We start from the raw sequence: 72,089 nt of genomic DNA, 5'->3' as shown, positions 1-72,089 counted from the left end.
GACTGATTACGTTTCATATTTTTTGTCTTCATTCTCGCTTTAACTACCGCAAACATTAAAAAAATATTAATTATTAATGTAATCAGTTAATTGAAGAAAAATATTTCATAATGTCTTGTGACGCCTGTTACTACACTCATTCACAAAATGGCTCTTCTTCGAGAACGACAGACTAAGTTAGGTTAAACATTTTGTAAGTTTTTATTACAAGGTACCATTGACCAGAAGTCGTTCGAGGGACTTGCTTGAAATTCCTTTCAACTGAGTACGGACAACATTCAACTACCGACATCTACAGGGTGGGCAAAATAAAGCTAACCCAGATAATATTTCATGCATCTTAAGATAGACACGCAACTTACATTGTCCACTCAGGTGGATAATCCACTCAGGTGGATCAACTCAGGTGGATGATGTAAGTTTGGTTGCCTATCTTAAGGTGTTCGCAATATTTTCTGGGCCAGCTATATTTTGCCCACCCTGTACATTTACTGACAGAAGACTGCAAACTGTGTTTAACAGAGTTGTTATTCCAGGAATCAGAGATGGTTGCAACAGAGGAGAAATTTACCCTCAATGAAAGGGAGGAAGAGTTTAATGTTCCGCTCATGGTGAGGTCGTTACGGACGCAGCACAATCTGGGATTGAAGGCGAAGCGGGAATAAAATAGTCTATGGCTTTGTTCGGGGATCTGTTCCGGTGTTCCCCTTAAATTATTTAGCAGAAACTACCAAGAATAATATCTGAATCGCTCTTTTCCAACATGCAAGTGTATAGTATTAACTACGCAAGAAAATTCATTTTTTTAGTATTATTTGCGCGTGACTAAGTAGCGCGTTTGAACTTCTTCTAACTTTCTTCCTTTCTTCCGGTATCTTTTCATTCGTTCACTTTGTTTCTTTCTACGATCATTTGTTCATCCCGAATTTTGGCCTGAAGGCTCACATAACTCTTCTCGTAAGATGAAACTAGGAGTCCTGTTCTAGCCGCTATTTCACGAAGTTTCTCCACAGATCGAATTGCTTCTGCTGTTATCCAGGAGAACAGAAATGTCATCAACAAACGCTAAAAACTAGAGATGTATTTTATTTTCAAGACTTCTCCCAATATTTATACCTTTAGCTTCATTTTTCCATTCTCTGATCAATTTTTTTCAGGACTAAATTGGACTGTAATGGAGATATTATTTTGTGACCCCTGTTTTTGTATGGACCGGTTCAAAAAGTTGGTAGGAAAAATTTAATTTTAGATGTCATGTTGTTCGGATTTTGTTTCATCAGTTCCCTTCGTTTCTTCCTATTTTGCCGACTTGAAATTCTCCTGTTACATTAAATGGTGCTTGTCTATCTATAGAATATTGAGAAATTGCCTTTCGGCTTCTGTCCCGGGTTCTTCAGCCGACGACTGATTGCCGATTTTTGTTGATGTTTCGCCAGCACGAGTGGCACTGCCAGTCCACCACTAGCAATGAAAGGTGAAGCTTTGATAACACCTTCCACTCATATTGACGAAAATTCAGAAAAATTATCAGACAAATGTTGGACGAAGTGCCCGAGACAGAGACAACGGCCAATTTGCCAACAAGTGGCCATGAAAGCCTCAACAAAATCTTATTTCAATTACATATACCATCAGGCGAAAAGTACTGGGATACCCAGTAGTGGCCATTAGTATGGTGTGTGTCGATCTTTCGCCTTTAAAACGGCTCGAACTCTACAAGAGAAACTTTCAGAGAGGCTCCGTAGATCATTTTAACTATTATTTTATCAATGTGATGTGGAACAAGTCAGGTTACAAGATATATGTACACACATGAATAGTGCTAATATTAATATTAATGAAATTTTTGCTTCTAAACATGAAACTACATTTAGAAGGAGTTGTCCAAAAGAAATGATTTTAAGCTAGATTTAGGACACTGGGATCTTTAACGAAGTTGGCGTTGTAACGAATGCCAGTGGTGTTTCACGGGGTTCAGGTCGACACTCTGGACAGGCAGGTCCATAGCAAGAATGTTATTTTGTCAAACCATTACCTCGCAGATGCTGATTTATAAGAGAGTGCACTGTCATACTAATAGAAACAATCATCATCTCTGCACTGTTTCTCTGTAGTACACTGCTGTACAATGTGTTCATACCACTCCGAGTTTAGCGTTTTCTTAAGCGAATAAGGAGACCACATCCAAACCACGAAAAACACCCCCAAATCTTACCATCACCTTCTCTGTGCTTCACTGATGGCACTACGCAATGACGGGCAACGTTCTCCAGACATTCGACAAACCCAAACCGGTGCACGGGATTGCCACATGGTATAGCGTGATTCATCATTACAAATCACTCGTTTCCAGTCATTCACTGTCTAGTGGCGACAATCTTTACACCACCTCAAGTGTTGCTTACCACTGACTACAGAAATGTGTTGCTTATGAGGTGCTGCTCGACCACTGTACCACATTCTGTTCAACTGCCTAGCTGGACTGCTGGTAGCCCTTTGGAACGCAGGAGTGATTCCTTCCACTGATTTCATGCGACTTTTTACATCGCCCTCTGCAGTGCCTGATGCCCCCTGTCCGTCAGTAGGTGAGGCCTGCCTGATGTTGGCTGAGTTGTGGGTGTTTCTTCACGTTTTCACTTCACAATCTCATCACCAAAATTCGAACTGGGCAGGTTTATAAGGGATGAAATGTCCCTGATGAATTTGTTACTCAGGTGGCATCCTACTGTCAGTTCCCATTCGAAGTCGCTGAGCACTGATTACCTACCAATTCTGCTGTTACTGCTCCTCTACTGACAACAAAATATCCCCTGCCTCTTTTTATGCGGGCGGGCCCGCACTCGGGACTTCTGGCGGCAGTTGCGCATTACATAAGGGTGTCCGGATGATTTTGATCCGATAGTGTACATGTTTGCCAACGGCCTTGCAGCAGTGGTATCACTGGTTCCCGTTCGATCATCGAAGTAAAGCGCTGTCGGGCTGGGCAAGCACTTGTACGGGTGACCATCCGGTCTGCCGAGCGCTGTTGGCAAGCGGGGTGCATTCAGCCCTTGTGAGGCAAACTGAGGAGCTACTTCACTGAGAATTAGCGGCTCCGGTCTCGTAAACTGATATACGGCCGGGAGAGCGGTGTGCTGACCACATGCCCCTCCATATCCACATCCAGTGACGCCTGTGGGCTGAGGAGGACACGGCGGCCGGTCGGTACTGTTGGGCCTTCCAAGACCTGTTCGGACGGAGTTTAGTTTAGTTTAGTGTACGTGTTTCGTATTTCTGCAACGCATTATTAAGACGTGTAATAGGCTGGAAGCTGATTCAATTTGGGAAGGCTCTTCCAGTAGTTTAACATTTGATGTTATGATGGTCACATACTGTTCCCCTGATTTTATTTTCAAATTTTTATTCCTCTGGTACGTTAACCAGTGTCCGTCGACTTACGGGATCATATGCGATTTCTGAATAAAAATTCATCTTGTTTGAACTATATACGTGTTTCACTTTTCTATCGTGTTTTAAGATGTGTAATTGGTGGTATGCGATCGGAGTAAACGGCTAGGAAGCAGACGGCAGCACGCGGTCCACGAGGCTGGGAGTAGATGTAGATGCAGATTGCGGGGCGGGCGCAGCGGCATCACGTCACGTAGCGAGGCCGGCCGGGCCTGGGCGGCAATTACCTGGCCTGGCCTCCCTTCCATTACAGAAAACCGCGGCCTACAGCACTGCCCTAAAGTCTGCGGGACCCGCGCCACACAGCGCCAGCGGGGCCTCTGAACGCGAGGCGCGCGCTCGTGCGCCGGCAATTAGCCCACGCCCCGCCTCGCTGACGAATACGACGCAACGTCGCCGGCTACCACACGTGTTTGTGCTTTCTGTCGCGGCCACGGCTCCGACAGCTCGCGCCGTCTCTTCCTGTGGCGCGGAGGAGTCTGACGGGTGTCTGCACTGAGAGCGCCAACAACACAACGAAGCAACTGCCACACACCTTTCTTCTCTTAAACTGTATGCACGACCATTCTGCAGTGTTTTTCACGCTCTTTGCGTTGCTCCTCGGAGATGAGGATACTTAGTTCTGTCAACATTTTCTACCGAACACAGCTGTAAGACTTCCCGACTGTTTAGATAGTAGTAACACAACAAACTGCAGTTCTTAGTCCTAATTTCTTCGCAAAGGGTACAGCTGGCAGCATCCTTAACCTAGCACGCAGTTCGTGGTCTACTGGTGCCGGCACAGTAGCTCAGCGTGTTCGATCAGTTAAAAAACTAATGAAATATACAACGATAAACTAGAAGGTGTTCGATTCCCGGCCCGGTCGTAGATTTCGTTGGCTTGGGGACAGAATGTTCGTGTTGTCTAAATCGCTTTGTCTAATCGTGGCAAAAACGCACCATTCGCCGAAGTGTCATCAAATACAAAAACTTACACCAGGTGGCCAAGCAGTCCTAGACGGGGCCTCCTGGACTGTTTTAACGTATTAGCTTTTCATTTTATGCCGAACTTTGGTTTGAACACTTGAGCTTTACTAGGCATGGTGTTGTTGGAAGTGGTAGGCCGCTGTCTTCGTCCAACGCTTGAACTGACATAACCAGCCAGTTGTAGGAGGACTTACAGTTTAACGTCGACTTCGAACCTCCGTGCATTCTGATATTTTTCACATTAACAAACCTCGCCGGAGGAGAAAGAAGTGATAAGAGACAGATCAAACTTTTAGAACAGAACAGGTATCTAGCCCGAGACCTTAGTTTCCATAGTCTGGCGCTTTATCAATGACCCTATAGGGAGATATCCCCCCAAAAGTACATTTGGGCTTATGTCTTTCTCATTGGCACTGGTTCAGAGAAAGGTCAAAATTTTCTGACACTATAATTAACAAAATGAACCAGTAAAATACAGGGAGTGAAAGGTTATCAACAGATTGTACAGAAACTAGGTTTTTATTTTAAGAATCGAAAGGCATTGGGGGTAGTCAGCAGTTGAGAAGGGTTGTAGCCAGTTCCACATGTAATTCAGATCCGTACATTGGGCAAGTAGTATAGGAAAACAAACAGAAATATGGAAAGGGAATTAATGTCCAGGGTGAAGAAATAAAAACTTTAAGTGCTTCAAGTGCAGTTGAAGGAATTACGAAATGTCGAGAAGAGACGTTATAAGATGAACATCTCAAAAGTAGAACAAGGTTAATGAAGTGTAATAAAATCAAATCAGATGATGCTAAAGCAATTAGATGAGCAAATGAAACACTAAAAGTAGTGGATGAGTTCTGACATTTGGGCAACAAGCTAACTGACGATCGCCGAAGTTGAGAGGATACAAAACTGTAGAGTGACAATAGCAAGTAAAGCGTTTCGGAGAAAGAGAAATTTGTTAACATAGTATTTAAATTAAGTGTTAGGTACTCTTTCTAAAAGTATTTAGCTGCAGTGTAGCCTTAAATCGAAGTGAAATATCGACAACAAGCAGTACAGACAAGAAGAGAATACAAGTGCATGAAATGTGGTGCTATAGAACATGGGTCACAAAACTACGGCCCGCGGGCCAGATCCACCCCACGTCAGTTCATCCAGCCCGCCGGCGTTACTTCAATTTTCTCGATAAATCGTATGCAACACGAGACGTTTTGATACAATTTAGATATAATGTTTAGAGTACTAAAAGATCTACTAAATTTCGGAAATCTTCTGGCTGCTATGTGCCGATCTGAATGGAAATACGTATCAGGCTTTCGGTAACTCCAGCTGTGCGGACAACAGAAGAAACTGAAGAGAACATAGTGCTACAGAAATATGAGAAAAATAATAACTTCTTGTGATACTCTCCGATGCATAATTGATCTACTGACATCTGGAGTACGTCAGAACTTCTCGTGTTAATTAATGGTGTCAATTTAGTCTTTCAGATAACAGAAGAGTAGGTATCTGTCTGTAACATGTATGGAACAATTTAAAATGACATTTTAATGAGAGTGTAAAAAAATTTGCAAGAGAATAACATTCAATAGAAGAAAGGAATAAGGTAGGAAAATTAGTCTTCAACGTCCCGCCAACAACGAGGTCATTAGAGATGGACCACAAACTCAGGGTGTGTCAAGGATGGGGGAAGTAAATGGGCAGTGCCTTTTCAAAGGAATCGTCCTGGCATTTGACTTAAGCGGGGAACCATAGTCAGGATGGCCGGACGGGAATTTGAACCGTCCTCATAAATGCGAGTCCATTGTACTAACCACTGAGCCACGTTTCTCGGTATATAACTTTCAATGAAATCAGCTTCGAGGTGTTACAGTTGATGGAGGAAAAATCATGGCTCGTGTGAGGAAGGTTCTGGTGGGGCGCTCTGTTCATACGCTGCATCATTGGTCAGAGCAAGCACTATGTGGGGAAGACTTAGTTATTTCTTGTGTACTGAAACCAGCTGTTTCTACTGCGAATTTCACTCAGGGGAAAGCTCTCAATTACTGTCAGATCCAGCCTTTTCTTTAAGAAATTGATTCTGAATTCTGTGACTTGTCTTATAACACAAAAATGAGATGGTTCAGCTTCGAAACGAAGTAGATGTTTTTATCAGTGAAAAATATAACTATTTCAATGTTAATTCCCTATTGTGTATTAGTGTATAAATGTTGGTTGTCCTTGTTTTTTGTGCATTGTATGCCACTTACCCATGATTAACACCTCAGTTTTGTGGTATCGATAGCTACGAAGCCACGGAGTAGGTACAAGTTCTTACGTTGGCACTACGACACCGACACCGACGACAGCGCCCTCTAGCCGGCGCTATGCAACTCTACGAGCGCCGCTCCAGATTCTACCCATTTGATTCCGAGTGGACGACCAAGCAACATTGTTTCTATTTCCTAGTGGGTGAGCCACTACAGATTTTGCCTCTGTAATCTCTAGCCGATGGTAGATTTGATTGGTGTACAACTTCGCACCTACGTGCTCATCTCAGCCAAAGTTAAGTTACAATTTATGTATTCAAATTATTATATTGTGATATAGTAAAACCACTTTTAATTGCAGTACCGAGAGTTCTACCTCCCCTGCTCCTCCTAGCTTTCTACATTCAGCCTACGCTTCAGTTACAGGAGCAGACCCACACGCCGCCTTCCAGGGATACAAAAAGTTTTTCATCTTTTTTCCCAGGACTATCGTTCTGGCTTGCAAGTATTGTATATACTGATGATGCAGCTCGCGTTTTTCGTTTTCTCAGTGATCCAGCCCGCTGTAAAAATAGTTTGGTGACCTCCTCTATAAATGGCTCTGAGCACTATGGGACTTCTGAGGTCATCAGTCCCCTAGAACTTAGAACTACTTAAACCTAACTAACCTAAGGACATCACACACATCCATGCCCGAGGCAGGATTCGAACCTGCGATCGTACCGGTCGCGCGGTTCCAGACTGTAGAGCGTAGAACCGCTCGGCCCTCCTCTACAGAAGAACGCTGAAGGCTCGATGGGTAGATCGGATAACTAATGAAGAGGTACTGAATCTAATTCAGGAGAATGGAGCATTATCACATACTATGAATAAAAGAAGTGATCATCTGATAGGACACGTGCTGATGCAACAAGGAATGGTCGATTTGTTATGGTGGGGAAAGTGTTGGGGGTAAATATTGTTGAGGAATGAAAAGGTCTGTCTGCGGTGTCCAGGTTTCAATTGGATGTACGTTGCAAAAGGAATGTAGACATGAAGAGGATTGTGCAGGATAGATTATCATGGAGACATACATCAAACGAGTGTTCGGACTGAAGATTACGATGTCAGAATGTACCAACTTTTTAAACCAGTAACAATGAAATAAATGCGCTACAGTAGATTTTAAAGAAGCTTCAAGTAACGCACGAAGCAAACGACACTGCCTGATTGTGACGATTAAAAATTCAACTGAACTAAAACTAAACTGAACAAAAATTGAACTGAACTACAGCTTCATATACTTACCGGACTGCTTAGTCCTGCTCTATTTGTAACGATAAAAGTGACGCAGTGGTAAGATAGTGGAATCGGGAGGACAGCGGTTCAAATCCCCCTGCAGCCATCCATATTTATGTTTTTCATAGTTTTCGAAAACCAGAAACTAAAATGTTAGGATAGAGCCTTTGAAAAGGACACAATCCATTTTCTTCATTATCTTTCCATAATGAGATCTTGTGCTCCGTCTCAAATGGCCAACGGTAGAAATTACATAAATCGCTCATGTGTGTGGCTGCAGATGCAATGGGAAGGGATATGAAAACATATGTAACCAAAAATGAGAAACAGTAAGTAAAGTAACTCACGTTTGTAAAAAAGACACGTGCGTTATATACCATAAGTATTTAAGAAACATACATTACAGTAACAATAAAGACGACTTTGTGTGACGTCATGCTCATAGCGAGCGTAGGAGAAAAATCGCCCTCGTGTACAGGCACTTCTTTTGTGCTATTTCATTCTCTTTGCCCTCCGTTTGTGAAATCGTGCTGAAGAACATTCCGAGGCGGTATCCGAAGGAGAGGTTTCTTCACCGAACCAAAACCTCCATTAATAGAATAAGTTAATTTTATCTGATGAATTTACGAGGGTGTGCTGAAAAGTAATGCGTCCAAATTTTTTATTCTGTTCTCAATATCTTTGAGGTATTACATGTCATGCATATTACTCGATCGACTTTCCGCTAGAGGGCTCCGAATTGTAGTGCGTAATATGGCGGTGTGTAGCGTAACTATGTCGTTGCATGAGAAACGGCGTGCTGTAATCGAGTTTCTAACCGCAGAACAGTTTCTCCACACATGGATCACTCTCTCCTTCAGCATGATAATGCTAGACTACACACGAGCATTACGACACGTGCAACAATCCATCGCCTTGGGTTCACTGTCATAGGTCATCCTCCATACTGTCCCGGCTTGGCCTCATACAATTTTTATCTGTTTTCAAAGCTTCTTCGCTTTGATAGCGAGGAATCGGTGCAAGCAGGGATGAGATTGTGGCTCCGTCAACAAAGTCAAACAGTCTACACAGAGGACATCAACAATATGATCACTTCTTGAGAAAAGCGTTCGTCTCCAGGGAGACTATGTTGAAAAGTAAACATGTAGACACGAAGAACAAAGACGTAGAACGTTAATGAAGCTCGTTTTATTTAAAAAGCTGATAAGAGTTTCCACATAAAAAGTTCGGAGGAATTACTTTTCAGCACGCCCTCGTAATTCCTATATGACATTGGCACGTCTGTGTCCTTCAAATGTTGTATATTATGGAAATTAATAAAGTGTGGAAGTAAGTAATGGAGAAGGAATGCCGTGAGAGCTTCACGCACCGTACAGAGGCTCAATGTTAATGAGCTAAATTTTACCAGAGCGAGCTGGTAACTTTTTGAACACTTTTCTTGGATTTTCGTCGAGCAGAAACATGTGTCCATTTATTAATTATGAAAAAATAACGAGTAGCGGAAACACTGTTTTACAATTTATGAACCTAAGGAGCTGGATATGTGCCAGAATACGTCATGAACTATATCTGGGATTAGGAGCAAAATAAAGTGTTGTGACTCACTGCAGCAGATTGAATTATTTTTTCTTCCCGTGTATTCATGAATGTAATCGTCGCAGTACTGGCCTGCATTGTTTCTGTCATGAACTGTCAGCGACAGAAATCTGTAATCGTTTTTCACTCACCATCACAAGATTAGTTACGAAATTATCGTGAACATCTAATTATGTCAAATGCAACATCAAATCCGTATCAGCTCAGGAAGCCAGTGCTGCACAATATAAAAACCAGTGCATATTAATGAGTAACAGACGATGAACCCTTCAAGAAAGGTAACGTAATTTGACTGAAAGTACTAGAAACGATTTCTTTTATGTTTATGAAGCTATCTTGCAAGCACTATAATTTAGTTACTAACTTTCGTATTTTTGGTAAACAAATCTGACTGTGTGTCTAGCTGGTTTCACAGACTACGACTTTGTAAAAAGAAAATTGGTGGCTGAGAATTATTAGGTCACATCCATTAAAGCATTCGCTGGCAAAGTGTAATCCACCCACGAATTTATTTCATACAGCACTAATTCCCTTGCCAGCAGTATCTGAGAAAAGAATATATAATTTACGCTACTTTTAAAAAGGAAACGAATAAAAAATTAAAATGGAGCTCTGTTGTGGAATATTTCAGGTAACAATAAGAAGTCGAGGACTCAGGAGACACATAGGGGAAGGGAGAAGCAGGGCAGAGAAATAAACACAAATGGAAAGTCTTAGGTTACTGACAAACTGCCTCTTGGCCGACGTTCGTCTCATGGTTTTTCTGACGTTTCACCAGCACGAGTGGCTGGTAGTAGGTTACTGCAAGAAATTAAAAACGGAGAATCGGATGAACAACACTTTTTAGATAAATTTTATGGTCATTAGTGTTTAGTATTCGAATTGTTGGCAGTATCTTCACAACAAACAATTGATGTATTTGTGCGGTAAAGCCGTTACACATTCTTTTATCCTGGTTCAGTAAACAAAATAGGCAGGTTTTAAGGCAAAGATAAATTATTAAAATGCTTTTGCGGGTGGAAGTTGTTGACGAACGTGATATGTATGAACATTTAGTCTTGCACTTGGAAAGTCTATCACAGTTAATCAGTTTCTCGTATAGTTACATTAGTTCTGCAGGTGGCATATTCCTTGTGTGAATGCGCATGAAGATATTCCACACTAGACAAAAGCTGTTGAAAGAAATCCTTTGTTTATAAATATTATAAAAGTCAGAAATACGGCAACATAAACTCCAAGATCGTGGATTAAATGGGGCGCCATAGACATGCTGACTAGACTGCGCACTAAACCCCAAAACAACATATGATTTGATTTTGTGCATTAAAACTATGTTAGTAGCAAAATATTCTAATGAAAGCACTCATAATACTTCCTTCACAATCGTGTCTAATTATAACAAAAGAAGCAAGATGTTCTAACCATCCCTATGCTAAGTGAACTACGCCAAGAGCTTTTCTTGTAACTGCAAATACGGCGCGTTTAGAATGTAAAACGTGTTCTTCTGAGTGTTCTACTGATTCATGTTTTTTTTTTTTGGTTCTAAAATACAGAGTATTCTATCAGTGAACGAAGGAAACTCCATTTGTATGATGTCACCTAAAAGGTGTGTCAACAAAACACTACCAAATAATACGTTACGAGAAATCGCCAGACGCCGGCACTATTATAGACCGTTAACTTATGCGAGAAGAAGATTACTCATATTTAATGCGACTACTTTTTCTTCATTCCTCATAAATAGTGATTACTGCCCTCCTCATCGTTTTGATGCGGTGGTTAATAATCCAAGACACAATCAAAAGGAACAGATTATTAATGATCGAATACGAAATTAAGATGCATGTATTGTCTGGAATACTCTCTTCCAAGGCCAAATAAAGCAATGATGTGTATAAAACGTGACTGTAAGCCGAAATATAACTGCTTGGAATGTCAGGGTACGGCATGCTTTTGTAATCGTTCTTCTATTATGGTCATAACTGTACTTTTTAAGGTACCGCAATTGTAAAGTAACTACTTTATGCCTGCGGGGTCATTCCTTGTGCATTATAACAGTTAAAGCAAGCATAGTTCCAAAACAAACAATATTCGCTGATGTTCATTCATTATTTACATGTGTGAAGATCGGAAATTTTTTGAAAACGGTGTTATCTTTAACAGGCAAAGATATCTTAACATCGCAGCTAGGTGTGTGTGTGTGTGTGTGTGTGTGTGTGTGTGTGTGTGCGTGTGTAGTTACAGTGCAACGTTAACGACAGGATGACAGTATTTTGATATGGAATAATGGAGTTAACCTCATAGCTTTTGTTGATGTGGGATAGAGCTATTTTCTCTTCACGAAAACTGTAATGACACTTTATAACATTAAAAATAATTGCGTTTTGTACTTATGAAAATGGAGAATAAGTAATAAACATAGTTGAACATGTATTTATTTTCTCATCGTATTAGGCTTAACCTACTGGCCTACTGCATTGTTTCCTTTGCTCTATTTGTCCATGAAAAGTTGGAACTTGTAACTCAATCGTTTCTAATGATTTCTTTACATTTATCGAAATCCAGAAAGTAAACAAAACATTTCGAAACGTGTTTGGAACTGAATATCTAGGTCGCTTGAAAAGGCGCGAAACTTAGGCCGCAATGTGTATTTTATTCTGTGATAAATAGATAACTACTTATCTCTGCAAATAACAGCACTCGTCCTTTACCTCTCATTTAATTCCTTTACGCCTCTAATAGTCATCTCTCAGGTATTATAACCAAAAATATGGATACGTATCAACTCTCTTCCTCCTTGTGTTCTTTCTCCTTCGTGATAGCAAGTATTACCGTATTTTTACTTTATAACTAATCCCTCACGTTTAAGTTGTTTACTGTAGGTCTCTTTGTCTACATCGCAAACTATACCGTGTCTAGTCCGACGTGAGAAGAAACCGAACAAATAAAGGTTTTACGTGGCAATACTAATGTTGCCTTATTGTCATTCATAAAAACATTAGGCTCGCTTAAAAACAGCACTATATTGACACAAACAGTTTCGCCTTACTGTTTCGGTCGTTTCACCCCGTCCCCAGAATCAATCATTACCCCCGTATTTTTCATACGGATTAAGGTGTTGTTGCTAAAGCAATACAGATCGTAGAGCGAATGTGTTTTCTAGGTTTTTATTCATTTGTGACAACGTGTCCGATTTTCACTGCTACCTTTTACGCTAAGTGGCAGACGCACAAACAGCAAGGGATGTTAAATATCTACAACTATACGCTGTGTATGTAAAAGGACACATTTTGTTTCACCGTTCTTTGCAGGGAAGGACAATGGGAAGACTGTTTTTATAGCTGTGTGCGATCCGTAATTGATCTGTTCTCACGCATTTTGCGAAACCTTTGGCTTTTTTGTATGCACTCGGTATTCCTATTAACCATACCTCAATTCCATTCACTAAAACGGTATCCCAATGCAAGTCACACTACGGTGTGTAATATCTTTTTTAAACGAACTGCTTTCTGAGAGCGCTACAAAATCTGCAGCCTGTTTTACTCATGACTTACTGTACTTCATCGTTCTACTTCATATTTCTTCTCACTGTTACTCTCAATGTTTTGTTGATATGACGTATTGTATCTGTGACTAACCATTAATGTAGCGAAACATTGCCAAATATTACTACGTTTTGCTCTTTGTGGGGTAAAAATTTAAAAATATTACTTACTGGCACTTATACAGTTCCATGTAAATAAAATGAATTTCTTCTACGAAATACCAATCATATATCCACTACAATTCAGAGGTAAAGTCCAGAGTAAAAGCTAAAAAACGTGTAAAATTTGTAGGTTATCTTGCGATCGTCTTGCTTTAGATCTGGGCAGTTGAACCTTTTCGAAACAGTCGGTCAGCTCTTTTCATTCAGTAGTAGCTGAATGCCTTATAAAACAGTATAATGGCAGCGCTGACAACGTGTCGTATCCTACACAGTGTAACATGTGAATCATCAGTTATTTTAAAGCGTGTTTCATGATTTGTTAAGGAAGGTTATCATTGGGAAATTCAGAAAATACGTACATGAATCAAATCTCATCTCATAATTTCTTCATTTTTGTTAGGAACTAAAACACAAGGATACTATTAAGAAAGTTAAGTTCATAGATTTTTTTTTAATTATTCGAAGTTTCGTTTCAGGAAAAGAAATATAACGTTTTTTACCTCTAAATTGGTGTTAAATTAACAAGTATTTATCTCAGCATAATTATGTTGAACTTTAATAACGAACAGACCTTCACAGTCACAGCTGCTAGTTCGTTCTACATCGGGCTCAACATGAAACTGAATTCCATTTCCCTAACGGATACCGCGTACTTACATGTATATATTGCATAGCTGGTCATCTCTGCACTGTGTTAAGATGACGGTGTGTGTATGCACTGCGACCAAGTGTGAGGTCTTTTCTGTGATTAGTGCTCTCATCCCACGGCGCCCAGGGGGTCGCTGTCATGCAGGGTATTCTGCAGAGTTGGATTTGCCGCTCTCTATACCGCCCGCAGCGGGTAATTGGAAACGAATTGCTGACAGACGCCATTAAGCCTACCGCTGCATCACAGCCTTCACGAAACACGCTTACTAGTCTTTCTTCGTTGATAGAGGAACTCAAATATGGACGTAAATCTGAGCGATAAAATTTCGAATATAATACCAACTGGTCATAAACGTAATCACGCAAAAAGTGTTCTTCTTTGCCTGGTTCGTCTCACAAGTGGCTCTGGAGAGCACTGTGAGAGTATGCCTGCACTTTTATAGCACTTAGCACAAATGTTCCATCATTATTTATTATCCAGGGTCGTTACAGAAGTTAGTGGCTTTCACAATTGCTAATTAATAAAATAACGTGAAATTGTTCAGTAATAGGGTTTCTATGTGCATTCTAAGTACATACGTTAGAATGTCCTTTGTGTCAAAACGTAAACTGTTTTAAGTTCAACTGATTCGCAAAAGTATTGCATGCAGTAAAAACATTATTATAAGAACTGTTAGGTTACCTTTTTTCTTTTTAGTGGAAGATGTGTGCACTTGTAAGGTCAGATGAGAATAAATTAAGAAATTATAAATTACAAACTGCTGCTCGATCTTCACTATATCAAGTTTTGAACACTAAATCTGTGAAACCATCATGCAAATAACCTTTAGAATATTGAAATTTTCCCATCACCTGATTTGAAAAAGGTACCTTCTGATCCGCATTATTGCAAACAAGAATCGAATGCAGTAAAATATCTTTAAGTCTACATCTGCACCAACTTATAATATTCTTAAATCGTCCTCTACTTACAGCACGGAGGGAACGCAGTAACAACGCAGAACATTTATATTAGTGGTTACCAGTGACACATATGATAAGAATATGGGCAATCTAATGTTAGACACACATTAGAAAAATGATTTTCACAAGCAGCGCTCTCAGTTATATTGAAGACTCAGCTAAATTAGACTTGCAAACGGTTCGGATGCTATATCTAAAAAAGATGATTTTGAGTTTCTATCTTCGTCCAGAAATAGTATCAAACAGAGACTGAATTATCTACATAGCTCCTTTGTTATGAAACATACGTCACTGACATAAATTGTATGCGACGTCGGTTTCAGGTAGCACGTTATCTAGATTGTAGGTGGAAGTACTACAAACAGCAGTGGGTAGTGTACAGCTTTCTTTCCCTTTCACTCCATGTTTCAAGATGTGGTAATTATCTTGCTGTCGTATCACCAAGTTAACTTCTGAAGAATGGAAGTAACAATAGCCCCAATAGCTGGATTCATTAAATGTAAATGAGAATTTATATACAAGAACGAAGACGGGATGCGTATTATTATCAAAAAGATATATAACCAGAGCCGAATAAAATTATCTGTGTACTCTTCATCCATAAAATATTCAAATCTACATTAGAGTGAAAGAAGAATTTCAGGAGTAGCAAAAGGTATGGTTCATTAACCAGCGTTCATTCAGAGGTGTGTACGCTGAGAGAGTAATGAACTCATACAGATGGAGTACCAATGGGAAGATGCACAAAGCTTTCTAGTATCATTTACTGTTGCCTTTTCTCAGGTACAACCGACATTTCTTGCCAATAAAAACAAGTAAAACACGTTATGTACCAAAAAGAAATTCCTGTTTTATGCGTCGGCTCTATTTTATTATTAGCTAGAGAATAACGTGATCTGTATGATTTCCTAACAGGTGTGACGAAAGATATTTATAATTCCGTTTTAATTCAGCGTTAGAAGCCTCAGCTAGAGTTTACGGTAAAGTTACTGGAAATACGTTTTATGAGAATCTAAATTTTGAGGGAGAAATTATAATTAGAGTCAAAGTTTCTAAATTCTGCAACTGTACCATATGAAACTGTATTCAAAAAAAGTTGTGGCATATCGTTCCATCCACAGTTTAAATTTTCTTTTTTATACGTTTCGTTTATTATGTTTTATAGCTTTCTGACTTGGAAGTTTCATGTTTCCATTGGTATTAACTGCAGCCAACAAATGCTGCTTTGTAGCAACATATACAAATCATTTTAAGATAATTAGTAATAACAGTTGAAGTATTTGCCACAATATTAATGGTACACCACATTCTTTATTTTAATAAATGACGAAATGACAATATGACAGAACTTCTTACGGAAAGAACATTATCTATGTTCCTATTTTGTTTATGATATTATTGCGTGCAAAATAACAGAATGAAAATAGCGAAATAAACGTTAAATAACGAAAGGGAATTATTCCCTGAAAAAAGCAGTGCACAAGGAAAATTACTTACATAAAAATCGTCGTCGTCAGAAACATATCTCTTTTGGTGTAGAAATGAAACAATGTTTGTGCCTAAAAACTTTTAAGATACTTTTAATAACTGTTATAAGAGGTAATGTATGCCCAAAGGAAAATGCGTCTAAGATCGTAATCGCTCTTCTTTACGCGAAACGGATTCATTTTCCTTAGACCGTGTAATACAGTGCTCTGGTGTTGTGTGATCTGTATCAGAGCGGTTCTTACCAGAAATCAGAGAAAACGTAGAAAATTTTCTGCACCGAGAAATCGGCGACTCTTATTCTCTGTGACTGCTGGAGCATTCCTGACTAATTCAAACTGAAAGTACGAGGAAACCATTGCAACCAGTGACAATTTTGTAGAGTGAACGCTTTGTTTAGCCGTAAGTACGAGCAGCGTAGACCCTAAGTTCTTCCTCGCACGTCACTTAACGTCGTTTGCGAATACGAAGTGTCACCTTTATTTGGAGCACAGTAAAAACTTTTTGTCCTTGTGTTTCCTTTTGTTTAAAGGAAGCTCTAGCAAACGAACGAGTTACGTGCACTGTGTGCTAGTTGAGGAGAGTTAAAGTATATTCAGGATTACGTTTTTAGTAACGTCATGTTACCTGAATGGTGCAGTGCGTTCACACTATCATCTTGAGGGGGGGGGGGGCATAGCATTGTTAATTCTTGTTGTTAGTGTTGAATAAAGACGTCTTTTCACAGCAGCAAATCAAGTGCATGGCAGGTTGCGATTCGTCTTTTGCTGGTGATTTTTTTCCTTTTTTTCTTTCTTTTTCTTCTTCCGGAGGCCGCGTTAAAGAAGATGATATACAGTAAAATGTTTTTGCGAGGAAAGTGGAATAGAAAAGCTGCTGAATACTGCTACTTGTTGCACGTACTCTTCACTGCACATTATGTTTACACTGTCACTTCACACAGAGATGTTATACATGATATCTTATGTTTACGTTGAGAACATATTTTAAATCCAATTGTACTGAAGGTAAATATATAATATCTCTGGTATGTATCACAACTTTGTGTGAAGTCACACTGTAAACATAATGTACAGTGAAGAGAACATCCAACAAATAACGGTATGGAGCATCTTCTCGATTCTGCTTTCCTTGTAAGTAAACTTTACTGTTACACGATCATATAATTTATCAACTTTAGTGGCTGTTGAGCTCCATGGCTGTGGAACACATTATTTAAATAAATACAGGCATCTAGCCACTATGTTATGTAATCCCTGCAAGCTCCCAGCATCCACAAAACCGCCAAAATGCAGCTTCCCATTCAGTGGTGCATCGCCTCATATCTGTTCTATAGTCCAAATCGGTCTTTCAACAGAACTACAAACCATGAAACAAAACACTTTCAGCAATGGCTATGACTCTACCCTGACTAATAATATTCTACGAAGAAAGAAAGTTAATAAAATTACACCTCTTCTGTTCGCTGGCCAACAGCAGTCACTCCATAGTTACAAAGCCTCGTGCAAAGTTCCATATATTTGCAACATTTCAGAAAATATCGCAAATATGTTAGTCTTGTAACCACAGACCTGTATTTTATAATACCAATAATATCTCAAAATTTTTATTCAGTGCTAAAGGCAAATCGCAACACTCGGTACAGTGTAGAGTACATACAATCACTTGCAAGCGGTATGAAAAAGTGAGGCAGAAATGTGGTAGTTAGGCTAGGTGAACATGAGAGAAGCTGGCGATTAAGGAAAAATGATTCGACTTTTGTTGACCATCTTTTAGCAGAAAACCATCCATATGATGTACATTGTTAAGTTTTACATTGTGTCAAGAAAAGTTGAAAGATGGCCCTACTGGAAATTAACTAACACATGACACAGAATATCAGCCTAGTATTAAATGATCCAACTCAATTTCAATTTTCCCCTTTGTTAAATTAAGTTTTCGTTACAAATACTAGATTCAAACTGTAAATTCATCCTATTCCTCATCATATTTTAAATGTATCACCACATAAATTTATTTTACCTATTTTAGTTAATGTAATTACTGAAATGTTTCTCTGTTTACATGTTTTGTCATTTTTGTATCTTCTGTACAAATAATATCTGTGTAAGTCGCACGTCATGTCCATCTGAGCAGCCGTCTTTTAGAATACTGCTGCGCGGTGTGGGATCCTTACCAGGTAGGACTGACGGAGTACATAAAAAAAGTTCAAAGAAAGGCAGTACGTTTTGTATTATCGCGAAATATGGGAGAGAGTGTCACAAAAATGATACAGGATTTGGGTTGGAAATCATTAAAAGAAAGGCGGTTTTCGTTGCGACGGAATCTTCTCACGAAATTCCAATCACCAACTTTCTCCTCCGAACACGAAAATATTTTGTTGACACCGACCTACATAGGGCGGAACGATCACCACGATAAAATAAGGGAAATCAGAGCTCGTACGGTAAGATATAGGTGTTCATTCTTTCCGTGCGCTATACGAGATTGGAACAATAGAGAATTGTAAAGGTGGTTTAGTGAACCCTCTGCCAGGCACTTAAATGTGATTTGCAGAGTATCCATGTAGATGTAGATGTAGATCTGAGTTTGAGACATTCAGTTACCACCTGAAGGTAGCCTGAGAAGCCGAAAGCCGGTTTGTGACCAAATAAATACAATTTTGCAGGACATTAAGAAGTGTTTCCCTTTTTAATATTGTTATCACGCTACGCCAAACACCAACGGATAATTCACTTAAGGAGGGTAGGACGTCAAACGGGCCGACTTGGAGCAGGAGAGGCACCACAGGACATTTTAGTTTCCACTGTCTATACTTTTACAAATGAATTCATAAAACTTTAACAACATGACCAGGAAGGATTCAGGATTCATACTCATAGCAGTAGAAGCTCAAAAATGTAACAAAACAGATTTTTTTACATGTGATATTTCATAATTTTTTCACTTACTACTGGCTGCATTTGTTGCTATAGGTACACTTTTCTTCCGGATTAAGAGAGATTCTTCGATGACTTTTGCACAACATACAAACCATAGTTAGAGGTGTATGAAACTCTAGAAGTTATTTAATTTATGAAAAAATGAATGAACTGTTACATTTTAAACTTCATGTTTAGAAAAAACTCAAGTTTTATAGTTAATTATCTCAATTTTTTCCACAGTTTTTTAATAGATATGGAAAATTCTAGAGTTTCATACACCTGTAACTACTGTTTGTATGCTATGAAAAGTTCATTGAAGAATCTCTCTTACTTAGGAAGAAAAGTGTACCTATAGCAACAAATGCAGCCAGTAACAAGTGAAAAATGATGAAATTTCACATGTAAAAAAATGTATTTTCCTACGTTTTTGAACTTCCACTGCGATAAGTGTAAGTCCTCAATCCTTCCTGGTCATGGTGACAAAGTTTTATGAATTTATTTGTAAAAGTATAGACAGTAGAAATTAAAATGTCCTGTGGTGACTCTCCTTTTCCAAGTCGGCCCGTTTGACGTCCCCCCCCCCCCCCCCCATCCCCCAAATGATGTATTTATTTTTATCGTCAGTCGCAGACCTCATGGCGCCATTTATGGACGAATTATTAAACATCATTTACTCGACTAATTTTTTTAATTTTGTTTGTGGACAAAAAGTTATTTAGGTTGGTCAAGATAAAGGTGACACCCCGTATAAGGATTAATATGTAATTCGTGATAAAAATGTATAGTCTCATTTTAAGACGCGTAGGGGCCGAAAGAGACTGTGGCTAAATGGATGGCGCCTTCGACGAAGTTGTCACGGGTGGCGGTGTTTTCCTGAGAGGGAGGTGAGGCGTCGTTACCTGCAGCGACGAGCGTGGCCCCTGGGAAGGCGCGGACGACGTGCACCACGAAGACGCCGGCGGCGGCGTGCACGCCGTGGGCCAGCACGTGCACGGCGAGCGCCGCCGCCACGACGAGCCACCCCCAGCCGCCCTCGGGGTAGTAGTGCTGCTGCAGCGTGACCGCCGCCCCCGCGCCCGCCGCGCCCTGGCCCGCCGCCCCCGCAGCCGCCGCCGCCGCCGCCCCCGGGCTCGCCCCCGTGGCCACGCCAGAGTCGTCGCAGCACGCCGCCTCCACGCCGCTGAGCGCCGCAGGGGGCGGCGGGCAGTCGCACTCCCCGGCAGACAGTTCTGCTCGCTCACGCACCCCGGCTGTCCACACACTTCGAGCCGGCGCAGCCGCGGCTCGGCCGTCCGTACAGAATCATACCGGTGCGCCCGCCGCTCACTGCGTAACGAGGCCGGCTTCTGCCACCCGCGGCACGAGCAATTACATCTCATCCACAGAAAAAACTTTTTCCTTCCTGACAGCCGCCTGACGGACCTCTCGTGTGAGTTTAGTTCTCACAAACCGCTAAGGCCTCGCCTCTGCGAGTGGCATCAGACTGACTGTGGTTCTCGAGTTGCATGTTGAGCCCAGCACGATTCCTTCGCCTGTCACGAAGGAGAGTTTATACAGCTGCGGACAACATTGCAGTCACATCGCTACATCCGGTTTTTTATGAAGATTCTTCATTCCAGTTCAGCAGTGGAACATCGTCTGTAGGACACTAAGCATCTCATTTTGGTAGCTAACTTTCTGTAAACCCATTAGCCATACGCAACATAATATCGCACTCCTGTGGTATCGCTATTTCCGTACAGCTACATTTCCTTCATAACGCTTTTGACGTATGTATTATTTCACATCTCGATCTTTCTGTTAACAGATAAATGCGTCATTGCTAACACTGGTCGACTTATCGACTCATCTGACTGTTATGCATATTCCTTCACTTGGGCTGTAATGGATGAACAGACGTTTCCGTTCTTTCCACAATTTCTAGCGACGCGAAGCAATAATAGATTTGTTAACAAAAACGACCCTCCACTACGTTTTAAGTTGATATCAACCGACAAAACACTGTAGCCATACAAAGATCGATGAACCAGCGAGAAGAAGCATATTGTTATATAGTGAAGAGAGGACTAGCAGATACACAATTCCGCAATAAACGCTTCTACACGGCAGAATGTCTGTACACTGGTATTGTTTGACTGTCGAACAGGCCAATTTCTAAGCTACTACAGCTGTCTAGTTTTGGGTACCATTGACGCAGCGAGCTTCGTGTGTGAAATTCTCGGTTTATTATCACATTGCGGAAATGTGGAAAAAAAATCTTTTTTTCTTAACGAGGAGGTAGCAACCGAACCGGAAATGTTGCAGTAGCAAACTGATGAACCTATGGCTGAGAGTGGCTTGTCATCGCCACACGTGTTCACGGACGCACTCGCAGACGCGGGCTGTATGGAGCATGGCTCGCGGCGCGCCCAGACTCGAACCCGCGCGCCAGTCGACTGCGGCCTCCGAGCTGTGTCCGCGCGCCGCCGCGCCGCCGCCCCGCCGGCCTCGGCCAATCGCGGCCGTTCTCGCCGCCGCCTCTACCGCCACCCATCGATCTCTCCTCCTCCTGGTCCGCTCTGCTCCTCTCGCGCGACGCTGCGCCGCGCCGCCCCGCGGATGTCGTAAACGTAAGCGTGGGCCCACGACTCGTCACATCGGTGCACCGAAAAGTCGCGCACTTGAATATAAATGTGCCTGTAAATAGGAGTCGCGTAGCATTCGTTCGATCGGCCACCGCAGGATGGCACCACAAGTATTACCGACAACAAACGAAGACGCCAATGTGGCTGGTACGGGTCACATGACGTTAGTAGTATTGCTCATGAGGGGAACACGGCAAATGCCATAACACGATTTCCTTGATGCTTCGCTCAATGAAGAAGGTTCAAAATAAGCGAACACGTGTCTTAGTTTATCCGTAGATGACCGTTTCTGATGAAACGACGGTCAAAATTTTCGAGGCAGACGCTGTGGCAAAGGTGCTAGCATCGCGGCTTTTCATCTTTGTGTCCCATGGTCGAAGCCCGATTACAACTTTTATTTTTTTTTCGTTTATCTACCCTTGCCCGTAGAAAATTACTAGACGAATGTTGTCCGATGTATTTGAAATAACGGTAGCTTTATTTTATTCTTCTACTGATAGTAAAGAAATGATGAGAAAATTATTTGAAATTGTTTTCGGTGAAATTCCTGTAGTTTATTTCGATTCATAATCAACTGCAAGCGCCTGTTGTCAGTAAAGTGTAAAGTGATCCATTACGTATGGTCTGACGCGAAATTACAGCCAACGGGTGAAATCGTCACCAATGTTAACGGGGTTCCTTTACCGACTGAGCCGGCCGGTGTGGCCGTGCGGTTAAAGGCGCTGCAGTCTGGAACCGCGTGACCGCTACAGTCGCAGGTTCGAATCCTGCCTCGGGCATGGATGTGTGTGATGTCCTTAGGTTAGTTAGGTTTAATTAGTTCTAAGTTCTAGGCGACTGATGACCTCAGAAGTTGAGTCGCATAGTGCTCAGAGCCATTTGACCATTTTTTTTTTTACCGACTGAGATTCATACGAAGAAATGTGTCTGCGGCAAAACTGCTGTTCATGGTGTTCGGCATTTCTATATTTCGGATGTTTCAACGACCGGTATCATCCAAGGAAATACGCCAGTTCTTCCTGAAGAAAACCTTGAGAATAAAATAACAGAATTAACATAAGACTTGATATACACTACTGGCCATTAAAATTGCTACACCACGAAGATGACGTGCTACAGACGCGAAATTCAACAGACAGAAAGAAGATGCTGTGATATGCAAATGATTAGATTTTCAGAGCATTCACACAAGGTTGGCGCCGGTGGCGACACCTACAACGTTCTGAAATGAGGAAAGTTTGCAACCGATTTCTCATACACAAACAGCAGCTGACCGGCGTTGCCTGGTGAAACGTTGTTGTGATGCCACGTGTAAGGAGGAGAAATGCGTACCGTCAAGTTTCCGACTTTGATAAAGGTCGAATTTTAGCCTATCGCGATTGCGGTTTATCGTATCGCGACATTGCTGCTCGCGTTGGTCGATATCCAATGACTGTTAGCAGAATAGGGAATCGGTGGGTTCAGTAGGGTAATACGGAACGCCGTGCTGGATCCCAACGGCCTCGTATCACTAGCAGTCGAGATTACAGGCATCTTATCCGCATGGCTGTAACGGATCGAGCAGCCACGTCTCGATCCCTGAGTCGACAGATGGGGACGCTTGCAAGACAACAACCATCTGCACGAACAGTTCGACGACGTTTGCAGCAGCATGGACTATCAAATCGGAGACAATGGCTGCGGTTACCCTTGATGCTGCGTCACAGACAGGAGCGCCTGCGATGGTGTACTCAACGACGAACCTGGGTGCACGAATGGCAAAACGTCATTTTTTCAGATGAATCCAGGTTCTGTTTACAGCATCATGATGGTCACATACGTGTTTGGCGACATCGCTGTGAACGCACATTGGAAGCGTGTATTCGTCATCGCCATACTGGCGTATCACCCGGCGTGAGGATATGGAGTGCCATTGGTTACACGTCTCAGCACCTCTTGTTCGCATTGACGGCACTTTGAACAGTGGACGTTACATGTCAGATGTGTTACTACCCGTGGCTCTACCCTTCATTCGATCCCTGCGAAACCTTACATTTCAGCAGGATAATGCACGACCGCATGTTGCAGGTCCTGTACGGGCCTTTCTGGACACAGAAAATGTTCGACTGCTGCCTTGGCCAGCACATTCTCCAGTTCTCTCACCAATTTAAAACGTATGGTGAATGGTGGCCGAGCAACTGGCTCGTCACAATACGCCAGTCACTACTCTTGATGAACTGTGGTATCGTGTTGAAGCTGCATGGGCAGCTGTACCTGTACACGCCATCCAAGCTGTGTTTGACTCAATGCCGAGGCGTATCAAGGCCGTTATTACGGCCAGAGGTGGTTGTTCTGCGTACTGATTTCTCAGGATCTATGCGCCCAAATTGCGTCAGTACTAGTATAATATATTTGTCCAATGAACACCCGTGTATCATATGCATTTCTTCTTGGTGTAGCAGTTTTGATGATCAGTAGTGTAAGAATTAAATACACTCCTGGAAATTGAAATAAGAACACCGTGAATTCATTGTCCCAGGAATGGGGAAACTTTATCGACACATTCCTGGGGTCAGATACATCACATGATCACACTGACAGAACCACAGGCACATAGACACAGGCAACAGAGCATGCACAATGTCGGCACTAGTACAGTGTATATCCACCTTTCGCAGCAATGCAGGCTGCTATTCTCCCATGGAGACGATCGTAGAGATGCTGGATGTAGTCCTGTGGAACGGCTTGCCATGCCATTTCCACCTGGCGCCTCAGTTGGACCAGCGTTCGTGCTGGACGTGCAGACCGCGTGAGACGACGCTTCATCCAGTCCCAAACATGCTCAATGGGGGACAGATCCGGAGATCTTGTTGGCCAGGGTAGTTGACTTACACCTTCTAGAGCACGTTGGGTGGCACGGGATACATGCGGACGTGCATTGTCCTGTTGGAACAGCAAGTTCCCTTGCCGGTCTAGGAATGGTAGAACGATGGGTTCGATGACGGTTTGGATGTACCGTGCACTATTCAGTGTCCCCTCGACGATCACCAGTGGTGTACGGCCAGTGTAGGAGATCGCTCCCCACACCATGATGCCGGGTGTTGGCCCTGTGTGCCTCGGTCGTATGCAGTCCTGATTGTGGCGCTCACCTGCACGGCGCCAAACACGCATACGACCATCATTGGCACCAAGGCAGAAGCGACTCTCATCGCTGAAGACGACACGTCTCCATTCGTCCCTCCATTCACGCCTGTCGCGACACCACTGGAGGCGGGCTGCACGATGTTGGGGCGTGAGCGGAAGACGGCCTAACGGTGTGCGGGACCGTAGCCCAGCTTCATGGAGACGGTTGCGAATGGTCCTCGCCGATACCCCAGGAGCAACAGTGTCCCTAATTTGCTGGGAAGTGGCGGTGCGGTCCCCTACGGCACTGCGTAGGATCCTACGGTCTTGGCGTGCATCCGTGCGTCGCTGCGGTCCGGTCCCAGGTCGACGGGCACGTGCACCTTCCGCCGACCACTGGCGACAACATCGATGTACTGTGGAGACCTCACGCCCCACGTGTTGAGCAATTCGGCGGTACGTCCACCCGGCCTCCCGCATGCCCACTATACGCCCTCGCTCAAAGTCCGTCAACTGCACATACGGTTCACGTCCACGCTGTCGCGGCATGCTACCAGTGTTAAAGACTGCGATGGAGCTCCGTATGCCACGGCAAACTGGCTGACACTGACGGCGGCGGTGCACAAATGCTGCGCAGCTAGCGCCATTCGACGGCCAACACCGCGGTTCCTGGTGTGTCCGCTGTGCCGTGCGTGTGATCATTGCTTGTACAGCCCTCTCGCAGTGTCCGGAGCAAGTATGGTGGGTCTGACACACCGGTGTCAATGTGTTCTTTTTTCCATTTCCAGGAGTGTATAATAGTGTGAGAATTTAAAGAGGTTGTGACCTCTGAAAACACCATACACGCATACGAGGGGCGTTCAGTAAGTAACGCAACACTTTTTTTTCTTCGCTCCCACATTTCCTGAAGTTCCGCCAGGTAACGGCATTCAAAATGGCGTCTTTAATGGCGGTGCATTCCAAGCAGAGCGCCGTAATTGAGTTTCACTGGCAAAAAGCAAGAACATCGCAGATATTCATAGGCACTTGCTGAATGTCTATGGAGACCTAGCATTGAACAAAAGTGAATCCTTGGGCGATGCTCTGTCATCATCGCAACAAAGATCCGCAAACCTACCCGATCTTCCGGGAGACGGCCGGCTGTACATAACTGTGACTCCTGCAGTGTTGGAACGTGCAAACAGTCTCAATCGAGGTGATCTATGGATGACGGTCAAACACCTCGCTGTTCAATCGACCGTCTCCGTTGGTAGTGCTGACGCACTCGTTTACCATTTGGAGAATTCTGAGGTGTGTGCCTGCAGGGTTTCTCGGCGCCTAACAGAAGACCATCAAGAGCAACGAAGACCATCTCTGCGGAGTTTCTTGCACGTTACGAGGCTGATCGTGAAAAATTTTTGTCGAGCGTCGTCACATGTGATGAAACATGGGTTCATCATTTTGAACTGGAAAAGAAACGGCACACACCATCTCTCCTACAAAGAAAAAGTTCAAAGCTGTATGTGGCATCTATCTTTCCTATAGTCTTGCAAGCTTTTACAGCTTTGCATTTAACATCTAGCCATTTCTGATTTGCCACTTTACATTACCTGTCAATCTCATTTTTTGGTCATCTGCATTCCGTACCGAGTGCTTTACTCTGTATGTGTCAATCAGCGAGCAGGTACGGTGCCCTGTGGTGGTGGTCTACATTACAAGATGGCCGGGATTATTTCACACGGGGGAGATCCATCGGAACACTGGAAGACTTACGAAGTATGACGAGTATAGCCCAGAAGTTTGGTATTGCTCACAACAATCTATCACATGCAATGGTGGCGTTCCGAACCGTAGGCAGTGCTGCACGGAGAAGAGGCGGTGATCGACCACGTTCAACTACAGCAGGTGATGACCCCTACATTCTGCAACAGGCAAGAAGTGATGCATTTCAAACAATGGTTGCAAATACAACCGTATTTAACAGGACTGCAAGACACAAAATCGCTCCACAGTCGCACAGCGTCTGTCTGGGGTGGTCCATTTGCTCAATAACCAGTCCCTTGTGTTCCATTGACACCCGCAAGTCGACTGCACCGTTTGCGATGGTTCTAAGAGCACAGCGACAGAACCAACGAGGAGTTAAATGTACTTAAATACTCCGCAAGTCAGCGTATGGTGCGTGGCGGAGGGTACTCTGTACCTCCACTGGTCACACAGGTTCACTCACAGTAGTGATTCAGCTTACCCTCATATGGCGAGAGATGGGAACACGTAACGCCCCCAGGAACAACGGCGATCATGATCGCTTTGGTGGTCCAGGTGTTATGGTGTGCGGCGACATAGTGTTGCGTGGGCGTACTGACCTCCGAATCTTTGAACACGACATACTCAGCAGTCAGCGTAACTGTGACGCTGCATTCCTTCCCCATTTGCGTCTTATCAGGGATGCTTTCGGCCCCGACTTCATTATTAAGGATGACAATGCGCGACCGCATCGAGTAGGATAGGTGGAGGAGCTCTTGCAACGTGTGGATATTTAGCGAACTGAACGGTCTGCCCGTTCCTCCACCTTAAATTCCATCCAAAAAGTGGATGCATTGGGGTGACGTACTGCAGCGTTCACATGCACCTCTACGCCTCTATCAGTTCTCTGCAACCACCTGACAGTGTGTACTGCTGGTACCTCTATGGGGTTTCCTGTTCTACTCGCGAATGGTGGGTCAGGACAATGACCGTCGGTAAGCCTCTCTATTATCTCTAATTTCCCTAATCTTTTCGTTGTGTTCATTTCGCGAGATGTATGTAAGAGGAAGTAATATGTTCAAAAAATGGCTCTGAGCACTATGGGACATAACTTCTGAGGTCATCAGTCCCCTAGAACTTAGAACTACTTAAACCTAACTAACCTAAGGACATCACACACATCCATGCCAGTGGCAGGATTCGAACCTGCGACCGTAGCGATCGCACGGTTCCAGATTGTAGCGCCTAGAACCGCTCGGCCACTCCGGCCGGCAAGTAATATGTCGTCCGACTCTTCCCGGAAAGTATTCTCTCGAAATTTCAATAGTAAACCACTCCATGGTGCCCGTCGCTATAAGAGTATAGCGTCGGCCAGTGGAGTTTGCTGAGGCCAGTAACGCGTCCGCCTCGGTAGCTGCGGGGTCAGCGCTGCAGATTGCTAACTCAAGTATCCCGGGTTCTATTCCCGGTCAGATCGAATGTTATGTTGACCTTACGTTCGTATCGTCGTCACTGACAAGAAAATTGGTTCCAATACAATGTTGTATTCTCTTTACATTGTTGACACGCCTTAATGGGCACGATCACAACACCAACAAATTGCAAATAAACGCTTTCACGTCGACAAAATGCGCCGTTCTTCGTTGGATCTTCTCTATCTCTTCAGTCAGTCTTACCTTATGAAAGGTCCTACACTAACGAACAATACTCAAGAATCGGTCGAACAAGCTCCTTATTAGCCACGTTCCTTGTTACATTTTCTTAAGATTCTTCCTCTGGCTCTCAGTCTGGCATATGCTTTTCCTATTATTTGTTTTATGCCGTCATTCCTCTTAATGTCGCTCTGAATATTTACTCCTAGATATTTTACGTTAGATATAGTTTCCAACATTTTTTTTCCTCAAAATTGTTGTTGTACAATAGTGGACTTCTTTTCCTACGTATACGCAATATATTACATTTATTTACGTTCAGGGTAAATTGCCAGAGCCTGCACCATTCCTCAATCCTCTGAAGGTCATTTTGCAAATCGATACTGTTTTCTGGCGTTGCTACTTTCTTATAGACAACCGCATCAAATGCCAACAGTTTTAAAGAGCTTCCGAGGCTATCTACTAGACCACATATTTACGCTGCAAAACAGTAACCATCCTATCACACCCCCTTGGGGTATTCTGGAAATTACCTTTGCATCTAACGATTTTATTCTCTTAAGAGCGATGTGTTGAGTTCTATCTGCAAGGAAATATTGAATCCAGTCGAAAATATGGTGCAATACTGGGTAAGCTAGTATTTTTTCCACCAAATAGAAGTGCGGGACGGTGTCAAATGCCTTCCTCAATTCAATGAACACTGCATCAACCTGAGCGCCGTTGTCTGCAGCGCTGTAGATCTCATGGAGCAACAGAGCGAGCTGAGTTTCGCTGGATCTCTGTTTGCGTAATCCATGCTGGTTTTTACAGAATATGGATTGTCGTTCTCCAAAAACATCGTAATTGTTGAGAATAAAACATATTCAATAATTCTACAACAGATTGACGTCAACGATATAGGCCTAGAATTATGTGCATCTATGTTTCGATTCTTTTTGAAAACGGAAATGACCTGCGCCTATATCCAGTCGCTACGCACCCTTCGTTGCTCCAGCGAGCTACGATAAATTACTATTAGAAGGGGAGCAAGTTCTTTCGCATTATCTTGGCAGAATCTTACACGTGTTTCTAGTCCTGATGTCTTTCCACTACTAAGTCGTTGTAGCTGCTTTTCTGTTCCGCTATCGGTAATCTCAGTATCATCCATTTCGTCGCTTGTACGTCGATTGAACGGATGGCTCGAATTGCGATCTTCCGGGGAAGACCGTATTCAGTATTTCGGTCTTCTCTCTATTATCTTCCGTAACGGTGCCAGTATGGTCACTGACAGACTGAATAGATGATTTCGAACCGCTTACTGATTTTATGTAACACCAAAACCTCTAAGAGTTTTTAGTTATATCGATTGACAAAATTTGACTTTCAAAGTCATTGGACGCTTGCCTCGTTGCTGTCCTTATTCTCACTTTCGTTTCGTTCAGCTTTTGTTTATCAGCTAGGTTTTGAATTCTCTTGGATCTAAGATAAGCCCTCTTTGTTTACGTTGCTGTTTTCTAACACTGGTATTACACTATGATGGGTGTTCCCCATCCCTTAAGACCTTGCTCGGAACATATTTGTCTAATTAATGAGACGCGGAACAGCCGCGCGGTCTTAGGCGTCTTGACACGGTCCGCGCGGCTCTCCCCGTCGGAGGTTCAAGTCCTTCTTTGGGCATGTGTGTGCGAGCGCGCACGTGCGCGTGCACGCGAGTGTGTGTGTGTGTGTGTGTGTGTGTGTGTGTGTGTGTGTGTGTGTGTGTGTGTGTGTGGTCCTTAGCGTAAGTTAGTTTAAGTTGGATTAAGTCGTGTGTAAGCCAAGGGACCGATGACCTCAGCAGTTTGGTCCCATAAGGCCTTACTACAAATTTCCAAAATTTCTAATTCGTATTGAACGATACTTTTGAATTTTTTCCATTTGTGCACCACATGTTCGTTCTCAGCACTGAATGTTTGATATTGGCTACTCAAATACTCTGCGTCTTATATCCCGTCATTCTTGCTAAGCAAAAATATTTTCATATCTTTCCTGACATTTCTTGTAATACCCACAGTCACAATTGCCATTGCAGCCATGTGATCACTGATACCTTCCTCTAGGTCAGCTGATTCGATAAGTTCAGGTCCGCTTGTTGCTAGGATGTCTAAGCCATTACCTTCACGAGTTGGTTCTCTAATGATCTGCTCGAAGTAATTTTCGGACGAGACATAGGAGAAATGGCCTACAGTCCCTCTCTCTGTCACCAGTTTTGATAGCATGACTCTGCCAATCTATACTTAGAAAGTTAAAGACACCCCCCATTACAACAACATGATCAGAAAAGTTACTAACGATACTCTGCAAGTTCTCTCTGAAGCGCTGTACCACTACAGTTCCTGGCCCAGGCGGTCTATAAGCGCATCTGATTATCATTTTTGACCGATCTTTAATATTAATTTCAGCCGCATTAATTCGCATTCGGAACCCCTTATAACCTCGATAGATATTAACGAATTCTATATTTCAATAAATAAGCCGCCACTATTGGTGGCTAACCAATCCTTTCGATAAATATTCTAATCTGAACTTAGGACTTCATTGCTATTCAGTTCCGGTTTCAATCAACTTTCCGTTCCTAATACTATCTGGACGTCATAACCTTCAATAGGCGATACTAATTCTGGAGCATTTCCTTGGATGCTCCTGTAGTTCACTAACATCATATTAATCATTTTTTATAACTGTTGCGTCAGGACGAACATTCTCTGGCAATAATGTGGCTGTTGTATCTTCGATTTCGGCGGGCAATCCGTCTCTTATTCCGAGAGGGGTCCATCTAACCTAAAAACACCATGTGCACGCCACACGTACCCCGCTACCCTAATAGCCGTTTTCTGCTTGTAGTGCACGCCTGGCCGATTAAGGGGAACCATACAATTCTCCATCCGATAGCGGAGGTCGAGAAATTCGCATCCAATACCGCCGCAGAATCGTCTGACCCTCTGGTTTAGACATTCCACTCTGCTCTAATTCAGAGGACCACAATTGACCCTTATTACGATGCTACAGAGCCTGCACCCTGCATGCGATGCTGGTTACTTTGACCAAACAACCTATCCGCCGCAAGAAACCGAGGATGGCCTCAGAACGCAACCGACAGGCATCATCCGTGCCGACAGTTACCACTATTCGCAGCCGGTTGCAGTCAGTACGCTCGATAGTCGTCGGCAGAGCCTCCTCCACGTCTCGGACGAGACCCTAGCAAACATACTCAGGCACACTGGCGTCTTTCCCATCTTTCCCGCCCTGCCTGCTATTTCCCAGAGGGGCTCCATTACCCGCCTAACGTTGGAGCTCCCAGTAACTAGCACACCCGCCCTCTGTACTTGTACGGACTGGGCACGAAAATCGGCCACTGGGGCCAACAGGAGAGGCACCTCGTCGTGGCTCACAAGTATTAGCAGCACCTCGTACCTGTTGCTGCGGCGTAAGGAATCAGCCGTGCAGCCCGTTCCCTCTTTCACCTTCCACTCAGTAACACACGAAACCACCACTGGCCGCCAGTCACCCTCGAGGGAAGACGGACCGGTCAGATGTTGCGTGTCGGATGACGCGGCGACAATCAGGTCACCAGGGGATTCCAATGGCACCAAAATTGTCGAAGGTCTCGTCACTGGCGCCCCGAAGTCGCCGAAGCTTTGAGCAGTAGCCAGACGCCTGTTGACTGTGGCCAATGCAGCTTCCAGCTGTTTACAGACAGCAGGCAGTTCTCCTTGTACCCCTCACAACAACACAGTACCAATTGATATCTTAGTGTGTAGAAACTTGAAAAAGATCTCCTAAAATACAAAACACTCGGGAGTAACTGAGAATGTACAAACAGATCCCTGCAAAGAGAAAATTACACGACTGTGGCGTTGCTGAGGATGCAGAGTGCGAAATATATAAACGGGGAGAATAAACAAACACTACAATGTGTCCTGTAGATTTCTCACTGTAGAATACGATCGGAAGTTGCGTAAACTCTTAAAACAGAAATAAATTTCGCTACAGAATGTCGATGTATTAATAATCACTTTTTACCAGAAACTTTGATTACATAAAAGCTACAGCAGAAAATAAATACACAGACTCTAAAGGATTGATCTAAACTGTACGCTGAGTACAAATATGACATGTAAATGGAGTCAGTAAAATACACAGGTACAATTTACTCCCGCGCAGACATACGTTTGGAAACAGAAACTAAACTACTGTGTATCATACAAACTGGTATAGCTACAGGCCTGTCGTCCCTGCTCCACGCCTCCGGCTACACCAACGACCGTCCAATAGTTGTCAACCACGCAATGGAGGAATGGAACGCCCTGACAACCTTGGGACCAACATGAGATCACGAGATAGAGCATACACTGACCTCTGTGGTGGTCACACACCCTATTGAGGACTATGTCCTGTATCTGTATCTACATGTACTTCTGCATCTACATCCATACTCCGCAAGCCACCTGACGGTGTGTGGCGGAGGGTACCTTGAGTACCTCTATTTGTTCTCCCTTCTATTCCAGTCTCGTATTGTTCGTGGAAAGAAAGATTGTCGATATGCCTCTGTGTGGCCTCTAATCTCTCTGATTTTATCCTCATGGTCAGTTCGCGAGATATAAGTGGGAGGGAGCAATATACTGCTTGAATCCTCGGTGAAGCTATGTTCTCGAAACTTCAACAAAAGCCCGTACTGAGCTACTGAGCGTCTCTCTTGCAGAGTCTTCCACTGGAGTTTATCTATCATCTACGTAACGCTTTCGCGATGACTAAATGATCCTGCAACGAGCGCGCTGCTCTCCGTTGGATCTTCTCTATCTCTTCCATCAACCCTATCTGGTACGGATCCCACACCGGTGAGCAGTACTCAAGCAGTGGGCGAACTAGTGTACTGTAACCTACTTCCTTTGTTTTCGGATTGCATTTCCTTAGGATTCTCCCAATGTATCCCAGTCTGGCATCTGCTCTACCGACGATTAATTTTACATGGTCATTCCATTTTAAATCACTCCTAATGTGTACTCCCAGATAATTTATGGAATTAACTGCTTCCAGTTGCTGACCACCTATATTGTAGCTAAATGATAAAGGATCTTTCTTTCTGTGTACTCGCAGCACATTACACTTGTCTACATTGAGATTAAATTGTCACTCCCTGCACCATGCGTCAATTCGCTGCAGATCCTCCTGCATTTCAGTACAATTTTCCATTGTTACAACCTCTCTATATACTACAGCATCATCCGCAAAAAGCCTCAGTGAACTTCCGATGTTATCCACAAGGTCATTTATATATATTGTGAATAGCAACGGTCCTACGACACTCCCCTGCGGCACACCTGAAATCATTCTTACTTCGGAAGACTTCTCTCCATTGAGCATGACATGCTGCGTTCTGTTATCTAGGATCTCTTCAATCTAATCACACAATTGGTCTGGTAGTCCATATGCTCTTACTTTGTTCATTAAACGACTGTGGGGATCTGTATCAAACGCCTTGCGGAAGTCAAGAGTGTCGTGGACGCATAGAGCGAGCTGGGTTTCTCGAAACCCATGCAGATTCCTACAGAGTAGATTTTTAGTCCCCAGAAAAGTCATAATACTCAACCATAATATGTGTTCCAAAATTCTACAACTGATCGGCGTTAGAGATATAGGTCTGTACTTCTGCACATCTGTTCGACGTCCCTTCTTGAAAACGGGGATGACCTGTGCCCTTTTCGAATCTTTTGGATCGCTACGCTCTTCTAGAGACCTACGGTACACCGCTGCAAGAAGGGGTGCAAGCTCCTTCACGTACTCTGTGTAAATTCGAACTGGTATCCTATCAGGTCCAGCGGCCTTTCCTCTTTTGAGCGATTTTAATTGCTTTTCTATCTCTCTGTCATCTATTTCGATATCTACCACTTTGTCATCTGTGCGACAATCTAGAGAAGGAACTACAGTGCAGTCTTCCTCCGAGAAACAGCTTTGGAAAAAGACATTTAGTATTTCGGCCTTTAGTCTATCATCCTCTGTTTCAGTACCATTTTGGTCACTGAGTGTCTGGACATTTTGTTTTGATCCACCTACCGCTTTGTATAAGACCAAAATTTCTTAGGATTTTCTGCAAAGTCAGTACACAGAACTTTACTTTTGAATTCATTGAACGCCTGTCGCATAGCCCTCCGCACACTACATTTCGTTTCGTGTAATTTTTGTTTGTCTGCAAGGATTTGGCTATGTTTATGTTTGCTGTGAAGTTCCCTTTGCTTCCGTAGCAGTTTTCTAACTCGGTTGTTGTACCACGTGGCTCTTTTCCATCTCTTACGATCTTGCTTGGCACATACTTATCTAATGCATATTGTATCTTTGTAGATGCATTTTTTAATGTCCAGGGGACCATCATAAATCACGGTAACTTCAGTCTAATTATTGTCTTCCAATAAATGCGTCATTTCTGTTCGTCTCATTGCGAATGTCTTTTTAGTTACCTTCTGTACTGTACTATACTGCCTTAGCTTTTTGTATGTATGGTATAAGTTTCATCAGGCTTTGTTACTTGACGGTGACACAGCATATGACAGCTACTTTCGTCCTTAAGTTTTGGAGACCAGTGTATTTTCTCCTTTGGTCAATTAACGTTAATACATCGTGTGTTATGCCAGAATTCCTACTGGGCCTTATTTTTCCGCATAGTCTTCACTGAGCTGCCTTCTCTACTTCAACACTCAGAGTTACCTATTCCTTTTCCTTTACATACCGCAACCCTGTTTCAGTTAGTCGCTACCTAATGTTCATATATAAATCTTGAAAACCTATGGTTATTGTGACCTATCCAGGCCCTATCCCCATAACTTAGTACATGTCTGCAATTTATTGAGCTTAAATCTGCAATTCATTACTAGCAGATTATGGCCAGAGTTTCTATTTACTTCTGGTAACACTTTACAATTTGAAATCTACTTTCTAAATATTTGTCGTACCACTGTATAATCTACCTGAAGCATTTTAGTGTCTACAGGTCTTTTTCCCGTATACTAACATGTTTCCGGAGCCTTAGCAACCATTAAATTATGTTGTGTTCGAGAGTTTACTATGCAGCTCTCCCTTTCAGTGCCTTCGCCAGAAGATGGTACTGTCTGGATACCTAAATGCCTCGGATAAGCTAAGAATTGATGCGGGAAGAAACTGAGAAACTTTTATGCATAAACTCGACTGTCACTCTATCCATGGAAGGAAAGACTCTCATCCTTGAAAGCTACTGACTTCTCGTCACTGTCAAATTTCCGCTGCCGCAACCAAAGTCTATGTCATCGATAAGCTGATGTCACCTGTCAAAGAACTAAACGAATACCACTGCCAACAAACGGTTTTGTATTGTTTGTGAGATCGCATAGGAGCCCAAGAGAGCTTGGATGTTTCTGGGTGTTATCAGTTGGTTCGTTAGGATAGCCCCACGGTCCCTCTGTCCACGTGTTCTTCGACTTGCCACAAAAATTAATAAAAAACACGGAGCATAAACGTCATGGAATGGGTGCCTAATATCGTTCAAGAGCGACTCTCGCTCGAGGCAGAGCAGCAGCTAGACTAGATATCAAATCAACAACTGGTAAATAAGAAGTTAAGACTACTCAATAGCCAGCCGCGGTGGTCTAGCGGTTCTAGGCGCTCAGTCCGGAACCGCGCGGCTGCTACGGTCGCAGGTTCGAATCCTGCCTCGGGCATGGTTGTGTGTGATGTCCTTAGGTTAGTTAGGTTTAAGTAGTTCTAAGTTCTAGGGGACTGATGACCACAGATGTTAAGTCACATAGTGCTCAGAGCCATTTGAACCAACTACTCAATAAATGTCTGTAGATACTTGTAATCAGTAAATAAACAGTCTTTGGCATCAACAAACCTCTCAAAAACAGCCCTTAAATACTCTGTTTTTCTAATTTTCGACTCTGCCGTTAGAACCTGGTTTAGATCTACCTTACACTTCACTCTGATACACAGTCTTACTGGTTTCCCCTCGTTCTGAAGATATGCGAACTAAATCTGGCTGTTAAGATTTGCTTGAGATTAATGTCAACTGATCGATCTGAAACGGCCAGTAGGTCTAGCACATCGTACGAAAATTGCATCATACGTGAAAGAACCATCTTAAGCATTTATAGTGGCCATCTACTTCGGTTCTTCGTTTGTGATCAACAGGATGTAAAAGTCAGATTGTATGAATGTTGGAATATAGGATTATCGGACAAAAATAAACTAAAATTTTTTATTGTCTAATTTATTAAGCATGCGCATCATTTTCAATCTCTCCTTATTAGCGTACGCGAAGGAGTTACATTAGGGCCTAATACATTAGTAGCAATAATGCGGAGAGTTAAAAAAAGTGGTTTCTTGAAACAGCTTTTATTTGAACTACGGGATGTCATTCCCAAAATTAAGGAAACAGGCGAACTGTTGGGTTAACAATGAGGACGCGTGAAAACAATGTTCTATTACTGCTTAATATTCAGGGAGTGAACGTTCGTATCGTAAATAAGACCAACATATTTTCATTGATAGTAAATATCAGACACAGATTCAAACTAATTCTGCTAATGTGCTAGTAAAATATTCTATCTGACGGCCTTTTTGTATGTAATAATGCGGTGGGAAGCGAAATGTATGTATGCCGGTTGTGACTCTAGAAATTTTTTATGAGATAAATTGCAACTAAATAACGATACGTCTTATCTACAGTATAGTACATAACATCAGTTTTCGACAGTAACCATTATTTGTTGAAACAGTTTTGTAGTGACATCAAGCGAGACTAACGCAATAGTTCGTAAAAATATAGTAGAATTCATGTATTCTTCACCGCATTGAAGTAAATACCAATGTTAAGCTGAAGAAGGCGGACTTAACTTTTAAAACGGAATAGAGATAAAATTAAAAATATTAGTAACTGTACCCTGCATGCCTTATTTGCAATGCTATTCACATTTTGATGGAACAGATAGTTTCGGTTCTTTGATCGTACATTATATGGCGGTAACAAACTCTGTCAGACGAATTCTGCGGAAGCTGATTTCATCTGAAGCGCGATGTCCTTCAGAACGCCAACGCGCGTAATTAATTTAGCATACCAGCTCCCCTTGCATAAAACGTGCGTCGCAGCTGAATTTTCCAGGAATGCAGTGCCATCTTGACTTTGAATACCCAGCTTATTCTCTCTGAAAGAGAGGCAAACACGGAGCAGTGAGCAATCGGAAATGAATGCTTTCATTCACTTTTTTATTTTACTATTTTCAGGTCATATAATATGTACCTCATCACTTAGACTCGTCGTAACGTATGTGCGTAAAACTTTTGTAACACAAAACAAGGATTTGTTAGATCATTCAGCATCTGTTGCAGTTATTTGAATCTCATATGTCATCAGCCAACAACCATTCAAGCTCTCCGCATCGACCGAGGGATTGGTCATTTCAAGAGACTACTGTGAAACAGTAAGCAACAGGACAGAGGTTACTGAGGCTTTTCTTAGAATGTTCTGGTTATGTACAAAGAAAGAGGTTATATAATTCTTGCGTGACCTGTTCCAGTGTAGCGTTAGATTGTGAGAGATTCTTAGCTAATCAATTAGACTACGATGATGAGAAATACCACAGGCTTCGTGGCATTTTGTTTTAGCGAATACGGTCACATGTAAATACGTAAAGGCATACATTCCTTCCATGCAGCTATAGTAATTAGTGCAGCATGGAGTTGCATTTAGTGGCGGATACCCTTCGATGGCTTCTGTCATACGAAGAAACGTTATTGCCAGGCTAAGATTCACTGTGGAATGAAGTGGCCAACTTTAAAAAAGACATTGTGCTCCACCTGAGAAACTACCTTTGCCGGCCGTTGTGGCCGAGCGATCCTAGGTGCTTCAGTCCGGAACCGCGCTGCTGCTAGGTCGCAGGTTCGAATCCTGCCTCGGGCATGGATGTGTGTGATGTCCTTAGGTTAGTCAGGTTTAAGTAGTTCTAAGTCTAGGAGACTGATGAGCACAGAAGTTAAGCCCCATAGTGCTCAGCGCCAAGACCATACCCAAATCGCGAGGAACACTCCCGTACAGTTACACAACTTCGTCTGTACTTCATTCTTTTGCACTACCTACGATGGCCGGCTGGGGTGGCCGAGCGTTTCTACGTGCTGCAGTCTGGAACCACGAGACCGCTACGGTCGCAGGTTAGAATCCTGCCTCGGGCATGGATGTGTGTGATGTACTTAGGTTAGTTAGGTTTAAGTAGTTCTAAGTTCAAGGGGACTGATGACCTCAGAAGTTAAGTCCCATAGTGCTGAGAGCCATTTGAACCATTTGAAACTACCCTTATAACTCCGACAATGTACCTTTAACAATGATCATAAAAACATACAGCTCAACCCAGAAACATACACCAATAGTGGAAGAATCCCTTTCAACAATTTAAAGGCATCTGTTCTAGGTATTTTACGGAAGAATGTAAGCGATGCTACTGTTAGATATCAGCCTCCATATATTCAATTGCTACCCGTAAAGAACGTAAAACGAAAACGAGAATATAGTTGCTATTTGATCTGCGTAAAAACGTTACGAAAAGTCCTGTTGCATTCTATGTTCTGAGGTCCAGCAATTATATTTCATGAAGAACTATCGTAAGAGGACTCAACAGAAGGTTCAGCTACGTGTAAATAAGCAGAAAGGTTTTCTGTACAGAATTTCACAGAAAATTTGAAATTTAGACAGTAGACGTGTTTCCAATTGGAATTTTTTCATTAAAACAATTACGCCTTCCCAGAGAATAAAATGGATAATAAATCTCAAACAGTAAACAGATGTCACATCGGAATTTTAAAATCTCATTCGGAATGTCTGTGGAGTAGTTGCAACGCATTCTTCATCAAGAGCCGAAACCAGAGTAGCGAGAGATGTTAGGCACTGGGATCTGGAGCGAAGTTGACGTTATAACTAATCTAACAGTTCGACTGGGTTCAGGTCAGGACTTTGGGCAGGCCAGTCCAATTCAGGAATGCTACTGTCCACAGGCCATTGTCCCACCAACGCTGGTTTATGACAAGGTATGTTGTTACGCTAGTAAAAACACCCATCAGCTCCGAAATGTTCCTCTATTGCACGCAGCACACAACGCTATTAAACGCGTGCATATCATTCTGCATTTAGCCTTTTCTCAAGTGCTATAAGAGACCACACCCAAGCCGGCCGGAGTAGCCGAGCGGTTCTAGGCGCTACAGTCTGGAACCGCGCGACCGCTACGGTTGCAGGTTCGAATCCTGCCTCGGGCATGGATGTGTGTGATGTCCTTAGGTTAGTTAGGTTTAAGTAATTCTAAGTTGTAGGGGACTGATGACCTCAGATGTTAAGTCCCATAGTGCTCAGAGCCATTTGAACCCTTTTTCAAAGTCTGAATAACCACATTTGGAGTGCGGACCATTGCAAGACGCGCAGGAAGAGAGTCCATGATGTTCTGCGAGGTACCGACAGGGATGTTGAGCCATGACGACTTCAGTGCCTTGGTCAGCTGCTCTATTTTTCTCGGTTGAGGATCCATGGCGCGAACATTCCGATCGAGGCGATCCCACGGATTCTCGATTACTTTTAAATCCGGGGCTGGCTGGCTGGCTCTGAGCACTGTGGGACTCAACTGCTGAGGTCATTAGTCCCCTAGAACTTAGAACTAGTTAAACCTAACTAACCTAAGGACATCACACACATCCATGCCCGAGGCAGGATTCGAACCTGCGACCGTAGCGGTCTCGCGGTTCCACACTGCAGCGCCAGAACCGAGCGGCCACTTCGGCCGGCGCAGCCGCTATTCTCCCCTGTCATCTACGGCCTGTGGTGCACCACAGTTGCCTCGGCGCCGCTTTTGGTTAGCGCCATTTCTCCATGTACATTATACTTTACCATGGCGGCACGCTAACAGTTTACAAACCTAGCTGTTTCGGAAATAGGCTGAAATCCAATGATCATGCCCTTTTGGACGTGAGATAAATTGCTCCGTTTACGCATTACGACAGCGACCGTTCTATTTTGTCCTCCTGCCCCCCCCCCCCCTCCCGCGCCACTCCCACACATCCTGCCTCGGGCATGGATGTGTGTGATGTCCTTAGGTTAGTTAGGTTTAAGTAGTTCTAAGTTCTAGGGGACTGATGACCTCAGAATTTAAGTCCCATAGTGCTCAGAACCATTTGAACCATGCATGGTTGTTAAATCACTGGGCGGGTTTAGTGACACCTCTGCACAGTCAAAAGGACTACTGTGTCTGTGATACAATACCCACAGACAACGTCTATCTTTAGGAGTTCTGGGAACTGGGGTGATGCAAAACTGTTTTTGATGTGTGTAGTACCCTATGAAGATAGCTATCCGAAACACTGTTAGAGGCACCTTTCGTATTTTCATCTTCCATGTCGACAGTGGAGTTAGAGTTAACTGATGAAGTCTGTATCACACTCCTATGCTGAAAAGATAATTCCGCTAAAATCCCTACGGGAATCATAGTGTGGCATTTGTCTTATCAAATGGTTCAAATGGTTCTGAGCACTATGGGACTCAACTGCTGAGGTCATTAGTCCCCTAGAACTTAGAACTAGTTAAACCTAACTAACCTAAGGACATCACAAACATCCATGCCCGAGGCAGGATTCGAACCTGCGACCGTAGCGGCCTTGCGGTTCCAGACAGCAGCGCCTTTAACCGCACGGCCACATAGGCCGGCATTTGTCTTATCGGTACTGCTACGTGATCCATGTGAAAGTTCAGTTTTACATCGTTCCGAAAGTTCCCACAGAGGCATTTAGCTATGTCACCCACTGTGATGTTATAATTAAGCAGTGGGGAGGAATATTATTTTGCATTTTTTTGTGAAAAATAGTATGACAGATGCTTTCACCAAAAAAGCGCACATCCTCCTGTATCTCAAAGCAATTCTTGCCAAAGATCAACACTGTATAAATGGTGGCCTTATAGTGCTACTGAATTAATCGAATAAAGTGTTAATGAACGACTGATCACCCGGAAAGGAAGTTCCGCTGATGAATCCTGGTAATAATGCTATGAAGATGCCACTTTGTCCACGCGCAACACAAAAGCTTTATGAATGTACGCTGTTACCGTACAACTGTGGCTGTGCACAATTGGCGACAGGTGATTACAATGATGAAGAGAAGCGAGATCGCGGTTATGGGTGCTTCGGTCAATGAACGTGCGAAACATGGCACCAGCTTACATTCAGCGTCAAATATGGTGATGATTACGGCTAAGAGCCAATGAGCGATTCAATGGATTGTTATTAGGTGGTTGTTGATGATTAGTTCAGGTAGCGAGAATGCCCATGGCGAAAAGCGGAGCGGAAACTGTCAGAAGTAACTGAGAATACTATCACAAAAATTGCGGTTTTATGACTACGACGGAGGAAAGTTCTGTTACCAAATGATTGTCAAAACAAAGCGGAAAATTTCCATGGCGATGGTATACAAATACTTTCAGAACATGGCAAGTGGCTTAACGAAATATACTTACATTAAAGCTCAGAACTTACATCAGTTCTCTGAACATTAGCATTTTCACTCAAATAGACACGCTGAAAAGTTATATGATATTTCATAGAAATACAAAAATAATTTCTGGCAGATTTCGCTCTTCCTCGAGTTCTGAGTTGTCTGAAAGACAAAATTGAGGAGAACGTTTGGAACATGCGATGAGCAACTACTGAATTCTTCCGTAAATCACGCTTCTCCTTACAGCGATCCAAACATTCACTAATGTTGACATCAGGCTAGAAGCAACAAGGAGTAATATCCATAGATTACAGGAAATATGCAATAATGCCTCCTACGGGGTTTTACAGTATTGTCCATCAGAAGTAAATCTTGGCATATATTCGTTGGAAAAAGATGAACAGGAAGTACCTGCATCTCTTTTGGACATTTACGTTTCTTTAGACTGAAAGTGTCATAGAGACTTGTTTTGGTTACCATGATGTGTGTGCACGCAATTACAATTCATCCCGTGTACTGATCTCTTTCTTCAAAATGATACAATCAGAATCTTGATCATGGTTCTCTCAACATGTGAATCCTACTCGAATCAATCTGTAGATCGAACTTGTATAGAGCCACCACTAAATAAGTATTATTCCACACCTAGCCAGTCCATAAGCGCTGCCGGTGAATCTGTCCCACTTGTTCTCTCAAGCGTAGTCAGAAGCAACCAGCCATTCCGAAGTCTTCTCACGCTTCCTGTACACTGTTTACCTCTATCGCAACCTTGGAAATATCCCTATGGGATATGTCACTCCCGTTCTGCTTGGAGAAATAAACAATAGGCGTTTCTGCCAGACTTTGCTCTTCGAGGATAACGTCCAGATTTTTAGACATTTCAGAAACATAACTGACAATTCAGAATGATATACATTAAGGAAAGTTGATACATCACACCGTAACTTCAGTGTAATCCTCCGGCCCACTCCCCTTGTAACACCTATTTTTAACCTATTTTGTATCTGCATCGATATTTCTATGTCAGTATGTAGTATTGCTTATGTAGAATGTTATATCTGTCATGGAAATTCTTTGACTATGTATTCATATTTCAGTTCTGTGAAATTTTGAACGATATTGTTTAAATTATGCATGTGAATTTAAATAACTACTGAAATTATAGTTATATAATGTACTGTAAATGACTTGGTCCATAGTTAGGGAACGTAGTAATGACTGTAAAAGACGTGGGGAAGCCCCAAAGCAACGGAAGTAGCCTGGCAGCGTGGAAAAACTGTCGTTGGCGCGCAAGTGGAAACTCATCCTTTGCGACGGGTAAGGGGTCAGGGATGAGCAGTTCTGTGGTTAGTTCTCGCTAGCAGTAGCGGATCATTGTGGCTCATATTCTTGGAGTTTTGAGACCAGAACACGATCTGTAACAGGGCGGGACCAATAGTACTGCCATGACTGCATCGCCGTCATGTTAACAGCCACTGAAAATTACTTCACCAGTATCACCAGCCTTCCACTAAATTGTTTATATTTGGAACTCTGTAAATAAACCAGGTATTTGTGAAATTTGGTTGATTTGAATAATTATCGTGGTGTCACTAAAAACTTTATCTTACACGCGTGATTATCCTAAATCACAGACCTGAACAGGAATCCTATCCTAGTGAATTTAATTCCGAGGGTCCTAAATTACTATGGAAAGACATTTTTGGCAGCTGTAAAAACAGTCATGATTGCTTTCTAATGTGTGAAGTTATAGTGTTTAAAGATCAGTTTCATAGTTTGAGAAGTACTCCGCTTCCAGTGCATTTTGAGATCAATCTGCTGTTGTTCCCTTATATAATTTGCCTTAACTGAAAAGCTGCTTGAAAAAGATTATTAATTGTTGAATTTATGTACTTTGATCAGAATTACAGAGTTTTATCAGTGTTCATTTCATGAGAAGGTGGTTGAACTTGAAGTTAATGTTGTGTTGGCATTTGAACAGCCAATTATATTGAGAGTAGGTTAAAAGACTGCTTCTCAAACCACATTTCTTATTTAAAGAGTTATAGTTTGTCGTGCTTTACTTAATTAATAATTAATGATATGAATACTTACAATTTCTCATACATACTGGTGCAGTTTTGTTAATGAGCATGGTTCTTCAAACAACGAAAGTTTAAGGGTCCTCATGTACTAGGCTAGTTAGTTAATGAAGCAATGTAAAGGCTCCTTCAGAGCCAGCGTAGTAAGATTTGCATTCTGTTTAGATGCTTCAAACGGAGTTTAAGAAAGAATTATTTACTGTGCTATCTATTCAAATGCAAGTTGGTTAATGCACAGGCACAGAGACCCTGTACTAAGCAATGAAGTTATAGATTGTGATCATTAGCAGACGCCCTGACGTAAATTCAGAATCATTTCATTTAAGGTACGTGTTGTTGAGAGGCATATGTTTCTGTTTACTATCTCATTGGCCATTTGTTTGTTAGTAGGACATTTATCTGCAAGGTTAGGTTACTGCAAGGTAAGGTTACTGTGTTGTACTATAAACAGATATAAGGAAAGAGTTTAGTGTGTGTGTCAAGGAAGAGCCGGCTGGTGTGTCCGAGCGGTTCTAGGCGCTTCAGTCTGGAAACCCGTGACCACTACGGTCGCAGGTTCGAATCCTGCCTCGGGCATGGATTTGTGTGATGTCCTTACGTTGGTTAGGTTTAAGTAGTTCTAAGTTCTAGGGAACTGATGACCTCAGATGTTAAGTCCCATGGTGCTCAGGGCCATTTTTTTTTTTTTTTTTTTTTGTCAAGGAAGGTTAGGTTAGCCTTAGCACTGCCGTCTGCTTTATTATTTTGCTTGACACAAGAATGCCTGTTTAGGCTGGCGACCGGTTTTAATATGTAATGTTACAAGTTAATTTTGTGCTAGGAGAATGTCTGTTCCTGACCCACCGTTTACTGTTGGTTGTACTTTGCTGGATCGTTTCGGAAACGAATCACAGTTTGAGTGTTCTTTTTCCATTAGGTTATATCACGTCACAACTTCTCAAAAATTCCTCGCAGAGGTATAACGTTAGCATCGTTTGCCGTTAAAGGTGGTGTCGGTGGTACCGTTACACCCTCCCTCCCCATCCACCATTCCTAGAAATCTATCAGTTGCTCCAAATCTAAAGTATCATTTACAATGTAATAATTTCTGATTCGTATATTTAAACTATAGTGCCATGAACCGATTACTTGAACCATGTCTTTTGGCGTCAGACTAATATCATCACGCCCAAAATCTTTAGTTCAGACGCGATGATATAAAGCCCCATATACCGAATAGCCAAAACATTAATATCCCCAATGAAATATTGTGCCTGGCCAGCTTTGACACGATAAATAGCCCCAGAGTTCTGCTGTGGATTTTTGAAGCCGCTGGTGTGTGTTACGAGGTAGATGTCATCAAATGTCTCCTCGAAAATAACAAAGTGGGTGTTTTTAAAGATTTGACTTTGCTCTCGATGACATTCCAGATGTGCTCGACTTGAGCATCTACTGAACTGAAGTTTAGCGCATTAAGTGGAATTAATAAAAATTGCTCTTTACACCACAGTATTGTCCTTTATACGAGTGTCAAGTGTAGCGAAGAAAAAAAAAACTGCGAAAGGGTTGCAAGTTGTCTGCTCAATATTGTAGTTATGAGCAGTATTTTATTACCCATTACTACCTTGAACGCTGTGTTGAAAACCTTAAGTAAGTCAAAACCGTGCGTCGGAACGAGATACGAAACTGGATATGTGGTGCTCGTGAATAGTGCTCTCCCATTTGCACTAACGCGGCTCTCGCAAAGCCTAGGTTTCTAGGTCATACGAGTCGTAATTACTTTAACTTACCTCAGATCTTAAATTCTGATATAGTCGACTGATTTGATGTAACCTACAGTAAGAGTGATAAATTCTGGACAGTTTTAGGTGAATGCCCTGCCAACATTATACTGCGGTGCACATACCAAGAGGTTGTTCTCTTCGACCTAGTCAAGCAGCCTGAAACGTCCCCTTAGAAAAATTTATACAAGACTGTGCTTAAACTGACATACAATATTTGACTTTCAAAAATCCCTACAAAAGAATGGCCCTGACTAACATTAACCTATAAGTTTCACAAATCACTTACCTCACAAAAAACTTCGCTACTCAAGCTACTGCAATACAGCGAGCGCCACTACTGCCAGCTAAATAAAAGATTCAAACTACGGAAGGCACTAACTACTGATAGGGATTGTTAGCAAATGAAAGATATTAATAGAGAACAAACAATGTATTTACCTTGATAGTCATAATATATATAGCAGTTCATGACAAATTACAATACTCCGCCATCTCTCTCCCCACATCCACCACTGCTGGCGGCTCACATCCAACTGCGCAACGCTACGCGCTGTTCACATCCAGCTGCCTAACACTACAATGGCAGACAACAATGCAAACCAGCCACAGACTGCACACAGCACAGCCAGTGATTTTTATACAGAGTGCTACGTAACATTGCCAATAAGAAAATATAAACAGCCTACTTACAAGCCTATTGATTAAAACACTAGACCCATATTAGGGTCAAATATTCCATACAGTCATGCTGAACTGTGCTTTCTGCAGCTTTCCTAAGTTATTTCAGATGAATGTCACAACTGTTCTTTCAACAAAGCCACGACCAATTTCTTCCTTCATCCTTGACTAGCTGAGATCGCTCTCCACGTCGACTGACCTCGTTATTGAAAGGACACTAAAGTAAAACTTTTTCTCACCTTGTTCGACTGGAGAAGGTCACACCGTGACATTATTGTAAACGCTTTTTTATAGCAAATGAGACAGTTATGACCATACGAAAACAGTGATGCCCTACGTAGCACAATAATATAACTAATGATGTCAATGTATCAATAAGTGGGCATAAACGAGTGGTCTCTCGAGCAATACCAAATCTAACGAAGCGTGATGTATGGATTAATCAGAAACGTCAGTACCTGTCCAAGTAGTATGAGCAAATGACTTTTGTTCTCAGAATGAGATTTGCTCTCAGCAGCGGAGTGTACGCTGATATGAAACTTCCTGGCAGATTAAAACTGTGTGCCGGACCGAGACTCGAACTCGGGACCTTTGCCTTTCGCGAGCAAGCTTCTGTGAAGTTTTGAAGGTAGGTACTGGCAGAAGTGAAGCTGTGAGGACGTGGCGTGAGTCGTGCTTGAGTAGCTCAGATGGTCGAGCCCCTTCCCCATAAAGGCAAAGGTCCCGAGTTCGAGTCTCGGTCCGGCACACAGTTTTAATCTGCCAGGAAGTTTCGACTTTTGTTCTCGTTTACAGGGATACTGAGTCACTGGCGTTCATTTTAATGGGTAACTTAAGACTTGCCCACAGGTGTCTCGTTTCTCATTCATTCATCTTCAGTAGATACTAAATGTGAGAAAACGCAGACAATTACTGAACCTCATGGTTTCCCAATAGATGGTAAAAGCGAGATGATTGTTGGTGAAGGAGTGTGGTTACGATTTTATGGCTGATCAGTGTATGCTATACCAGGATCTGGCACAAGTTTATGGAAATCTGACAATATGATGAATATGTGTTGTTGTTTAACTTGGACACCAGTATTTTTGTGAAACAGTACTATTTTACGATGTATAAAGATTTTGCGGTATCTTTTCCAATACAATGTGTGGATAGGAATCTAATCAATGGGTTGGTGTAGCAGCCAGTCAATGGACACGTTAAATAAAACCATTCTGTAAGTTTACCTACACCCAAAATAACAGTGATTCATTCCCTATATCATAACGTGTTCGTTGCTGACATAGATGTCGACGGTACGTTAAAACTTTTTGTGCCTGTTTGTACTATGCTCGTAATAACAGCGTTCTAAACAATCCTGTCGAGTCTATTAGGAATGAAATGAAATTCATATCTTGGATTCCTCTACAAAGATTCACAAATACTGCCTTTGCACATTTGAATACACATACGTATTTACTTCTTTTCAGTCGAAATAATTTTCGGTAATGTATGATAATGTTCACCAGATTCGTACGTCCTCTCAACAAAGGATTGCTGTCCTGGATTGGCAACGATGAGTGCCACTTCTGCGTTTCATGAGCAAAACTGGCAGACATTCCCCCAGCGTCTGGGATAGCTAAACGATAGTGCCGAGTCCACAAAGTCGCGCACCGCCATGACTTATGGATGAGGAAACCTCTGAATCCCGGAAACACCTCTCCGGAAGTCAGAGGACAGCTTACCAAGTTCTGATGTCGAAAGAATGCTCCGTGGAAGAGCGGCGAAGGGCTGAATCCCAACACAGGATGTCCCCAGAGACATCAGGTTGGACGGATAACGAGGCCACCGCTTAAGTGGGGTGTCACAAATGACTGCAGACAATGAAACGCATCCTGCTGTGCCGAGTGCATAGCCTGTCACTGATTAATAACTTTAAGTGGCGACGACATGTGCGAAGTAATGTGTGTCCGCCTCATTGTACTAACCGCTAGGCCCTCAGCGACGAGACATGTTGTCGCTTAGGCGAGACACTGAATCCCTTTTTATATTCGCCGGTAGATACGAAATAGAATAAAATAATTCTCAGCTCTTACAGTGGCTTCTGGAAGTACAGAATATGAGCTCAAGTACGGCCACAATGATACCACCGCAATAACTAAACGGGACAGGACACTGCTAAGAAGCTATACTCCAGTGCTGAGAAACAGTGTTTTAATTTGATGTCAGTCTTTCTTCTCAAAATTCGTAACCTCATAGCAGGTGTGACTGGATTACAGAGGCATGCTGAGCTGATTCCTCATCATGACTCTGTTAAAACACGTCTTTCGTTCCAAAATTGTCTTTTCGTTACGGAGAGAAGAAATGAAGGATAGAGTTTAAAGTTCTGCCGACATCGTGATCACTATGGAAGCAGAACAAGCTCGTATGGACAAGGACGAGGGAGGATGAACCGAACGTTGCCTTGTTAACGGAATATTTCCGGTATTCGTCTGTATCAGCAGGAAACCAGAATGTGATCAGACATACAGTAAACTTAATTCCACTCTCTTACAACACAACTTTAGTGTTTTAACCAATGCCCATGCCCTTTTGATCCCTGGCGTTACGGTACTGTAAATCAGATAATTACTGTCATGGACGTAACTCTTGTCATTATCAATAAAGCTTAAAAAATTATGCAACAATGAACGAATACTGGTTAGGCACATCATATTATCCAAAATAGTCCTGTTTGTACACAGAAGTGCATTATATTCTTGTACTGGAGAACATGAAAGTGCCGTTAATTGTTAAACTCGATCCGTCCGGAGTAACCGTTGACAGGCGGGACTACATGAGGCCGTCCTGGAAAGTAGTGCCTCTGAATATTTTATGTAAAAACTCTTAAAGCTTTTTAAACAAAACAGGCGTTATTAACATTCTACATCTGCCGTTAATTGTTAAACTCGATCCGTCCGGAGTAACCGTTGACAGGCGGGACTACATGAGGCCGTCCTGGAAAGTAGTGCCTCTGAATATTTTATGTAAAAACTCTTAAAGCTTTTTAAACAAAACAGGCGTTATTAACATTCTACATCTTTATTCTTTATGTTTATATATTTGCAGTCCTCTGGCGCTAGGGGGCTCCGAATTGTAGCGTGTTACATGGTGGCATGTAACGGAACTATGTTGGTCCGTGAGAAACAGCGTGCTGTAATCAAGTTTCGAATTCGAAGAATTCGTCCATACTTGAAGCACCCTTCCCTTCAGGATGACAATGCAATACCACACACGAGAGCTATGACGTCTGCAACAGCCGATGCCTTGGGTTCACAGTCATCGATCATCCTCCATGCAATATCAACTTGGCCCCATTCGATTTTCATCTGTTTCTACAACTTAAAAGAACGCCTTTGAGGACTTGAGTTTGATAGTGATGAAGCAGTGCGATCAGAGGTGAGGTTGTGACTCCGCCAACAAAGTCAAACATTGTACCGTGACGGCATCAAAAAACTGGTTTCCCCTTGGGAGAAATATGTTCATCGCCCGGGTAACTTGACTACGTTGAGAAATAAATTTCTATTCCAGTTATGACCTCAAATGGGCCAAATATGAGCACTTACAGAGTAAAATAACCTGCAACTCGAAGCACTGTCAGAGCACTAGGGTATTTTCTTCAATATATCCCTAGTGAAGATTTCTTTCTTCGACCTTGCGAGACATCTCGCCACGAAAGTTTCTCTGTGATCTGTAGTTCAACATAACATCCAATAACTATCAATGCATAACTGTCAATGCAAGTTCCTATTTTCAGCATACATAGAGCCAGATAACACATTAAAAGAACAAAGAAAGGAAGGAAAGTCAAAGTAGCCCTGTAAATAATAGGTATTTGACCAACATAAATTTAAATTAACTCTTCTGACACAAATCCAGCCTTAACACCAAAAATAAATAAATAAAAATACATCAAGTGGAGTTAACATTATCTATAAATAGATAGAGACATGCACACTGGTAAAGAAATAGAGGTTCCAAGGAAGTAGGTCGTAAGTAAACTTCTGAAGAGGAACGACACAAATTGGGTTGCATAAGAGATAGATATGGGTGAAAAAGTATAATTTCCGCAGCGAAGCATCGTCTCCTGAATATTATGCCAGCTAAATTTAGGAATGTTTACGTTTGTTTAGTCTAAGGTAAGGAGTAACGCAAGTGAAACAAATTCGTCGCTTTAATAACTTCCTCGGAAAAATTGCTTTTACTGTCTGCGGATGATCTCGCGCACGTCATTCTAGAGGCTTAATCTCGCCCATAAAAACAGAAGCGCCCTAGAATTCTGTCCTTTGATGATCTCTGTCTCTCTGCTTTTTATGTAGTTGTTTAGCAATTTAAGACTTCAAAGGCGCAAAGTAATTGCGTCCCTGACGGAGAAGGTTGGGTTTCTTCGCCACGATAAGCTACTACATTTAATGCGATTTCTAATATATATTGAGGTATTCAACATTCAAAGAATTCCAGTAGTTTCGGTTACAAAACACAGCAGCCGCGTTCATTATTAAGCCACGCAGGGACTCAAAAAGCATAATAGTAAAATATCAAATAAACTGAGTAATATCATCGTGTGGTTAGTGGTGATGAAAACTAAGGAGAGACTACTGTTCATCAGAACGTAAGCTTAATGTAGCGGACATGTTACAGGAATAGCAGTTCACACGTGTGATCAATGATAATTTTGAAAGCTTACAATAAAGTGATAGAAAAGGGATATTATCTGCAAGTAGTGTTTTAGTCACGTGTCAAGTATATACAGGAATACTCATTAAACAATCACACAACATGCAATTCCAGCTTAAGCGAAAATCGACGATTCCTCTGAGACCTCACCGGTACTGTATGAACTTCTGGGGATTAACATTTAACTACTCAATGTATACAAGCTTTACATTTGGTTGTGTCGGGTGAATGAACCGAGTGACAACCTTACATGCGCGGATTCTAACGTAACATACGCGAGCTGTTGAGTAAATCGTGTCGAGGACACTTCTGTTTCTCGACCAATGGAACCATTTTATTAATAACTGCATCTTCCGGCTTTTGTTTAGAAACTGGTTGACCTGATGACAGTGAACAATGCACTGAAACATAAGAAGTAATTTTCATTTATGCACCTAGCATAGCCAGCCGGAGTGGCCGAGCGGTTGAAGGCGCTACGGTCTGGAACCGGACGACCGCTACGGTCGCAGGTTCGAATCCTGCCTCGGGCATGGATGTGTGTGATGTCCTTAGGTTAGTTAGGTTTAAGTAGTTCTAAGTTCTAGGGGACTTATGACCACAGCAGTTGAGTCCCATAGTGCTCAGAGCCCTTTGAACCATTTGAACCTAGCATATCTGGCCCGATAACTATACCGCACTTAGTCGCTGAATCACGATCAGCTGTAAGCTTGAATTTATAGTAATCTGTATTCAAGCGTAATAAATGCTTTTCTATGATAAATAACTATGTTACATTTTTTCCAACGATCTCAAGATTTTTAGTACATTTATGCAGTTGTTGTCACGATGAGGTAAATGAAACAATTTCATTGCAGCATTTTGAAGTAAGATAAAGAAGCAACAGAACGCACCTCGGGCATAGCTCCAACTACTCCCGTGAGTTGAGTTGGTGAAATGGACATGGATCATGATGGTTCTTTAACTGCTTCAGTGACTTGTAGACTTCACGCTACGACGTGTCGATCCGTTACGAGCGCAAAATGGTATGTCACCTGCCCCAAGAAGGTAGAAGTTACATAATTTAACCGCTCATTAGTACACACATTTAAAAAAAGTTTTGAATCACCTCGGTTCCGAGAGTTCCGGAACCTGTACTGCAAATTGGAATAGACATCAGCATAAACATCATTTCCGCCCTTTTTATTGCTCATGAAACCCACACATTGCATGTTGTACCACCATACAGCGAGACCTTCAGAGGTGGCCCAGATTGCTGTGCACACCGGTACCTCTAATACCCAGTAGCACGTCCTCTTGCATTGATGCATGCCTGTATTCTTCTTGACATACTATCTAAAAGTTCACCAAGCCACTGTTGGTCCAGATTGTCCCACTCCTCGACGGAGATTCGACGTAGATCCCTCAGAGTGGTTGGTGGGTCACGTCGTCCATAAACAGCCCTTTTCAATCTATCGCCAATATGCTGCCGATATGGTTGCACTATCGGTCAGAGGATAGCATTAACGTATCGTACGATCGTTACGGCTCCTTCCATGACCACCAGCGGCGTACGTCGGTCCTACATAATGCCACCTCAAAACCGCAGAGAACCTCTACTTTGCTTTTGCTGCACTTGCTGGACAGTGTGTCTAAGGCGTTCAGCCTGACCGGGGTGCCTCCAAACACGTCTCCGACAATGGTCTGGCTGAAGGCATATGCGACACCCATCGGTGAAGAGAACGTGGTGCCAATCCTGAGCGATCCTTTCGGCATGTTGTTGGGCCCATCTGTACCGCGCTGCATGGTGTCGTAGTTTCAAAGATGGACCTCGCCATGGACGTCGAGAGTGAAGTTGAGCACCATGCAATCTGTTGCGCACCGTTTGCGTCGTAACACGGCGTCCTGTGGCTGCACGAAAAGCATTATTGAACATGGTGACGTTGCTGCCAGGGGTCCTCCGAGCCATAATCCGTAGGTAGCAGTCATCCACTGCAGTAGTAGCCCTTGGGCGGCCTGAGCGAGGCATGTCATCGACTGTTCCTGTCTCTCTGTATCTCCTCCATGTCCGAACAACATAGGTTTGGTTCACTCCGAGACGCCTGGACACTTCCGTTGTTGAGGGCCCTCCCTGGCACAAAAGAACAATGGTAGAACCGCGGTATTGACCGTCTAGGCATGGTTGAACAACAGACAACACGAGCCGTGTACCTCCTCCTTGTTGGAATGACTGGAACTGATCGGCTGTCGCACCCCTCCGTCTAACAGGCGCTGTTCGTGCGTGGTTGCTTACATCATTGGGCGAGTTTAACGAAATCTCTGAACAGTCAAAGGGACTGTGTCTGTGATACAATATCCACAGTCAACGTCTATCTTCAGGAGTTCTGGGAACCGGGATGATGCAATTTTTTTTGTGTGTATATAGTTCTAGTTAATTTTTTAAAAGACTTAGTATTTGTAGAAAAATTAGTTTTTTGCGTAAGCTGTGTTTGTCTGTTTTTTCTTATGAGACAGTAGTGTAGGCAATGAAATTTCAATTAATTTTTCACCGCTTAGAAGAGGTTTCTTTACCTACAAATACCATTTATTTATGAGATGAGCCGAGACGGAACAGCTTTCAATATTAGCAAAAGCTGAGCATATGCTCCGCGTTCTGGCTCAGGTGGACGAATCGGGAAGACTGGCCACCGTGTCATCCTCTTCCAATGTCGTTATTTTGATGGGGTATGTAGGGGGATGGAGTCAGCACACCGCTCTTAAAGATTTTTAAATAAAACATTCACTATTAACATTCTACATCCTTATCCTTTATATCTACGTATTTGCAGACTCTACCGCTAGAGGGCTCTGAATTGTAGCGTGTAACACGGCAGTGTGTATCTTAACCATGCCGGTGCGTGAGAAACAGCGTGCTGTAATAGAGCTTCGAATTCGAAGAGTTCGTCCACACAAATAGAGTACTGTCTCATTAAAATACCAGATCACACACAATCGCCGCGACATCTGCGGAAATCCGACGCCTTGGGCTCACTGTTATCAATCATCCTCCACACAATCTCGACTTGTCCTCATCCGATTTTCACCAGCTTCCAAAACTTAAAGAACACATGCAAGGACTTTCTTTGATACTGATGAAGCGGTACAATCACAGATGAGGTTGTGCCTCTGTCAACACAGTCAGACACTCTACAGTGACGGTATCAACAAACCAGTCACTCACTGGGAGAAATGTGTTCGTCGCCAGGGTCACAATATTGAGAAATAAATATGTAGACGTGAAGAATAAAGATGTAGGACGTTAATAACTTTTGTCTTATATAAAAAGGTTTAAAAGTTCTCACACAAAATTCGGCGGCATTCCCTTTCAGTACGGCCTCGTAGTTGTGCACGTGCTCCTAAGAAGACGCTGCGCTAGACGATAACATTGCTGTCACCACATAGGTCCATTCAAACAATGCTCTCAGGGTTGGAATGCGTCTCTAGCCAGAGAACGTGCGGTGCTGGTTGCACGTGAGGCATGATAAATAACCCTGCCACTAGGCTGGCTATACGTGTAACATCGTTGGGTATTTCCTACGTCCATAAATATTTTCCATAGGCCCAAAGTGACATTTAAGCAAGCCATCTCGTGCCGAAAATGAACAGCCCCTAACCTGCCAATAATTTCGCCAACAGCAAAGACTTTAAAAAGTGTTCACGGTGGTATCGTGCTTCCCTACGACTCGAATACTGATCTACAGCTACATGGATACTCTGAAAATCACACTTAAGTGCCTAGCAGCGGGTTCATCGAACCACCTTCACAATAATTCTCTGTTATTCCACTCTCGAACAGCGCGCGGAAAGAACCTGCATGTTTTCGCGAGAGCTCTGCTTTCCCTTATTTTATTATGATGATCGTTTCTCCCTGTGTAATTCGACGTCAACAAAAAAATATTTTCGCATTCAGAGGAGAAAGTTGTTGATTGAAATTTCGTGAGAAGATCTCGCCGCAACGAGAAACGCCTTTGTTTTAATTATGTCCATCCCAAATTCCGTATAATATCCGTGACTCTCTCTTCCTTATTTCTCGATAATACATTACTTGCAGCTCTTCTTTGCACTTTCTCTATGTACTCCGTTAATCCTATCTGGTAAGGATCCCATTCCGCACAGCAGTACTTCAAAAGAGGACGGACAAGCGTATTGTAGGCAGTCTCTTTAGTAGATCTGTTGCATCTTATGACTGCTCTACGAATAAATCGCAGTCTCTGTTTCACCTTCCCAAAACATTTTCTGTGTGTTGTTTTCATTTTAGATTGTTCGTAATTGTAATTCCTACGTATTCAGATGAATTTACGGCCTTTAGATTTCATTGATTTTCGTGTAACCGAATTTTAACAGATTGTTTATAGTATTCATGTGAATGACCTTACACTTTTCATTATTTAGGGTCAATTGCCAATTTTCGCACCATCTTCAGATGACTTTACTAGACGATTAACGACTGTATCATATGCAAACAACCTAAGACGGCTGCTCAGATTGTCTCCTAAATCGTTTATATAGATAAGAAACAGCAGAGGGCCTATAGCATTACCTTGAGGAACGCCAGAAATCACTTCTGTTTTACTCGATGGCTTTCCGTTAATTACTAGAAACTGTGACCTCTCAGACAGGAAATCACGAATCCAGTCGCATAACTGAGACGGTGTTCCATAAGCATGCAATTTGATTACAAGCCGCTTGTAAGGTACAGTGTCAAAAGACTTCTGGAAATCTACACACACGGAATCGATGTTAAATCCCTTCGTGTGAATAAAGAGCTAGTTGTGTTTCTCAAGAACGATATTTTCTAAATCCGTGTTGACTGTGTATCAATAGACCGTTCGCTTCAAGGTAATTCTTAATGTTCGAACACATTATATGTTCCAGAATTCTGCTGCATATCGACGTTAATGACATTTTAATTTGGTGGATTACTCCTCTTGCCATTCTTGAATATTGGTGTGACGTGTGTAACTTTCCACTCTTTGGGTACGGATTTCGTCGACCGAGCGGTTGTATATAATTGTTAAGCAAGAAGCTATTGCAGCAGATACTCTGAAAGGAAGCTAACTGGTACAGAGTCTGGACCGGAAGCCCTGTTTTTATTAAGTGATTTAAGTTGCTTCACTGCACTAAGGATATCTGCTTCTAAGTTACTCCGGTTAGCAGCTGTTCTTGATTCGAATTCTGGAATACTTACTTCGTCTTCTTTGGTAAAGGAATTGCAGAAGGTTATGTTTATTAACGCTTCTTTAGCAGCACTGTCATCGATAGTATTTCCATTGCTATCGCGCAAAGAAGGAATTGATTGTGTCTTTTCGCTAGCGTACTTTACATGAGACCCGAATCTCCTAGGATTTCCTACCAGGTTTCGTGATAAAGTTTCGTTGTGGAAACTTTTATAAGCATCACCAACTGAAGTCCGCGCAAATTTCGAGCTTTTGTAAAAGATCGGAAATCTTGGGGATTTTTCATTCGTTCAAACTTGGCATAATTTTTGCATTTTTTCTTCAACAGTGTTCCGACACGTTTCGTGACCAAGGAGGATCAGCTCCCTCGTTTGCTAATTTAATCGGAATAAATCTCCTAACTGCTATCGATACAACTTCTTTGCATTCAAGCCACGTCTGATCTACACTTACACTGTTACTTCGGAAGGAGTGGAGTTTGTCTCTCAGGAAGGCGTCAAGCGAATTTTTATCTGATTTATTTGGACAGGTATGTCTTTCGTTTATTTTTGGAGGATTTTGGAGTTACGGTATTCATTCTCGCTACCGCAACCCTATGTTCACCAATTTCTGTATCCGTTTTGATGCTCGTTATTAGCTCAGTATTATTTGTCGCTAAGAGTTCAAGTGTGTTTTCACAGCCATTTACTATCGGATTGGGCACATGAACTAACTGCTCGAAATAATTTTCAGAGAGTGCGTTTAGCACAATTTTGGATGATGTTTTGTGCTTACCTCAGGATTTAAACATGTATTTTGACCAACATATCGAGGGTATATTGAAGTCGCTACCAACTATAACTGTATGAGTGAGGTACGTGTTTGAAATTAGACTCAAGTTTTCTTTGAACCTTTCAGCAATTGTATATCTGAATTCGGAAGTCGGTAAAAGGATCCAATTATTATTTTATTCCGTTTACCAAGAATGATCTCTACCCATACTATCTCACAGAAAGTATCTACAGCAATTTCGCTACAATATAAACGACTTCTAACAAAGCACGCCACCGCCAACTCTGTTTAGCCTATCCTTTCTGAACAGTGTTAGAGATCCTTAAAAAAAAAAAAAAAAAAAAAAAAAAAAAAAAAAAAAAAAAAACTACTTCATGCTCACTACATCCACACATAAAGATGTCTGCTTCCTAAGCAGCCTCGTACTACTCCATCATTATTGTCACGTGATTCCGTGTTGTGCCGTCAACCTCTCAAAGATGCTTAAACGTAAGTTCATGAGTATTTCATGTTATTGCAATATTAATACGTCGTAATCTCACTGATGGCTTCTCTACTGACCTGAATAGCTGAGCGTATTGGATCTATAAGGTTTCCTGTTAGCAGGTTTGAAATATTATTCTGTTGGTCTTGAATATACATTACCTCATCAAACGTACCTGGGCATCTATTAGTGGACATTAATATATTGTGAGTCCATCCCTCACTTGTTGACCTCAACTGGGGACATTTTCAATGGTAGAATGGTAACCCATTCTTCCCCAAGAGCAGGAAATAGAGATGGTAGTGTTCTGGCGTAACAACAAGCGCCGGAACGAAGACGAAGCAAGCAAGACCATAGAAGGCGGTGAGGAAATGTCAGCCAGTAGCCTGCTGACGTGGAGCGCTCCGCGCCAGGATCGACATCTGCAAGAAGTGAATATAAGCGCCGCTCCTGCCAGCCTCGGCGGACATTAGTGCTCAGATCGGCTCTGTACACGGATATCAGTGGATGGTTGTAGACCAGATTTTTGCTGAACAGATTGTAGAGATCCGTATCAAGTGCTTACTTGGACTTTGTCTATCTATAGCGAAGACTATTACTGTTTGCATGTTTGCATGTCACTTGCCCCCCCCCCCCCCCCCCGTTAACCATGGACCTTGCCGTTGGTGGGGAGGGTTGCGTGCCTCAGCGATACAGATGGCCGTACAGTAGGTGCAACCACAACGGAGGGGTATCAGTTGAGAGGCCAGACAAACGTGTGGTTCCTGAAGAGGGGCAGCAGCATTTTCAGTAGTTGCAGGGACATTGACTGATCTGCCCTTGTAACACTAACCAAAACGGCCTTGCTGTGCTGATACTGCGAACGGCTGGAAGCAAGGGGAAACTACAGCCGTAATTTTTCCCGAGGGCATGCAGCTTTATTGTATGGTTAAATGATGATGGCGTCCTCTTGGGTAAAATAATCCAGAGGTAAAATAGTCCCCCATTCGGGGACTACTCAAGAGGACGTCGTTATCAGGAGAAAGAAAACTGGCGTTCTGCGGATCGGAGCGTGGAATGTCAGATCCCTTAATCGGGCAGGTAGGTTAGAAAACTTAAAAAGGGAAATGGATAGGTTAAAGTTAGATATAGTGGGAAATAGTGAAGTTCGGTGGCAGGAGGAACAAGACTTTTGGTCAGGTGAATACAGGGTTATAAATACAAAATCAAATAGGTGTAATGCAGGAGTATGTTTAATAATGAATAAAGAAATAGGAGTGCGGGTAAGCTACTACAAACAGCATAGTGAACGCATTATTGTGGCCAAGATAGACACGAAGCCCACACCTACTACAGTAGTACAAGTTTATATGCCAACTAGCTCTGCAGATGATGAAGAAATTGATGAAATGTATGAGGAGATAAAAGAAATTATTCAGTTAGTGAAGGGAGACGAAAATTTAATAGTGATCGGTGACTGGAATTCGAAAGCAGGAATAGGGAGAGAAGGAAACGTAATAGGTGAATACGGATTGGGGGAATGAAATGAAAGAGGAAGCCGTCTGGTAGAATTGTGCACAGAGCATACCTTAATCATAGCTAACACTTGGTTCAAGAATCATAAAAGAAGGCTGTACACATGGAAGAATCCTGGAAATACTAGAAGGTATCAGATAGATTATATAATGGTAAGACAGAGATTTAGGAACCAGGTATTAAATTGTAAGACATTTCCAGGGGCAGATGTGGACTCTGACCACAATCTATTGGTTACGAACTGTAGATTACAACTAAAGAAACTGCAAAAAGGTGGGAATTTAACGAGATGGGACCTGGACAGACTGATTAAACCAGAGGTTATAAAGAGTTTCAGGGAGAGCATAAGGGAACAATTGTCACAAATGGGGGAAAGAAATACAGTAGAAGAAGAATGGGTAGCTTTGAGGGATGAAGTAGTGAAGGCAGCAGAGGATCAAGTAAGTAAAAAGACGAGGGCTAGTAGAAATCCTTGGGTAACAGAAGAAATATTGAATTTAACTGATGAAAGGAGAAAATACAAAAATGCAGTAAATGAAGCGGGCAAAAAGGAATACAAACGTCTCAAAAATTAGGTTGACAGGAAGTGCTAAGTGGCTAAGCAGGGACGGTTAGAGGACAAATGTAAGGATGTAGAGGCTTATCTCACTAGGGGTAAGATAGATACTGCCTACAGGAAAATTAAAGAGACCTTTGGAGAAAAGAGAACCACTTGCATGAATATCAAGAGCTCATATGGGAACCCAGTCCTAAGCAAAGAAGGGAAAGCAGAAAGGTGGAAGGAGTATATAGAGGGACTATACAAGGGCGACGTACTTGAGCACAATATTCTGGAAATGGAAGAGAATGTAGATGAAGATGAAATGGGAGATACGATACTGCGTGAAGAGTTTGACAGAGCACTGAAAGAACTGAGTCGATACCAAGGCCCCCGGAGTAGACAACATTCCATTAGAACTACTGACGGCCTTGGGAGAGCCAGTCCTGACAAAACTCTACCATCTGGTGAGCAAGCTGTAAGAGACAGGTGAAATACCCTCAGACTTCAAGAAGGATATAATAATTCCAATCCCAAAGAAAGCAGGTGTTGACAGATGTGAAAATTACCGAACTATCAGTTTAATAAGTCACAGCTGCAAAATACTAACGCGAGTTCTTTACAGACGAATGGAAAAACTCGTAGAAGCCGACCTCGGGGAAGATCAGTTTGGATTCCGTAGAAATGTTGGAACACGTGAGGCAATACTGACCTTACGACTTATCTTAGAAGAAAGATTAAGGAAAGGCAAACCTACGTTTCTAGCATTTGTAGACTTAGAGAAAGCTTTTGACAATGTTGACTGGAATACTCTCTTTCAAATTCCAAAGGTGGCAGGGTTTAAATACAGGGAGCGAAAGGCTATTTACAATTTGTACAGAAAGCAGATGGCAGTTATAAGAGTCGAGGGACATGAAAGGGAAGCAGTGGTTGGGAGGGGAGTGAGACATGGTTGTAGCCTCTCCCCGATGCTATTCAATCTGTATATTGAGCAAGCAGTAAAGGAAAGAAAAGAAAAGTTCGGAGTGGGTATTAAAATCCATGGAGAAGAAATAAAAACTTTGAGGTTCGCCGATGACATTGTAATTCTATCAGAGACAGCAAAGGACTTGGAAGGTCAGTTGAACGGAATGGAGTGTCTTGAAAGGAGGGTATAAGACGAATATCAGCAAAAGCAAAACAAGAATAATGGAATGTAGTCGAATTAAGTCGGGTGATGCTGAGGGAATTAGATTAGGAAATGAGACAGTTAAAGTAGTAAAGGAGTTTTGCTATTTGGGGAGCAAAATAACTGATGATGGTCGAACTAGAGAGGATACAAAATGTAGACTGGCAATGGCAAGGAAAGCGTTTCTGAAGAAGAGAAATTTGTTAAGATCGAGTATAGATTTAAGTGTCAGATAGTCGTTTCTGAAAGTATTTGTATGGAGTGTAGCCATGTATGGAAGTGAAACATGGACGATAAATAGTTTAGACAAGAAGAGAATAGAAGCTTTCGAAATGTGGTGCTACAGAAGAATGCTGAAGATTAGATGGGTAGATCACATAACTAATGAGGAGATATTGAACAGAATTGGGGAGGAGTTTGTGGCACAACTTGACAAGAAGAAGGGACCGGTTGGTAGAACATGTTCTGAGGCATCAAGGGATCACAAATTTAGCATTGGAGGGCAGTGTAGAGGGTAAAAGTCGTAGAGGGAGACCAAGAGATGAATACACCAAGCAGATTCAGAAGGATGTAGGTTTCAGTAGGTACTGGGAGATGAAGAAGCTCGCACAGGATAGAGTAGCGTGGAGAGCTGCATCAAACCAGTCTCAGGATTGAAGACCATAACAACAGGTCACTTGAGACACCGCTGTATCTCCAAAGTTAATTACTGTTAATTTGCTTTATAGAAATAAAACTACTAATGTTATTTGCTTGAACTGTTGTATAGCATTCCGAGAACGTTGCATCCCTTAGGCACCCAATAAGCGACGAGTGGGCCAGTTCCAACGGGTTGGACTCTGGGTTCTGCATCAAGGTCGAAGTTGTAACTCATCCCATACATATTGTATCGGTTTCAGGTCTGACTTTGCTCAAGTCAGCCCATTTCAGAAATGTCAGTGTCTACAAACCATTGCATCACAAATGCTGCTTTATGAGAGAGTGCACTGTCACGCTGATACGAACAGTTATTGTCTCCGAACCTTTCCTCTACTATACGCAGTACAAAATGCTATAAAACGCTTTATAGAAATAAAACTACTAATGTTATTTACTTGAATTGTTGTATAGCATTCCGAGAACGTTGCATCTCTTAGGTACCCAATAAGCGAAGAGTGGGCCAGATCCAACAGATAATGATGCTGGAGTCTGGGGTCTGGATCCTTTCCCATTTGGCGTTTACTTAAGCGCAATAAGGGGACGTCACCTGAACCGCGAAAAACACGTCCGTACCATATCACCACCTACTGGTTACTTCACTGTTGCCGGCCGATCGGTTCTAGGCGCTACAGTCTGGAACCGCGCGACCACTATGGTCGCTGGTCCGCATCCTGCCTCGGGCATGGATGTGTGTGATGTCCTTAGGTTAGTTAGGTTTAAGGAGTTAAGTTCTAGCGGACTGATGACCTCAGGAGTTGAGTCCCATAGTGCTCAGAGGCTTTTTTGAACTTCACTGTTGGCAGTATACATGATTGCACCCTCTCCAGGCAATCGCCAGACCAAAATAGGATTTACACAGGCTATAGTGTGATTAGCCAGTCCAGATCACTCGTTTACAGTCATCCAATATCCAGTGGAGTCGTTATTTACACCACATCAAGCATGGCTTAGCACTCACTACAGAAATGTGTGGCTTATGAGGAGCTGCTCTAACATTGTTCCCTAGTCTTCTTTAGACCGTATGCGCAGTAATGGTGCTAGCTGAACTGCTGGTTGCACACTGGAACTCAAGGGTGATTCCTTCCGCTGTCTTCACGCGAATTTTTATAACCGTCGCCTACAATGCCCGACAGTTCCTATTACTTAGTACACGAGGTCTGGCTGGTCTTCGCTTAGCTGTGTTTGTTCCTTCACATTTCCAGTTCACTGTCACTTGGGCAGATTTTGTACGGATGAAATGTCCCTGATGGATTTGTTATTCTGGCGACTTCCAAATACTGGTCCTCGTTCGAAGTTACTAAGCTCACTTGACCAATTCATTCAGCTGTTACTGTTTTTTCTACTGGTAACATAATCTCTGGTGACATCGAATGATGAGTCCACGTTCGAAGTCACTGAGCTTTCCTGACCACCTCATATTGCTGTTAGTGCTTCTCTACTGGCAGACAAGACTCTACGCCTCGTTTTATACTAGCATGTCCGCCTATCGTGACATCTAGCGGTAAATTCCGCATTTCACAGAGTTGTCTGGAAACTTTTGTTCATGAAATGTGTTCTCTTAACAAACATCAATACAAAGGTGATACCTGATGTGTAGAGTCATCACGATATTCATTTCCTTAGTATGGCGTTTCGTAGTGATAGTGTCAGGATGTTTCTACCTAAGGTAATATATGTGGACTACTTTGTTGTGTAGCTCACACATTTTTTGAGGAGACGAGGAGGAGGAGAAGATTACTGTTTAGCGTCCCGTCGACAACGAGGTCATTAGAGACGGAGCATAAGGAAATCGGCCGAGGCCTTTCAAAGGAACTATCCTGGCATTTACGTGAAGCGATTTAGGGAAATCACGGAAAACCTAAATCAGGATGGCCGGAGGCGGGTTTGGCTCAAATGGCTCTGAGCACTATGGGAATTAACTTCTGAGGTCATCAGTCCCCTAGAACTTAGAACTACTTAAATCTAACTAACCTAAGGACGACACACACATCCATGCCCGAGGCAGGATTCGAACCTGCGACCGTAGCGGTTGCGCGGTTACAGACTGAAGCGCCTAGAACCGCTCGGCCACTCGGTCGGCGACGAGGGTTTGAACCGCCGTCTTCCCGAATGCGAGTCCAGTGTGCTAACCACTGAGCCACCTCGCTCGGTGTGATGAGAGCTATATGATTTGAGCAGTCAGTTTTATGCTGCTTTGGTCATCAACCCGAAGCTTGGATTGAAGCAGCTCTTGCAAGCTAACCTCTACAGTTCAGCTTAACTGCCGCATCCCGTATAATCGATTATTTCCGTAATGAATTTATACGTATGCCTTCCTCTGCAATTGTTTCCCTCTGCCATGCCTTTAACTACTGTTTTCAACAACAAATCGCGTCTTGACATGTGCACAACCATTCAAAACCTTCGTTTAATTCTGTTTTACAGTTGGAGTCAGCACAGCTGTTCCAAGCGTCACCATCGTCGGCCGGATAGTAAATAATCCGAAGATGGTGTACTACTACTGGCCGAAACCAGTCATATTTTTAATAAATGATTGTGGAATCTAGACCGTTTTTTACTAATTTTAGCTTAATTATGTATTTTATTAGATTTCTCTTCTTGTTGGCTCACAGCAGGATGTCTTCATTCCTTACTCGATCAGTCAATTTTATCTTCAACATTCTGGTGTAGCACTATAATATACCATTCTAAATACCTGGAGAATCGATAACAAGCAATACAAACGAAAAGGTAGCCATAGAAAATAAAGTAAATAAAATGGAAAGGGCATTCCATATGACAAAAAGTAAAAGAAAATCTTGGTCCTGGAGCACAAAACTGAGACACCATCAAATATTGGTAAGGCCTGAAACATTATATGCAGCAGAAACATCTAAACTAACAAGATCTTGAAAAACCGGAGAAAGTTGAAAAAAAGAACTCTCAGGAAAACCCTGGGACCTACAAGTAACAGTAATGCTGAATACAAACTGAGATCAAGCAGAGAGCTCTATTTGAAAATGGAAAATGTAACTGTTGTAATGAGGAGAAGAAGACGGTAGTTTTGTGGAAACATCTACTGGATGGATGGTAACAGACTAACCAAGCAAATCTTCAACTTTATAAACAGCTACAAAAGCTAACCCACATGGTTAGAATGGTCATGATAGACAATATAGTTGTTTTTAGAGAAGCTACTCCAAAGGCAAGATTTCAGGAAACAGAGAGTTGTGCAAAAGGAGGAAAATGGATCCACAAAGAAAAGGAACGACCCTCTAGAAGGATGTTGGAAGTCTGGGAGCAACGAAAATCAAATACAAAGAAGCAAAACCAATGTTGACGTATCGTGCCCTCCGAAAGGGTTATTCGAATAAATCAGGGGCGGCCAAGGTTTCGGCTCGCGGGTCACGTCCTGGCATGAGTACCAAGGCACTTGGCCTCGCTTCACAGTTCTCCCACTGCCACCCCACTCCGTCTGAGCGCAAGGAGAGGGAAGAGCGGAAAACTTTGAATGTGCCGCATTTAAATGGCAGTGCAGTCGAACTGCATACCACATTGTTTTATACTTCACGTTTCTCAACAACATAGACCACTATCAAAACAAGTTTTCAATATTATTTAATTATTTTTGGCGCGCTGAAGATATAATATATTTTTTTCTGGTACAGATTGTCCGCCTACGGACAGACACAGACAATTTCAGAGTTTCGCACTCAAGTTGCCACGTAATTGTGACTTATTTAGTTTCATAATCGAAAAAAAGTTTTTTACGCAAATATGTCGATCGAAACATTGTAGCACTTTTACAACGACATTGTAGAGACTTGGAAACTCTACCTGTGCCGGCCCTTGTGGCCGAACGGTTCTAGGCGCTTCAGTCTGGAACCGCGCGACCGCTACGGTCGCAGGTTCGAATCCTGCCTCGGGCATGGATGTGTGTGATGTCCTTAGGTTAGTTAGGTTTAAGTAGTTCTAAGTTCTAGGGGACTGATGACCTCAGATGTTAAGGCCCATAGTGCTCAGAGCCATTAGAACCATTTGAAACTCTACCTGAGAAAAGGAATGTAGACGTCCTGGGCGCTTTTCATGTAAAAATATTTGTCATTAAAACTATAATTACCACGCAAGTCAATCAGTTACATCTGTACATAGACAGGGGCGCTTTCAACTGAGATGGCAAACGGTCTCAAAAACACATTGGGAACAGATATATGGAATTCTTCAAAGCTCGAGTTTTCGTTAACGTCAGCGAGCTTACGGAACTGTACTCTCTTTATCAGAATGTCTCTCTTCTACAATGCCACTTTCTCTTTAAATGCGTCTCTATCAAATGAGAAAGAAGTTACCTTGCAGTGTCATATGTGGGCAGTGTGCAGTGAAGATCACTTAAGATGCGAAGTCTGAAATCCATTCCAGAAATTCTAATTTTCGTTCCTGCACTTCCTTTTCCTTCATAAATTCAACAATAGCTAGTTTTAAATCGAAAAATCGTTCCAGGCGTTCCCATAGACTTAACCAACGTACTTTTCAGTAATTTATGAAGTCTCCATACTCTTCATTCAGTTCCACTGAAAAGTGTTGCAACTATCAATCGAATAATGTGTGCGACTTCAGAAATTTTACTGGTCTTACCACCAATTTCCTACGTGTTCCAGGACTGAAAATTAAGCGTAAAGTGCTTTTTAATGTGCGGAACAAATACATGATGTACGGTCTGTCGATAGTTGCAGTTTCTAGCTCTTTCATTGTCAACTATGTCTTTAAATTCTTCCTGCCTGGTATCAAAAATGGCTCTGAGCACTATGGGACTTAACATCTGAGGTCATCAGTCCCCTAGAACTTAGAACTATTTAAACCTAACTAACCTAAGGACATCACACACATCCATGCCCGAGGCAGGATTCGAACCTGCGACCGGAGCGGTCACGCGGTTCCAGACTGAATCGCCTGGACCGCACGGCCACACCGGCCGGCGCCTGGTATTGTAATGCCATTTCATACCATATATACAGTACCTGTCACTTACACGAATTCAGAATTCTCACACCTTTCTTCTGTCATTCCCATTAATTTTAAAGGACTGCGGCGATAGATCGCTAGCTGCCTCTTTTTGTGCAAACAGTCACTGGATCTGTGAACGTCCTTCATAGCTTGAACAAACAGCGAAAGTTAAACATCGGTGGCAACACGTTTCTGCCAAACTCAGGGAGTTGTGCCGACCGAAAAATGCCGCACCGCAATGCTAAATGAAATGTCCCACTTTTCCGTGTTCTTCCGAGAAGGACCGAGCAAAGCCGAATGACAGGCCGGGGCTTGGCTCGCACGTGGCCCGCACACGTTGCCCCCTGGTTTGTCACGCCCTGGCAGGCTCTGTAATAAATGAATAAAGACATCTAATCGGTTCGTTTCTTTCCTCCACGTTGCCCAAGGTTCACACCCATACAGAACTCTGCCAGACATAGACGTACATAAATCATTTTCTGGTCTCAAAGTTCATATACAGGGTGTTACAAAAAGGTACGGCCAAACTTTCAGGAAACATTCCTCACACACAAAGAAAGAAAATATGTTATGTGGACATGTGTCCGGAAACCTTTACTTTCCATGTTAGAGCTCATTTTATTACTTCTCTTCAAATCACATTAATCATGGAATGGAAACACACAGCAACATAACGTACCAGCGTGACTTCAAACATTTTGTTACAGGAAATGTTCAAAATGTCCTCCGTTAGCGAGGATACATGCGCATGGAATCCCTGATGCGCTGATGCAGCCCTGGAGAATGGCGTATTGTATCACAGCCGTCCACAATACGAGCACGAAGAGTCTCTACATTTGGTACCGGGGTTGCGTAGACAAGAGCTTTCAAATGCCCCCATAAATGAAAGTCAAGAGGTTTGAGGTCAGGAGAGCGTGGAGGCCATGGAATTGGTCCGCCTCTACCAATCCATCGGTCACCGAATCTGTTGTTGAGAAGCGTACGAACACTTCGACTGAAATGTGCAGGAGCTGCATCGTGCATGAACCACATGTTGTGTCGTACTTGTAAAGGCACATGTTCTAGCAGCACAGGTAGAGTCTTCTTCTTCCGTAGTGGTCAATCCAAGGATTGGTTTGCAACAGCTACAATGGCAGCTTGTCTCCATTCTGTGCGTCTTTCAGCTTTTCTCTTAATTTCTTTATAGGTGTTACATCCCACATCTTTCACGATTTGATCCATGTACCTCAGTCGTGGTCTTCCTCTTGGTCTTTTTCCCTCGACATATCACTCTATGATTGTGTTCAGGAGTCCTTTATGTCTTAATAGATGGCCTGTAAATTGCACTCTTCTTTTAACAATGAAACTCCAGAAGCTTCTCTTCTCACCTGCTCTTTCCAGAACCACTTCGGTTGTGACGTTGTCGATCCATTTTATTTTGAGCATGTGTCTATAGCACCACATTTCAAAAGAATTTAGCTTCTGATCCGAGAGTCCACGTTTGTCACCCATAGCATGCCACACTCCACACATATGATTTCAAAAATCTTTTCCTGATTTCAAGGCTGATGCTCTTAGATGTTAATATGTTTTTCTTCTTGTTAAAAGCAGCCTTTGCTTGAGCTATTCTACTTCTCACTTCTGCCTTGCTCCTTCCATCCCTGGTAATATTACTGCCCAGATAAGTAAATTTATCAACTTATTCAAGCAGTTCATTGCCTACATGAACTTGGACTTTCACTTGATCTTCTTGGTCCACAGGTAGAGTATCCCGTATGAAATCATGATAACGTGCTCCATTGAGCGTAGGTGGAAGAACATGGGGTCCAATCAAGACATCACCAACAATGCCTGCCCAATCGTTCACCGAAAATCTGTGTTGATGACGTGATTGCACAATTGCGGGCGGATTCTCGTCAGCCCACACATGTTGATTGTGAAAATCTACAATTTGATCACGTTGGAATGAAGCCTCATCCGTAAAGAGAACGTTTGCACTGAAATGAGGATTGACACATTGTTGGATGAACCATTCGCAGAAGTGTACCCGTGGAGGCCAATCAGCTGCTGATAGCGCCTGTACACGCTGTACATGGTACGGAAACAACTGGTTCTCCCGTAGCACTCTCCATACAGTGACGTGGTCAACGTTACCTTGTACAGCAGCAGCTTCTCTGACACTGACATTAGGGTTATCGTCAACTGCACGAAGAATTGCCTCGTCCATTGCAGGTGTACTCGTCGTTCTAGGCCTTCCCCACTCATAGGCTGGAATGTTCCGTGCTCCCTAAGACGCCGATCAATTGCTTCGAACGTCTTCCTGTCGGGACACCTTCGTTCTGGAAATCTGTCTCGATATAAACGTACCGCGCCACGGCTATTGCCCCGTGCTAATCCATACATCAAATGGGCATCTGCCAACTCCGCATATGTATACATTGCACTGACTGCAAAACCACGTTCGTGATGAACACTAACCTGTTGACCGAGCGAGGTGACGCAGTGGTTAGACACTGGACTCGCATTCGGAAGGACGACGGTTCAATCCCGCGTCCGGCCATCCTGATTTACGTTTTCCGTGATTTCCCTAAATCACTCCAGGCAAATGCGGGGATGGTTCCTCTGAAAGGGCACGGCCGACTTCCTTCCCCATCCTTCCCTAATCCGATGAGACCGATGACCACGCTGTCTGGTTTCCTTCCCCAAACCAACCAACCAATTAACCTGTTGATGCTACGTACTGATGTGCTTGACGCTAGTACTGTAGAGCAATGAGTCGCATGTCAACACAAGCACCGAAGTCAACATTACCTTCCTTCAATTGGGCCAGCTGGCGGTGAATCGAGGACGTACAGTACATACTGACGAAACTAAAATGAGCTCTAACATGGAAATTAAGCGTTTCTGGACACATGTCCACATAACGTCTTTTCTTTATTTGTGTGTGAGGAATGTTTCCTGGAAGTTTGGCCGTACGTTTTTGTAACACCCTGTATATGGATGTTCAATTTTATTTTTACTCTGATGTATGCATCATTTCTTGTTAAAGTTTCCACGCATGTTGTAGTAGCAAACGTCATTACAACTTACAGACGCGTACCCCTTTATCACACCGAATGATATATAGTGTAAGGCTTTTGCGCGTAGATAATCCCGCAGATTTTATAGAATTCTTCCACAGCATTAAAAGAGAATTCCGGTCGGGTGACTGGGAGCTGTGTAGTGATCATTAAAGCTTAGAGCAGTGGAGAGAAGGGAATGGCCAGGAGAAGAAGCGAAAAGGGCCGGGAGCTGGCGGACTGCCCACGTTGCGGTGGCTCTAACGAGCTCAGGAAATATTTGTCTGCCATGTGTCGGGCTCCCTGAGCTGAATAGGTACGTGCTCTACCATTCTTACAACTTGCCGCCCGATAACGAGATCCGTATCGAACTTCGGAATTTATATGAGGTGGTTAGCCACCTGCTGTGGATGAAGGATATGTGGAGTCGATCTTGAATAGGTGGGACATTATTCTTTGCATCACATTGCAACAGCCGGTGTGTGCAACTGACTATAAGTGATTGGTAGCTTGGAGGAAGATTTAAATTGCTTTCTTTTTAACGTCCGATCGACAACGAAGTTTTTGTAAATTGAGCCGCAGACCATGCGAACAGAAATGAAGAAATGGAGTAAGGCATTAGATAAGTGTCGTCAGCGATCGATAGGCGTGTCCGGATACGTCGTCATCCAAACAAACGGTTGCTGGAAATATGCGATGCGCCACGGACGCAGGTCGGTTGGGGCGGTATTATACAACGAAGGAAACTCACTTGGGCTTCTATGGGATCTGTTGTAGCAATCTAAGGCGTCATGATAGCTGTGGACTATGTGAACATTATTGCGGACCACCTTCATCCCGTCAAGCTCGATGTCTTCCCCGACGACAATGGTATCTTCCAGCAGGATAGCTGTCTGTGTCCAGAATCGGGAAGCAATGGTTTGAAGAGCGTGAGAGTGAATTCACCTCATACGAACCAGACTGAAACGTCTGGGACGCTATCCGGCGCCAACTCCGCACTCAGATACCACCGGCCGGTAATTTACGGAAATTACGTGACCTGTGCTTTGACAACTGATGCAACATACCTTCGGAGATCTACCATGGAGTTTTCGAATCCATGCCACGCTGAATCACTGCTGTATAGCTCTCAAAAGTTGGATCAAAACGCAATTAGGCTTTAAACTGTTTTGTAACTTTTCCAATATCGTATTCCTGAAATTTTTTCTCATTTTGTATTGCGTGCGTGTGTGCATGTGTGTGTGTGTGTTTTTTTTCTTGCATTTTAGTAGATAGTAACATACTTAAATCAATGTACTTAATATAAAGAGCTTTTATACAGCAGCCTACTTGCGCTCTCTCTCTCTCTCTCTCTCTCTCTCTCTCTCTCTCTCTCTCTCACGCACACACGCGAGCGCGCGCGCACACACACACACACACACACACACACACACACACACACACACACACAATATTAATCAACACACAAAATGCGCGATTATAGTAGACTACATAGAACAACTAATAATGATCATATGTTACAACTTTTGAGTTGTAGGAATATATCCGTTCCCACAGCCAAAGACGATGTTTTTGACACCTATTTCTCTACTGTAGTCGGATAATGGGAACTCGATCGAGAAAATGCCGTACAGGAGTGCAATGTTACAACCATTTTGCAAGTTAGGCTGTGAACGTGTGGGTCATTGAAATTTCTCATGTAAGAAGTTAGTCACCAGTAGTGGGTTGATTCTGAAACAATCTCTGCTTTATATCTGGACTAATTTCGTCGTTTTGCGTTAAACTTCTCAGTGTTTATCTGTTTAAGAACGACACAGAGATCTAAAGTTGTTTGTCATATGATATGTTCTCTTTCTCCATCGTAAGCGGCTGCTTTGACCTGTTTGCTCACGGTTTTATTTTCAGGAACGCTGCTATTAGCTTTCACGTAGTACTTGGTAACATATTGGCTAGCGGTTGTTAACTTCAATATATGATACGTGATGCTGTATGTTACTGGTTGATTGTTGTAGCTAATGTGATGATATCACAGTAATTCAAGTCGTTATCTGGATTCAACGAGGGTAACAGTATGGTTATGTAGATGTTTCTCGAAGAAATGAAACTCTAGTTTATTCCAAAGAGGAGCAGCAGAAATCGATATTTCCTTAGAAAACAAGACTTATTTTACTGTGCTAATTGCTGTCATAATAACCATCTTCATTCTCTAGAGCGTGTAAGGTCACCGTTGCTGCATCCAGGGCTTGATTTCTGCCGCAACGGTGTTCCAGCACCTCCAAGGATTTTTTAATTTTCTTTTTAATTCACTGGAACAAGTCGGCACTGCAGATTCAAAATATTATACGTGCGCTAAATCGCAACATAACTATAATTCGCCGGTGCACCGGCACCAATGAAAGTGACAGTGGGTGACCAGCGTGATGCGACGGGCAGGAGCATGGGCGAGGTAACGTGTGTGTGTGTGTGTGTGTGTGTGTGTGTGTGTGTGTGTGTGTGTGTGCGTGTGTTTGCACATAACAGTTAAGATAAGATGAGTTTCATTTCGTTCAGAAGCTGTGATGGTACATACGGAACCTCCATGTCGACTGTCTTTTGTTCACGACAGCCAGCAACCTCACGGGAGCTACAGTA

Source organism: Schistocerca americana, chromosome X (assembly GCF_021461395.2).
Source record: "Schistocerca americana isolate TAMUIC-IGC-003095 chromosome X, iqSchAmer2.1, whole genome shotgun sequence".
Classification (NCBI taxonomy): Eukaryota; Metazoa; Arthropoda; class Insecta; order Orthoptera; family Acrididae; genus Schistocerca; species Schistocerca americana.
Note: the sequence above shows the minus strand (reverse complement) of the source record.